The sequence below is a fragment of the Coregonus clupeaformis genome, chromosome 35, assembly GCF_020615455.1.
Source record: "Coregonus clupeaformis isolate EN_2021a chromosome 35, ASM2061545v1, whole genome shotgun sequence".
NCBI lineage: Eukaryota > Metazoa > Chordata > Actinopteri > Salmoniformes > Salmonidae > Coregonus > Coregonus clupeaformis.
The window spans coordinates 28,660,679-28,716,128 of NC_059226.1; the positions used below are offsets into that span (position 1 = coordinate 28,660,679).

The 55,450-nt window shown below is 42.1% G+C and overlaps 1 pseudogene; it reads left to right on the forward strand.

Moving 5' to 3' along the window:
* Window positions 1–17,514: 17,514 nt before the first annotated feature.
* Window positions 17,515–34,213, forward strand: LOC123482552 (annotated as a pseudogene).
* Window positions 34,214–55,450: the final 21,237 nt, after the last annotated feature.

Below are 55,450 nucleotides of genomic sequence, written 5' to 3' on the forward strand. Positions count from 1 at the left end.
ACCCATGAAGACTCGAGGCTGCAATTGCTGCCAAAGGTGCTTAAACAAAGTACTGAGTAAAGGGTCTGAATACACATGTAAAATAAAATAAAAAAATATATATATATTTAACCTTTATTTAACCAGGTAGGCCAGTTGAGAACAAGTTCTCATTTACAACTGCGACCTGGCCAAGATAAAGCAAAGCAGTGCGATAAAAACAACATCAACACAGAGTTACATATGGGATAAACAAAACGTACAGTCAAAAACACAATAGAAAATCTATATACAGTTTGTACAAATGTAGTAAGTTATGGAGTTAAGGCAATAAATAGGCCCTAGTGCATAATAATTACAATTTAGTATTAACACTTGAGTGATAGATGTGCAGAAGATGATGTGCAAATAGAGATACTGGGTGCAAATGAGCAAAATAAATAACAATAATGGGATGAGGTAGTTGGGTGGGCTAATTACAGATGGGTTGTGTACAGGTGCAGTGATCGGTAAGCTGCTCTGACAACTGATGCTTAAAATTAGTGAGGGAGAAAAGAGTCTCCAGCTTCAGAGATTTTTGCAGTTCGTTCCAGTCATTGGCAGCAGAGAACTGGAAGGAATGGCGGCCAAAGGAGGTGTTGGCTTTGGGGATGACCAGTGAGATATACCTGCTGGAGTGCATACTACGGGTGGGGGTGTTGCTATGGTGATGAGCTAAGATAAGGCGGGGATTTGCCTAGCAGTGATTTATAGATGACCTGGAGCCAGTGGGTTTGGCAACGAATACGTAGTGAAGGCCAGCCAATGAGAGCGTACAGGTCACAATGGTGGGTAGTATATGGGGCTTTGGTGACAAAACGGATGGCACTGTGATAGACTACATCCAATTTGCTGAGTAGAGTGTTGGAGGCTATTTTGTAAATGACATCACCAAAGTCAAGGATCGGTAGGATAGTCAGTTTTACGAGGGCATGTTTGGCAGCATGAGTGAAGCCTTGAGCCTTTGTTGCGAAATGTAATATTTCTATTAATATTTTTTTCTACATTTGCAAATATTTCCACAAACTGGTTTTTGCTTTGTCATTATGGGGTTTTGTGTGTAGATTGATGAGATTTTTTGTAAATATATATGAGTGTCCAATCGTTGCCAAATTTGCCTTTTTTAAGGACAAAATAATGTTTAAAAGCCTAGGAAAAAGACTTGTTGGCACGAAAATAGGCATGAAAGATCAGTTCCCGAGGGAGATTGCAGATCGGCGCAAAGTGCTGTACCCAATCTTCAAGGAAAACAGATTAAAAGGGAAGCGTGTTGCCCTCATTGTTGATAAACTGTATATTGACAACCAAATGTTCCGCGACACAATGACTACTCCATGGCTATTCTGAAAGTTCTAATAGAGGAGTCGAATAATGGAACACCCAATACTAGTCACGGTAGGGATTGTAATAATAAAACATATTTATAGTAGGTATAGTAATTTATAAAGGGATAAGACAGTATTAAAAGAAAAGATAACAAGCTAAATAATACATCTTCAAATACAACTAAATTAGAACACAAGTACTCAATCAACATAGTGGAGATAAAAAAATAGCAAACAGAAGACATAGAAGGCACAGTGTGGGGATATGTGTGGATGAATTGTGATGGAAGGCGTGGTGTGCATATTGGTGTTTGAATAAGTGTTGCGTTAAGTGAGTGAGAAAGGAAATGGTTGCATATCCCAGAACCAACACGTGTCTGAGAGCAGGGGTTGTGAGAGAGAGCTTTCAATTTTGTGCAGATGAAGGATATACATTTTAAAGTATAGTATACATCTAACATATTTTATTGTCCTATCGTGATGGAACGATCACCAACCCTATATCATAGACACACACGTGAGCGACCCATACACCAAAAATAAGTCCCCATCTGTTTTATGGACCTGCTGTGAGTTGCCTATATGCAGCCAAAACAGGAAAAGAAATGCGGTCAGAGACCTACTTGAGCAGCACCACCCCCTCAAGATTCTGAGCCTGCCTGGCAGGGTTGGTCCTACAAAGCCAGAACCCCCTGATGGGAGAGCATAATATACAAGGAAATTCTCAAAGCTGCTAATGAGAACCTTGACGACCTTGTACCTAGCCAGTGGGGATTCCGGTGGGGTACCCCCACCCAGGTAGTGGCAGTGCTGGCAACACTGGCTGCAGTAACCCATGGGGAGGGGGTCACACTCGGACAATCAGAGAGGGTGCTTATCATTGTGGCCCAGGTGGCACAAAATAATCAAAGGTCTGACTGCACGGAGATGCTTGGGAAAAATGGTTAAAACGGGGGACCAGAGTGTTTGTGTCTCAGGTGAAGAGGGTGGATCTGATCTCCATCACCTAGGACTTGACATAGATTAAATAGATTAATCAATTCTCACATTGTTGTCAATTTCTGCTCAATCTTGCATGCTTTCTAAATCAGCTGTAACTGTATATGCATTCGTAAATCAGGTCCTTTCTTGAGTTGGGCTCTGGGATGTAACAATCGTTGAGCATCTGATTTTATGGTTGATTGTGGAGGAAAGGGGTTGAGTGTGTTAGAGTATGTAAGTATGTGCGTGTGTGTTTATCCCACATCTGTTGCAAGGGGGTAAGGATGTTAGGGAGAATATAGGATGAACCACAATAATTGTTTGCTAAAATAATAATTGCTTGTCAAAAATTAAATGTAATACAATGGCAATCTGGGTTATATGTTAAAATCCTACGCATGAACTGCCGACATTATTATGCAAATTAATTAATAATGATGGAAAATAAGATATGCAAGATATTTGAATAGATATATATTTTTAAATAGTTTTTATATATATATATATATATATTGAGGTGACAGCATTGGAAATGCTTTTGGGTGGCACTGTGTGCTGTTTTCGATGGATGGGTCCTGGCCTCTCGGGGCCCTAGGGATCCGGAGGGACGGGGGTGGGATGCCGATCACTGGGATGACGGCTCAACTTGGGATGGGGAGGGGCTTTAGCGGGGGAATTAGTGGAGAACAATTGGAGGGTTACTTAGTAGCAATGCAAATATCATGGTACATATGTAGACACATACATATGGGCACTCAATCATTACGGTATTTTTTATTGGTAAATTTACAAACATATATAATGATAAATAGACTTGAAACTTATTTCTCATTATGGTGTATGGTGAAATAAGTAAAGCCAGTTATAATTGTAATGGCTTAGCAGATAATAACAAAAGAAGAACAATATTTACATGGTTCAAAGAGAAGGAATATAATATATATTGTTTACAGGAAACTCATTAAACAATTCTAGATGAAGTTGCGTGGAAAAAGGAATGGGGGGCGAAAATATACTTCTCCCATGGGCAAAGAAACTCAAAAGGGGTGATGATATTAATTAATAGTAATTTCGATCAGAATGTGCAAATTGTCCAAATAGATATGCAAGGTAGATGGATTATTTTAAATATGTTATTGGACCATAAACAGATATGGCTCATTAACCTTTACAGACCAAATAATGATGATCCACACTTCTTTGACAATATATATAATAAATTATCAACCATGCAAGCAATTCAAGACAATATTATTGTCACGATCGTTATAAGAAGCGGAGCAAGGCGCAGCGTGATAACCGTACATCTTTTATTGAAGTACACACACGAACAAAACAACAAACCAAACGATACGTGAAGTCGTAGGTTAACACCAAAACAAACCTTACGGAACAAGATCCCACAATGACTAGTGAAAACAGGCTGCCTAAGTATGGTTCCCAATCAGAGAAAATGAGCTACAGCTGCCTCTGATTGGGAACCACCCTGGCCAACATAGATCTAAACGATCTAGAATGAAAACATAGAACAACTAAACATAGGAAAATCCACACCCTGGCTCAACATTTAAGAGTCCCCAGAGCCAGGGCGTGACAGTACCCCCCCCCCCAAAGGCGCGGACTGCGACCGCGCCAACCAAACACAAGAGGGTAGGGGCCGGGTGGGCATTCCGCCTCGGAGGCGGATCCGGCTCCGGGCGTGACCACCACTCTATCTCTACCCCCCCCGTAGCGCCGCTGGTCTAGTCTGGCCCCGCAGGCCGGAGCTGGACTGGACACCGGTGGAGCGGATTGCTCTGGCTCCTGTGTGGAGCAGCTGACCGGTGCCGGACCAGGCACCGGTGGAACAGGCACGGACCGTGCCGGGCTGACGACGCGCACCACTGGCTTGGTGCGGGGAGCAGGAACGGGCCGGACCGGGCTGACGACGCCGCACCACTGGCCAGTGCGGGAGCAGGAACGGCCGGACCGGCTGCGGCGACGCACCACTGTCTTGGTGCGGGGAGCAGGAACGGTCCGACCGGCTGGCGATGCGCACCACTGGCTTGGTGCGGAGAGCAGGAACGGGCCGGACCGGGCTGGCGACGCGCACGACAGGCTTGGTGCGGGGAGCAGGAACAGTCCGGACCGGGCTGGCGACGCGCACCACTGGCTTGGTGCGGGGAGCAGGAACGGGCCGGACCGGGCTGGCGACGCGCACCACAGGCTTGGTGCGAGGGACAGGAACAGGCCGGACCGTACTGGGAACACACACCACTGGCCTTGTGCGGGGATCAGGAACGGGCCGGACCGGACTGGTGACACACACCACTTGCTTGTTGTGAGGAGCGGGACTGGGTTTCCTTATAAACCTCCGCTCCCTCTGTTGCCTAACCAGTACCTCTCGCCGTGCCTCTACACTCTCCTTCTCCCTCATGACCAATGGCCCCCGTAACCTGGTGGCCTCCTCTCCTAATCCGCCGATACCTCCTGTAGCTGCCTCCAGCAGCCACGTCGTCCATGCCGTGTGCCCCCCCCAAACATTTTTTTGGGGTTGCCTCTCGCCTGTCCGACGACGGCCCGGTTGGCGTCGCTCCTCCTCTCCTGCCTGGGCATTTACTTTTGACCATGGCCCTCTGCCCGCGAATATGTCCTCCCAAGACCACCATGTGCCCACCTGCGACATCGCCAGCTTCTCCTCCCGGGCACGCTGCTTGGTCCTGTAATGGTGGGATCTTCTGTCACGATCGTTATAAGAAGCGGACCAAGGCGCAGCGTGATAACCGTACATCTTTTATTGAAGTACACACACGAACAAAACAACAAACCAAACGATACGTGAAGTCCTAGGTTAACACCAAAACAAACCTTACGGAACAAGATCCCACAATGACTAGTGAAAACAGGCTGCCTAAGTATGGATCCCAATCAGAGACAACGAGCTACAGCTGCCTCTGATTGGGAACCACCCTAACCAACATAGATCTAAACGATCTAGAATGAAAACATAGAACAACTAAACACCCACCTAAACATTTAAGATTCCCCAGAGCCAGGGCGTGACAATTATTATGGTGGGGGATTATAATACTGTTTTAAATAGCTCAATGGACCGTAAAGGAAATCACACCACAAACAATCACCCTCATGCTCTTAAGGAAATCGTGAATGTCATGGATACATTAGAACTAGTAAATATATGGAGGCTTAAATATATTGTCAATCAAGCTAGTCGTCTTGACTTCTTTCTTATGTCATTCTCGTTGGCACCAAAAGTTAAAAAAGTGTTGATAGGGGACAGAATGCGGTCGGACCATCATATATTTGGCATATACATTACTCTTACTGAATTTCCACGTGGGCAAGGATATTGGAAATTTAATCAAAGCCTATTGGATGATAATTTATTTTTAACGAGGACAAAGGAATTTATAACTGATTTTTTCCAACATAACATAGGTACAGCAAATCCCCTTATTGTATGGGACGCCTTTAAATGTGCCTTAAGAGGCCATGCAATTCAGTACAAATCTCGAAAACAAAAGCAATTTACGTCAAAAGAGTTTATACTAACAAAGGAAATAGAAGGTCTAACAGAATAGATAGATGGCAATAAAAACTTTAACATAGAGGCTCAAAATAAATTAGAGGAAAAACAAAAAGAAATGGAGAAACTTATTCAAGAAAGATCAAGTGTAATATATTATAAAAAGAAAGCAAACTGGATGGAATATGGGGAAAAATGCACCAAATTCTTTTTTAATCTTCAAAATAGGAATGCTACCAAAAATAATTTAATGAAACTGGTTACAATTGACAGAGTCACCCATTATTCACCAAATTATATTTTGAAGGAGGAAACAAAGTACTTTAAGAATATGTTTTCGTTTCAGTCGCCTCCATCTCCTATAACTGAAGCTAATTGTAGAGATACTTTTTCAATTGATAATGTAAAATTAGCAGCCATACAGAAAGACTCATGTGAAGGTGAAATCACAGAAATTCTGATGCAAGAAAGATATGGAAAACTCCAGGGTTGGATGGCATACCAGTCGAGGTATACCAAACCTTTTTTGATATACTAAGAGGACCGTTATTAGCATGTTTTAACCACTTCTATATAAATGGTAGATTATCAGACAGTCAAGAAGAAGGTCTGATTTCATTATTACTGAAACAGGATACAAGTGGAAAATATAAAGATCCAGTCCATTAAAAAAATTGGAGGCCCCTTACCCTTCAGTGTTGTGGTACAAAAATTCTAGCAAAATGTATAGCGCATAGAATAAAAAAGGTATTGTCGGACATTATTCATTCTAATCAGACAGGCTTTTTACATGGAAGATACACTGGAGATAATATAAGGCAAGTACTGAAAACAATAGAACACTATGGAAAATCTGGGAAACCAGGCCTGCTATTCATAGCAGACTTCAAAAAGGCATTTGATAAAGTATGACTGGGGTTTATATATAAATGCCTGGAGCATTTCAATTTTGGAGAATCTCTTATAAAATGGGTCAAAATCATGAATGGTAACCCTAGGTGTAAAATAGTAAATAATGGCTATTTCTCAGAAAGTTTTAAACTGTCAAGAAGAGTGAAACAAGGTTGTCCACTATCAGCATATCAATTTATTATGGCCATCGAGATGTTAGCTATTAAAATCAGATCCAACAATAATATCAAGGGATAATAAATCCAGGGCTTAAAAACAAAGGTGTCATTTTACGCTGATGATTCATGTTTTCTTTTAAATCCACAACTTGAATCCCTCCACAGCCTCATAGAGGATCTAGATACATTTTCTAACCACTCTGGATTACAACCAAATTATGACAAATGTACAATATTACGTATTGGATCACTAAAAAATCCAATTTTTACATTACCATATAGTTTACCAATAAAATGGTCTGATGGTCATGTGGATATACTCAGAATACATATCTCAAAGGAAATAAATGATCTCACTCCAATAAATTTTAATAAAAAGTTAGCAAAAATAGATAAGATCTTGCTACCATGGAAAGGTAAATACCTGTCAATTTGTGGAAAAATCACCCTGATTAACTCTTTAGTATTATCCCAGTTTACCTATTTGCTTATGGTCTTGCCTACGCCTAGCGAAGAGTTTTTTTAATTATATGAGAAATAACTATTCCATTTTATTTGGAATGGCAAGCCGGACAAAATTAAACGGCCCTATTTATATAATGAATATGAATTCGGAGGACAGGAATTATTAAATATTAAAGCATTAGACCTATCACTAAAAGCTTCTGTCATACAAAAGTTATACTTAAATCTGAACTGGTTATCTAGCAAATTAGTAAGATTGTCTCACCCAGTGTTCAAGAATGGCCTTTTTCCCTTTATTCAGATTACAACCTCTCACTTTCAGTTATTTGAAAAGGATATAATCTCCCAAATATCACTATTTCTAAAACAAGCCGTAGAAAGTTGGTTGCAATTTCAATTTAATCCTCCAGAAACGACAGAACAAATAATGCAACAAATATTGTGGTTAAACTCAAAGATACTAATTGATATAAAACTTTTAATTTTTTACAAAATGTTTAAATAAGGTATAATCTTCATAAATGATATAATCGGTAGGACTGGTGGAGTTATGTCGCACATGCAGCTAACAAAAACATATGGAAATGTCTGCTCTACCCAAAATTACAACCAAATAATTGCAGCCTTACCGCAAAAATGGAAGAGGAAAGTGGAAGGGGGAGAAAGTGAGGAACTTGTCTGTCGGCCTTGCATTAAAGAACATAATTGGTTAAAGAAAACTGGGATAAATAAAAAAGTATACCAGTTTCATTTAAGGACCAAAGGATTGACAACCGTCCCATATAGATTGCAAAATAGTTGGGAAGAGATTTTTGACGTACCGATCCCATGGCATAGTGTTTATGAACTGATACGCAAAACGACACCAGATTCAAAACTTAGAATCTTTCAATTTAAATTATTATATAAAATTATTGCTACCAATAGAATGTTATTTATATGGGGGATACAATCTTCCCAGCTCTGCAGATTTTGCTGCGAAGAGACAGAATCATTTGATCATTTGTTTTGGTACTGTCCATTTGTAGCTTGTTTTTGGACACAGGTCCAGGAATGGCTAATGGATTGCAATATTTACCTGGAGCTAACCTTGCAGATAGCATTACTGGGTGATCTGAAAAGTCATAGTCAATTGATCAATAATATAATAATACTTTTAGCAAAAATATTTATTTTCAATTTACAATCTGTAGAAACAATGAGAATAGAAAGGTTCTGAACTTTTGTAAAACATCACAGTACAGTTGAAAAATATATGGCAAATAGAAATCCTATATGGATGGTGTTAAGAGATAGATGGGTGGTGTTGAATGGAGTTGAAGGATGGGACTAATAACAACTAACAACAACTAATAACAAGATAACTAATAATGTAAGCATGCTGTGTCCATAATAAGTATATAGGTTGTAGGTTGGGAGCTTTTGTGAAAGAGCACAGTTAGAAAGATATGGCATATAGAAGCAAACCGGATGGACATCATGAAAATGATCGGAGAGGTTGAGAGTAGAAGAAGTTCAGGAGAAAAAAACAAACAAAATATAATTATTTTAAAATTGACTGTGTCCATAAAATGTGTATAGTAAGTATAAGCTGGAAGTAGAGGCCTAAGCATTGTTGTTCACTAGTTTACTCCAATTAGGGAAAGGGTGGTGGGGTTGGAAAGTAATAAAGGGGAATATATATATATTTTAAAGGATATGTACAGTGGGGGAAAAAAAGTATTTAGTCAGCCACCAATTGTGCAAGTTCTCCCACTTAAAAAAGATGAGAGAGGCCTGTTATTTTCATCATAGGTACATGTCAACTATGACAGACAAATTGAGATTTTTTTCTCCTGAAAATCACATTGTAGGATTTTAATAAATTTATTTGCAAATTATGGTGGAAAATAAGTATTTGGTCACCTACAAACAAGCAAGATTTCTGGCTCTCACCGACCTTTAACTTCTTCTTTAAGAGGCTCCTCTGTCCTCCACTCGTTACCTGTATTAATGGCACCTGTTTGAACTTGTTGTCAGTATAAAAGACACCTGTCCACAACCTCAAACAGTCACACTCCAAACTCCACTATGGCCAAGACCAAAGAGCTGTCAAAGGACACCACAAACAAAATTGTAGACCTGCACCAGGCTGGGAAGACTGAATCTGTAATAGGTAAGCAGCTTGGTTTGAAGAAATCAACTGTGGGAGCAATTATTAGGAAATGGAAGACATACAAGACCACTGATAATCTGACTCGATCTGGGGCTCCACGCAAGATCTCACCCCGTGGAGTCAAAATGATCACAAGAACAGTGAGCAAAAATCCCAGAACCACACGGGGGGACCTAATGAATGACCTGCATAGAGCTGGGACCAAAGTAACAAAGCCTACCATCAGTAACACACTACGCCGCCAGGGACTCAAATCCTGCAGTGCCAGACGTGTCCCCCTGCTTAAGCCAGTACATGTCCAGGCCCGTCTGAAGTTTGCTAGAGTGCATTTGGATGATCCAGAAGAGGATTGGGAGAATGTCATATGGTCAGATGAAACCAAAATATAACTTTTTGGTAAAAAACTAAACTCGTCGTGTTTGGAGGACAAAGAATGCTGAGTTGCATCCAAAAAACATACCTAGAAGATGGGGTGGAAAATTGGGGGTTTTTTTCAAGAGAGGGAACTCCTAAGAAAGAATGAATGGGGCCATGTATCGTGAGATTTTGAGTGAAAACCTCCTTCCATCAGCAAGGGCATTGAAGATGAAACGTGGCTGGGTCTTTCAGCATGACAATGATCCCAAACACACCACCCGGGCAACGAAGGAGTGGCTTCGTAAGAAGCATTTCAAGGTCCTGGAGTGGCCTAGCCAGTCTCCAGATATCAACCCCATAGAACATCTTTGGAGGGAGTTGAAAGTCTGTGTTGCCCAGTGACAGTCCCAAAACATCACTGCTCTAGAGGAGATCTGCATGGAGGAATGGGCCAAAATACCAGCAACAGTGTGTGAAAACCTTGTGAAGACTTACAGAAAAGTTTGACCTGTGTCATTGACAACAAAATGTATATAACAAAGTATTGAGAAACTTTTGTTATTGACCAAATACTTATTTTCCACCATAATTTGCAAATAAATTCATTAAAAATCCTACAATGTGATTTTCTGGATTTTTTTTCTCATTTTGTCTGTCATAGTTGACGTGTACCTATGATGAAAATTACAGGCCTCTCTCATCTTTTTAAGTGGGAGAACTTGCACAATTGGTGGCTGACTAAATACTTTTCTTCCCCACTGTATGTGTATGTAGGTATATGTATGTATGTATGTATGTATGTATGTATGTATGTATGTATGTATGTATGTATGTATGTATGTATGTATGTATGTATGTATGTATGTATGTATGTATGTATGTATGTATGTATGTATGTATGTATGTATGTATGTATGTATATGTGTATGTGTGTGTATGTGTGTATGTATATAGGTATATGTATGTACATATATATATATATATATATAAAAACATGGGGGGATTGGAAGTGATGCAGACAATTACGTTGATGGAAGTTACAATCTATCTGCAATATTAAGTTGATAGGGGTCTGAATAGTTTCCGAACACACTGTATATTTAACCATTCAGACACTAGAGACGTTTTTGTGAAAAGACAGACTGTCGGGATGTCTCATGGTCTGACAAACATCGCTTTAGCTCTGTCACCTTTCACAGCAGATACGAAAGTGAGACATCGGCAGATGTGGCGGATTGAGACGCATCCAATGCAAACGGACAGATTTTGATGGGGAATTCTTTGATATGTAACTTAGATTGACACACCGGTGCTTCAATTGAATCTAGTGTTTTTTAAAGGTTAAAACATTTATAATGATGCTGACTGCATAACAACTGATAAAGGTTAAATCATTCATAATGATGCGGACTAAATAACAACTATTTTGTGTCAGTTGAAAATGAAGATATTATAAACCTTATTATAAGACATTATAAAGGTTCTTACATGTTTATAACAAGTTATAAAGCATAGTACCTGCAGGATTTAGGAAAAATGTTACCCACAAATGTAAAGGTGAATTAAACCATTTTATAATATACTGTATAATAGTTTACAAAACAGTTAACTGATGGTAAAAAATATTCTAAAATATTTGAAGAAATAATAGACATTTGTATTATCACCCATCCACAACCATCTGAATGTGTTGCTATCCTCATAGAGCAGGTGTGTGGTACTGGTGGGAGGTTTTTGTTATGGTGTGTATCACTGTGACTATACAGTTATGGTTGGGGTCTATTGGAGGGTCACAGTAATATTATGTCATACAAAACCCCTTTGCTCCTGTGTGGACACATTAACACTGAACAGGTCAAATAAAGACCCCCACAACATTGTAACCCTAATGAATCCTCACCATAAACATGATTTTGGCCATAGCCATGATATTGGGTTTTATACTGCAACATAAATCCATACATTTGCAAACAACTGTCACAAACTGACAATGGCACGAACACTGAAGATTAATCCAACAACTCATAGATGAATATTATACTGTAAGAATCTTTAGTATTGTTATATGATATTGTATAATCCTTGGTTTTATGTCTCTTATACCTCACTGAGAACAGACAGAGTCATATGCAGTCCCTACGGAGATGTGAAGGATGTGTTTTTGTGTGTGTAAAATATGACTGTTCTCAGATTTTTAATTGGTATAAAATTATAAAAATGTTTGGGGGGGGTGCTATATATCCATTGTTTAGCTGGAATGACATTTTCGTATCCTATATATTTGATTGTGATATGGTTATCTCACCTAGCTATCTTAAAATGAATGCTCTTACTGTAAGTCGATCTCTGGATAAGAGTATCTGCTAAATGACTAAAATGTCAAATGTAAATGTTAATTATGTCAAGTTAATTATGTCAATTACATACAGATCTCATTACTGTATTGAATTATTTATTTTTAACTTTCTTTTAAATGGTAATGTCAGAAATGTATAATTTGAACAGTTCTTTAATAAAAAGTATAGTTATTTGTTACATTTGACTGTGTAAAAACTAGCAGTACTAATTATTTCCATGCTTGAAAAAAAGTCGGAAGAGGTATATATATTGATGACATTTTTTGCACATGGGGAGGAACGGGAGAAGAGCTGTCAGACTTTATGGCATTACTCAATGACATTGACTCTAATCTAAAATGCACTTTTGAATGTGACACTTAACATGTTCATTACCTCGATATGTGGATTGAGAAATCAAACCCTGTACAAAAACCTCCCCACAACTCTGTGCAGGGCCAAAGCTGGAATAAACATGTCCAACTTTTCACAACAACCATAACATTATCTAATTGATTTTAATCTGATGAACAGTATGTCAAATAATGTTTTACTACTTATTAATAACTCTTTGATTAGTTTGGGCTTCCAGCTTTTGCTCTGTCAGGCATTTTGACCATGACAATGATTAAAGCAACTTGCTGAGGACAGTTTTATACACAGTAATGAAGTTCATTTTATTTATAATTTAAAGTTAAATATACTATTTTATTTTATTTAAAACAAATACATTCTGTAGTCAGAATCCAATAATTGGAGTAGGTGTTAAAATTGTGTCTTTTGTAAGTGCGTATGAGATGAAGTAGGTAGCCATTTTCCACCACCGTGGTTTTTGTTTTGGCGTGTAACACTGTGAACGGCTACAAAAAAGACCCACTAGAGCAGGGGTGTCAAACGTCCGGCCCACAGGCCGGATCAGGCCCGCAAACGGGTTTAATCCGGCCCGCGAGATGATTTTGTAAAGTATAAAAATGAGCTGCAATTTTTCAATAAAATAAACTGCTGTTCCAATTGTGTCCACTGGATGGCGCAATAGCAATTGTGTTAAGCAAGCAAACTGTTTATACCGGGGGCAGCCAGTCCGGATGAGCTACTTTGTTTTGCCCGCGATATTTATTACGGCTTCTACTTTTTAACATTATGTGCTTTGGCACCCTCATTGCCCCAATATGTCTCTGTCAAAAAAGAGAAAAGTGGACGCAGAGTGCAGAGTGTTCCAAGAAAAATTGTCATCCTTCTATTTATTCACGGAATTGAATGGGAAAGCTGTATGTTTGGTGTGTTCACAGCATGTTGCAGTGCTGAAAGAATATAACCTTCGTCGCCACTATGTGAGTCTTCATGCCGACAAATATGACAACTTTCAAGGACAGCGGAGAAGAGAGAAGGTGAATGAACTGTTGGCGGGTCTGAAGAAACAGCAGTCTGTGTTTACTCACAGCCGAGACATCAGTGACGCTGCAGTGAAAGCTAGCTACCTCATTGCTAATGAAATCGCAGTGGCTTCAAAACCATTTAGTGAGGGTGAATTTGTAAAAACATGCATGATGAATGCAGCGGAGATTGTGTGCCCTGAAAAGCACCAGGCTTTTGCAAATATCAGCCTGACAAGAAACACAGTTGCAGACAGGATTTCCGATCTTTCAGTGGATTTGGACAGCCAGTTGAAGCAAAAGTAGCAATTTATTGCGTTTTCCGTTGCAATTGATGAAAGCACGGACATTACAGATGTTGCACAACTGGCCATTTTCATCCTCAGAGTTGATGACACATTGACCGTCACCGAGGAGTTCGTGGAGTTGGTGCCGATGACAGATACAACGACAGCAGCTGATATTTTCACTGCACTCGCCGCCTGCCGCTGGACAGGGTCGGAGTGGACTGGTCCCGCGCTGTCAGCCTGGCTACAGATGGTGAGCCCTCAATGATCGGGGAAAAAAGCAGGCGTTGTGACAAAGTTCAGAGAGAAAGTGCAATCTGCAAATGGAGGGACGTGATTTTGATTTTTTACTGTATTTTTGCACCAGGAGGCTTTGTGTTGCAAGTCATTAAAGATGGATAACATCATGAAGGTGGTTATTATTTTTATTATATTATTATTATATTATTATATTATATTATTATTATATTATTATTATTATATTATCCAAACTGTTAATTTCATCCGATCCAGAAGCCTGAATCAACGTCAGTTTGACAGCCTTCTCAGAGAGAAAGACCACATCAATGGCCTGCCATACCACACTGAGGTAAGATGGCTAAGCCGAAGGTGCTGTGCTGAGGCGTTTCTTTGATTTACGAGAAGAAATTGAACAGTTCATGGAAGAAAAGGGCAAACCAGTGTTAGAATTTCATTCCGTAGAATGGATGCAGGACCTTGCATTTATGGTGGATGTTACAGAGCACCTGAATAACTTGAACAAACAGCTGCAAGGGTGCAACAAAGTTGCCACGCAGTATTATGACAGCATACGTTCTTTCAAGTTGAAGCTGTCATTGTGGGAGACGTAACTTCGCCGTTGGTGATGCAGCTCACTTCCCCTGTCTGAAAAATGTGTGCGCGACCCAACATGTGGCAGACATGAAGTGTTCAAAGATAAAATAACTGGACTGTTAAGGGAGTTTGATCAACGCTTTCAGATTTTTGGTGAACTGGAGAAAGACTTCAACGCTTTTTTGTTTGCCATTAACCGTGAATCCCTCTGATCTGCCCGTCAGCATCCAACTTGAAATAATATACTTGCAGTGTGACACGGATTTGAAGGGCAAATTTGCCGCAGCTGGCTTGGACACATTTTATCAGAATCTCTTGCCAGGTTACCCCAACTTGACAGCCCTCGCTGCAAAACGGTTGTGCATGTTTGGAACCACATATCTTTGTGAGCAAGTTCTCTGTAATGAGCATAAATAAAACAAAGCTGCGCTCAAGGCTCACGCACAAGCACTTGAATCACATCCTGAAGTTGGCTGCCACTCAGGATGTGATGCCTGATATTGATGCGCTGGTGAAAGCTAAAAGATGCCAGGTATCAGGAGTCAAATAAACTATGCAACCCCACTTAAAGTGCTGCATGAGACACCCTGATATAGTTCTGTGATCTGTGATATACTTCTGTGAACATCTGAGGCATTGTGTGTTTGTGTGTTGTTTGTCCTCAGAATTTCAAATAGCTTGAGGTGTTTTATGATTAATAGTGATGTTGTGCTTTTGGACACACTGTCCTCAGGCTCCAGCTTTATGTTTACATGTTTTTATGTTGATGTGCTATTGTTTTTAATTGATTTTATTTTATTTGTATATTTAACCTATTCTTGACTCTGTGGTTCTTGCACTTGTTTGGGGAACAGGATTTCATTATTTGTATCTACATTTCTGCCTGAGAAATGACACCCTGATATAGTTCTGTGATCTGGAAACAGTTATGTGAATCACTGAGGCATTGTGTGTTTGTGTGTTCTTTTTCTTTAGAATTTTCAAATAAACTTGAGGTGTTTTATGATTAATAGTGATGTTGTGCTTGTACTATTTTGGACACACTGTCCTCAGGCTCCAGCTTTATGTTTTATGTTGATAGTATTAAAACAAAGAAAAACAATCTGAAGTTGTTGTTTTTAAGTTATATATACCATGATTTTACGGTCCGGCCCACTTGGGAATAGATTTTCTCCATGTGGCCCCCTGAGCTAAAATGAGTTTGACACCCCTGCACTAGAGCGAAAGAACACTTTGTATTGTTCACCACCACATATGCATTGAACTCGCGCAAAGTGGGAGACGCTGCCAAGAAACACTGGCATGTTTTATCATCAGACCCAGCTTTGCCAGCTGAATTTAAAGACCCACCACTTATTGTATATAGGAGAGGTCGCAATTTACGTGACAAATTGGTCCATGCCAACTGCCAGCCACAAAATAAAATGAGCCATGTTATTTTCCGCCCTCTTCTTAACAGTAGCTATAAATGCAGAGGCTGTGCACAGCGCTGCATTATGATTAAGTGCAAATATTTCTGCCACCCACATACAGGAAAACGGTTCCAAATAAATGACATTATTACGTGCTCCACCACCCATGTAATCTACATGATTAAATGTCCACGTGGGCTGTGTTATGCTGGTAAAACCTCTCGTTCTCTCAAACAGAGAATTAGTGAACATAAAAGTTCAATCAGGAGAAACAACAGGGATGATCCAGTCGCAGTACATTTTAATGACCAAAAATATGACATTTAATGATGCACATGCATATTATGTTGTAAATGTGAACATGAACTAATGCCACCACTTCAGCCTACTCTGACGTTTTTTCTTGCTCTCTACCCAATGATTTATGAAAACTTACTTGATATGTAACGTCCTCATTGTGGTTTTACAGACGTGTTTAATACGTTTTATGTACACACTTTATTAGAATACCTATGAAATGCACATTGTTATATTTGGTAATCATTTTCCCTCGAATCCAACCCCATTCGATGCATTGAACGGATGTTTGTAAAGCAATGTCTACACAAGGGTGCAGATTAAAAACACTCACAAAAGCTCTGAGGAAGGCCTTGAGGCCGATACGTGAAGCTGAATAAAGAGCAGTGATACTAGCAAGAGCAGTCTGTGGGTTTCTTCTTGTTTCTCTACAGTGATTTATTAAAAATGTAGTTATTTGTTTAATTTGACTGTGTAAAAACTAGCAGTACTACTTATTTATCTGAGAGTATATACAGCATTTTGCAAAAAAACATGATTACTTGTCTTTCTGAAATGAAACCATCAAGTGCTAGATATGAAACAAAAACATGTATGTCATTGAACAACACACTATCTCTTTCATAATTTCTTTAAACAATAAAAGCTAATTTACCAACATTTTTGAACGTTTTGGAATGAAACTCTTCAAATACACTTTTAGATACCAGATGAAAGTAATTAATGTAAACTAAAATCAGTGATGGACCAAGGATAGATCCTTGAGAAATTCCCAAAATGTAATTATTATGTTCTGATTTAGAGCTGTTCTGTGATGACTGAAACAATGGAAGTGATAATAGTAATAAATACTGTACTGTAAATAAATTGATAATCCAAAGTTGACTACATTTTGTATTTCATTTTGACTGTTCATAATGCAGGTCAACACAGTTAATAACAGTCTTATCCTTTTATACCAACTCTATATGCAAAGGAGCCTAACACACCACTCTCTCTCTGAATAAAAAGTGACTGTCTGTCTCAGAGTCAGTTGGAGTAGAGAAGAGCTCCCAACAGTTCAGTTTCAGCACAAACCATGTTCCCTACATCTCTGCTGCTGCTCCTGCTGGCTGCTGCCTCCTGTGAGTCTCTTGGGATTTGGGGGAAGGAATGGGTTGATGATCAATAAAATATACTAAGAAAATATATTTTTAACATTAGCCTTAACACTCATACTAATTACCATATGACTAATTATGTTTTTCCCCATAGAAAGCAATGGAGTGGATCTCCCATACATGTATAATGGAGATATCTACAAAAATTATGCACTGAAAAACAAGTTCAGTATTTCAAGAGATGCCTCCAGCAACTCTGTGTGTCTTTCAAGGGCAGAGCCTGCAACCTGAAGAAACAGCTGTGTATTACTGTGCTCGCTACCCTCCACAGTGATACAAACCAGCACCAGACCTGTATAAATACCCATGTACCCATTGGAGAATGGTGCAAGCACAACACCAAGATATCAAGATATTTCAGATTAATGCTCATTCTCAAAAACGGTTAAATTATAATTTGATAAATTAACCTTACAAAAATCGTTAAAACAATACATCATTAATAGCTTTAAAGAAATGTAAACCCAAATAAAAATGCTGAACGTTGTGTTCCCGTGTTGTTGATCTTCAACATATCATACTAAAGCCATTATTTATAGTCAACACATCCTACTAAAGCCATTATATATAGTCAACACATCCTACTAAAGCCATTATATATAGTCAACACATCCTACCAAAGCCATTATATATAGTCAACACATCATACTAAAGCCATTATATATAGTCAACACATCATACTACAGCCATAATATATAGTCAACACATTATACTAAAGCCATTATATATAGTCAACACATTATACTAAAGCCATTATATATAGTCAAAACATCATACTAAAGCTATTATATATAGTCAACACATCATACTAAAGCCATTATATAGTTGAAGTCGGAAGTTTACATACACCTTAGCCAAATACATTTAAACTCAGTTTTTCACAATTCCTGACATTTAATCCTAGTAAAAATTCACTGTCTTAGGTCAGTTAGGATCACCACTTTATTTTAAGTGGTGAAATGTCAGAATAATAGTAGAGAGAATGATTTATTTCAGCTTTTATTTATTTCATCACATTCCCGGTGGGTCAGAAATGTATATACACTCAATTAGTATTTGGTAGCATTGTCTTTAAATTGTTTAACTTGGATCAAATGTTTCAGGTAGCCTTCCACAAGCTTCCCACAATAAGTTGGGTGAATTTTGGCCCATTTCTCCTGACAGAGCTGGTGTAACTGAGTCAGGTTTGTAGGCCTCCTTGCTCGCACACGCTTGTTCAGTTCTGCCCACAAATGTTCTATAGGATTGAGGTCAGGACTTTGTGATGGCCACTCAAATACCTTGACTTTGTTGTCCTTAAGCCATTTTCCCACAACTTTGGAAGTATGCTTGGGGTCATTGTCCATTTGGAAGACCCATTTGCGACCAAGCTTTAACTTCCTGACTGATGTCTTGAGATGTTGTTTCAATATATCCACATAATTTTCCTTCCTCATGATGCCATCTATTTTGTGAAGTGCACCAGACCCTCCTGCAGCAAAGCACCTCCACAGCATAATGCTGCCACCACTGTGCTTCACTTTTGGGATGGTGTTCTTCGGCTTGCAAGTGACCCCCTTTTTCCTCCAAACATAACGATGGTCATTATGGCCAAATAGTTCTATTTTTGTTTCATTAGACCAGAGGACATTTCTCCAAAATGTATGATATTTGTCCCCATGTGCAGTTGCAAACCGTAGTCTGGCTTTTTTATTGCGGTTTGGGTGCAGTGGCTTCTTCCTTGCTGAGCGGCCTTTCAGGTTATGTCGATATAGGATTCGTTTTACTGTTGATATAGATACTTTTGTACCTGTTTCCTCCAGCATTTTCGCAAGGTCCTTTGCTATTGTTCTGGGATTGATTTGCACATTCGCACCAAAGTACGTTAATCTCTAGGAGACAGAACGTGTCTCCTTCCTGAGCGATATGGCGGCTGCGTGGTCCCATGGTATTTATACTTGCGTACTATTGTTTGTACAGATGAACGTGGCACCTTCAGGCGTTTGGAAATTGCTCCCAAGGATGAACCAGACTTGTGGAGGTCTACAATTTTTTTTCTGAGGACTTGGCTGATTTCTTTTGATTTTCCCAAGATGTCAAGCAAAGAGGCACCGAGTTTGAAGGTAGGCCTTGAAATACATCCACGGGTACACCTCCAATTTACTCAAAGGATGTCAATTAGCTTATCAGAAGCTTCTAAAGCCATGACATAATTTTCTGGAATTTTCCAAGCTGTTTAAAGTCACAGTAAACTTAGTGCATGTAAACTTCTGAACCACTGGAATTGTGATATAGTGAATTATAAGTGAAATAATCTGTCTGTAAACAATTGTTGGAAAAATTACTTGTGTCATGCACAAAGTAGATGTCCTAACCGATTTGCCAAAACTATAGTTTGTTAACAAGAAATGTGTGGAGTGGTTGAAAAACAAGTTTTAATGACTCCAACCTAAGTGTATGTAAACTTCCGACTTCAACACAATATAGTCAACACATCATACTAAAGCCATTATATATAGTCAACACATCATACTAAAGCCATTATATATAGTCAACACATCATACTAAAGCCATTATATATAGTCAACACATCATACTAAAGCCATTATATATAGTCAACACATCATACTAAAGCCATTATATATAGTCAACACATCATACTAAAGCTATTATATATAGTCAACACATCATACTAAAGCCATTATATATAGTCAACACATCATACTAAAGCCATTATATATAGTCAACACATCATACTAAAGCCATTATATATAGTCAACACATCATACTAAAGCTATTATATATAGTCAACACATCAAACTAAAGCGATTATATATAGTCAACACATCATACTAAAGCCATTATATATAGTCAACACATCATACTAAAGCCATTATTTATAGTCAACACATCATACTAAAGCCATTATATATAGTCAACACATCATACTAAAGCCATTATATATAGTCAACACATCATACTAAAGCCATTATATATAGTCAACACATCATACTAAAGCCATTACATATAGTCAACACATCATACTAAAGCCATTATATATAGTCAACACATCATACTAAAGCCATTATATATAGTCAACACATCATACTAAAGCCATTATATATAGTCAACACATCATACTAAAGCCATTATATATAGTCAACACATCATACTAAAGCCATTATATATAGTCAACACATCATACTAAAGCTATTATATATAGTCAACACATCAAACTAAAGCGATTATATATAGTCAACACATCATACTAAAGCCATTATATATAGTCAACACATCATACTAAAGCCATTATTTATAGTCAACACATCATACTAAAGCCATTATATATAGTCAACACATCATACTAAAGCCATTATATATAGTCAACACATCATACTAAAGCCATTATATATAGTCAACACATCATACTAAAGCCATTACATATAGTCAACACATCATGCTAAAGCCATTATATATAGTCAGCACATCATACTAAAGCCATTATATGTAGTCAACACGTCTCATTAGTAAAATCTGAACTACAGAGAGCAGAGCAAAGGACAGGGAGGAGAGAATCAACGAATAGAGCAGATCTCTCCCTGTCAGGATATTTAAGCCTCTAGAGGACGGTCTATGCAAAGTCTCCCTCCCATTCATCCCTTTATAATCAGACACAGATCTGGCCGTCTCATTGTAGGCTGCTTGGACTGACATTACAACATTACAAGTCCTGTACTAACTAACACTGAACAATGGAGCTTATGACTGTCTGGAGTTTAGTTGTCATGGTGATGTCCATACACAGTAAGTAAAGCATTACATAGTGACTGAAGAATGTGTGAGTATCATGGTTAAACTCAAAATGTCTGTTAATACCAGATCTTCAACTGAGAGTCAAAATTTTTGTTTTGCAGGTGTTTTCTGTGATGAGATGGATCAGTCACCTTCTCAGGTGAAAAGACCTGGAGACACTGTTAAATTGTCCTGTAAAATCTCTGGGTTTGATATGACAAGCTTCTACATGCAATGGATAAGGCAGAAACCAGGCAAAGTACTGGAGTGGATTGGGAGAGTTAACTCTGGTTCAACAGATGCTCCAGTCTACTCAGACTCCCTGAAAGGCCAATTCACCCCTGACTGAGGACGTTTCCACAAGCTCACAGTTCTTAGAGGCCAAGAGTCTGAGATCAGAGGACTCTGCTGTTTATTATTGTGCTCGACAGACACACTGACTGGAGCTGGTGAAGCAGCTGTACAGAAACCCACACCCCACCTAACAACATGGCACGCTGGAGTACTACTTCCTCTCTTTGTGTCACACTAGAATAGTACTGAGTATCATTACTGTAAATAATACATCAACAATATCACAAAGCACTAGACAATAAAAGACTCCAGCCTCTAACATTCAAACTACACAATCAAACAATCTCTTGCCCAGTCTGGTCAAGCTTTCTTCTTGTCACACAAACAAGTAATTAACAAAGTATTCAGAACATATGAATCTGTTCCCCATCTCTGAGTTCCCTATTTAATCTCTGTGTGATCTTCCCACCCTGTGAGGAGGAGTCAATGCAAAACTCTGAGCTCTTCCATCACTACTTATCTCACTGCAGAGTAGAGGAGAGGGACTGAAGCTCTGACTAGTAGACTGAGTGATAGACATTGACAATAGTCTAACATCTTTAACAAAGATTACATAATAGGGCTACTGCTACTGATTATAGGACTGTCAGGTAAACACTTTGTTTTTACTTTCAACAGATGGTTGTGTGTCCTTAAAAGCTTTTCTTCACGTTTTAAATGCTCTCTTTTTATCAACAGGTATTCATGGTCAGACGCTGACTGAGTCTGGACCTGTGGTTAAAAAGACAGAAGAATCACACCAACTGACCTGTACATATGATGGAATCTCAAACGATAACGCTGCCATTGGCTGGATCAGACAGGCTCCTGGGAAAGGACTGGAGTGGGTTGCTTATATTTCCGCTCCAAGTGGTAGTACTATCTCCTACTCCCAGTCTGTTAAGAATCGGTTCACCATCTCCAGAGACAACAGCAAACAGCAGGTGTATCTCCAGATGAACAGTCTGAAGACTGAAGACTCTGCTGTTTACTATTGTGCCAGAGACACAGTGACACAGGAGGCTGCAGCACTGTACAAAAACTGATCAAGCACATCTCTCACTGGCAGAGTCAAATGTGATGTGAGACAGACAAACTAAGGATCCAGCATAAATTCCAAGTTTATTGAAAGCATTCCATTCCTCATCAAGCTCAATGCAGCTTAATCCACTCCTCTGGCCATGTGCTGTTAGTCAGTACACATATATCTTCTTGATGACATCTTATTTACATTCAGCGGAATATCAGCATAATCCAATTCAGAGTTTGATTTACTGGTAGGGATTAATGTCCTCACTAAGCATAATGAAATATAGAAGCATAATTGTGGTAGCACACTTTATCTGTTAACTAAAAACAGTAATGGGCCTTGTATATATTATATCTGTCACGCCCTGGCTCTGGGGACTCTCGTATGTTGAGCCAGGGTGTTCATTTGTTTGTGTTCTAGTCGTTGTAGATCTATGTTGGCCAGGGTGGCTCCCAATCAGAGAGGGCTGTAGCTCGTTGTCTCTGATTGGGAGTCATACTTAGGTAGCCGTTAGGCATTCATTGTTTGTGGTTTCTTGTTCTTATTTGGTTTGTGTTAAACCGTAGACATCACGTTATCGTCTGTTGTTTTGATCGTGTGATCATTCTCTAAATAAATATGTTCACCTTCAACGCTGCGCATTGGTCCTCCTCCTTAGACGATCGTGACAGAAGAAACCACCAAAACTGGACCAAGCAGCGTGTCCAGGAGCCATCGCCAGGGGAATCGTTAGCAGATCTCCGTGGCAACCTCGACTGGGTCAAGCCTAGTGAGGAGCAGAGAGGGTGGACTTGGGAACAATGGAGGAAGAGTCTCGACTGTGTCAAGCCAAAGGAGGAGCAGAATGGCTGGAGTTGGAAGCAGGAGAGCGAGAGTTGGGCGAGAACGATAGAGGCCTGGTCCACGGGGAAGAGAGACCCCCAGAAATTTTTTAGGGGGGCTCACGACGTCGGGGGCAGCAGGAGGCTGCGATAGAGCGGTCCAGCGGGTTGGCAGAGGAGGCCGCCAGGTTACGGGGGCCACTGGTCGAAGAGGGGATGGAAGGTGTAGAGGCACGGCGAGAGGTACTGGTGTGTGTTACCAGTCCGGTCCGGCCCGTTCCAGATCCCGGTGTAGGGCCAGTGGTGTGTGTCCCCAGTACGGCTCGGCCCGTTCCTGCTCCCCGCACCAAGTCAGTGGTGCGCTCAGTCAGCCCTGCTCGGCCCGTTCCTGCTCCCCGCACCAAGTCAGTGGTGCGTCCCGTCAGCCCGGCTCGGCCCGTTCCTGCACCCCGCACCAAGTCAGTGGTGCGCTCAGTCAGCCCGGCTCGGCCCGTTCCTGCTCCCCGCACCAAGTCAGTGGTGCGCCCGTCAGCCCGGCTCGGCCCGTTCCTGCCCCGCACCAAGTCAGTGGTGCGCTCACAGCCCGGCTCGGCCCGTTTCCTGCTCCCGCACCAAGTCAGTGGTGCGCTCGTCAGCCCGGCTCGGCCCGTTCCTGCTCCCCGCACCAAGTCAGTGGTGCGCTACAGCCCGGCTCGGCCCGTTTTCTGCTCCCCGCACCAAGTCAGTGGTGGCGCTTCGTCAGCCCGGCTCGGCCCGTTCCTGCTCCCCGCACCAAGTCAGTGGTGCGCTTCATCAGCCGGCTCGGCCCGTTCCTGCTCCCGCACCAAGTCAGTGGTGTGCTTCGTCAGCCCAGTCCGGCCTGTCCCTGCTCCACGCACCAAGCCTACGGTGTGCGTCGTCCAGCCTGGTAAGGCCCGTTCCACCTCCACGCACCAAGCCAGGGGTGCGCGTCGTCAGTCCAGCACAACCCGTGCCTGGGTCACCGTGCCTGGTAAGGTCCCGGTCAACTGCTCCACTACGGAGCTGAAGCTATCCGCTCCACCAGTGTGCAGTCCAGCTCCGGTCAGCAGGGCCAGACCGGACCAGGGGTACTTTGGGGGTTTGGAGAAGGAGTGGGGGGTCATGTCCGGAGCCGGATCCGCCGCCGAGGCGGAGTGCCCACCCGGTCCCTCCCCTGTTGTGTTTGGTTGGCGCGGTCGGAGTCCGCGCTTTGGGGGTACTGTCACGCCTGGCTCTGGGGACTCTCGTATGTTGAGCCAGGGTGTTCATTTGTTTATGTTCTAGTCGTTGTAGATCTATGTTGGTCAGGGTGGCTCCCAATCAGAGAGGGCTGTAGCTCGTTGTCTCTGATTGGGAGTCATACTTAGGTAGCCGTTAGGCATTCATTGTTTGTGATTTCTTGTTCTTATTTGGTTTGTGTTAATCCGTAGACATCACGTTATCGTCTGTTGTTTTGATCGTGTGATCATTCTCTAAATAAATATGTTCACCTTCAACGCTGCGCATTGGTCCTCCTCCTTAGACGATCGTGACAATATCTTTGGGGGACACCAATAGTTAGATTCTCACCATCTGTGCCTTCTGTGCAGTTCTCAAAGCATCAATGATAATGATAATAATAACATACTGTAAACAATGAGCAGAACAGAACCATTCATAATGCAAGTCAATGCATCCTATAACAGATAATTGTATTATTATGATAAATAACTGTTCTCCTCAACATGTCACTGTGATATTAGTATTTTATATAACTGTACTTCTCCTTTAATCCTAAATCTCAGACTTTGATTCAAAGCAATTCCCCTGTTTTTATATAAAAAGGAGTCCCTCTCTCGTTCACTCAGATGGAGTGAATAAGTATCAGTTCAGCTTCCTCACAAACCATGTTCCCTCCATATCTGCTGCTGTTGCTGCTGCGGGCAGCTCCCTTTCAGGCATTAGGTGATTTAATGCAAAACATAGGATGCTATTTCTTGAAGAAATATTACTATAACATAATCAAACTGTATCAATTTATCATGTATCTAATGTTAGACCATTTCCAAACATCTAGATTCCCCCCTCCCCCCACAGGTGTGCAAGGTATTGTTGACCCAGATCTCACCCAGCCAAGCTAAATGGTTGTAACGCCCAGAGAATCTTTGAGTATCACCTGTGAGATCTCTGGCTGTTCTATCAGTGATGACAGCTATACCAAAGACTGGATTAGACATCCTGTAGATTAAGCTATGGAATGGTTCAGATGGAAACTGCAAAGATTGTTTGAAAAGCAGGTTCAGCATCTCCAAAGATGGTTCCAACAACATAGTGACTTTAAAAGGGCAGAGAATTCAAACTGAAGACACAGCTGTGTATTACTGTGTCAGATATAATGACACAGAGTGGTGTGAAGCAAAGCATGACCTGTACAAAAAAAACAAAATGTTTGTCGCATGTAACCATCGTTCCTTAAGGATTACCCAGTTCATATTGTCACAGTCAAAATGGACACTTCCTGGGAATGTGAGATAAACTGTCTGAAAAGCTTTATACATAAATAGTACATCTATATGCAGTCATAATTAAATCATGAATAACATACTTGTACGTGTAAGTTCAAAACGGTTGAATGTTTATAAGCAGGTTATAAGCAGATTAAAAAAAAGAAAAGTGATACTATTTTTTTTTGTTATTAGTTATTTTAGTGATAGAAATTATGAACATCCAATTGCACCAAAGGAGCTGGAGCTAGTATTAAACAGAAAGGTTAAACCATTCATAATGATGCTGACTGAATAACAACTATTAAAGGTTAAACTATTCATAATGATGCTGACTGAATAACAACAATTAAATGTTAAACCATTCATAATGATGCTGACTAAATAATAACTATTAAAGGTTCAACCATTCATAATGATGCTGACTAAATAATAACTATTAAAGGTTAAACCATTCATAATGATGTTGACTAAATAACAAATATTAAAGGTTCAACCATTCATAATGCTGCTGACTACATAACAACTATTAAAGGTTAAACAACTCATAATGATGCTGACAACAGTACAATTATTGAAGGTTAAACCATTCATAATGATGCTGACTAAATAACAACTATTATTAAAGGTTAAACCATTCATACTAATGCTGAATAAATAACAATTATTAATAAACGTTAAACCATTCATAAGACAGCTGATGTTCTGAAAGAGCAGCAAAATCTGGACCCTACAAATCATCTGGGCTAGACAATCTGGACCCTTTCTTTCTAAAAATAGCCACCGAAATTGTCGCAACCCCTATTACTAGCCTGTTCAACCTCTCTTTCGTAACGTCTGAGATCCCCAGAGATTGGAAAGCTGCCGCGGTCATCCCCCCTCTTCAAAGGGGGTGACACTCTAGATCCAAACTGTTACAGACCTACAGTGGGGAAAAAAGTATTTAGTCAGCCACCAATTGTGCAAGTTCTCCCACTTAAAAAAGATGAGAGAGGCCTGTAATTTTCATCATAGGTACACGTCAACTATGACAGACAAAATGAGATTTTTTTCTCCAGAAAATCACATTGTAGGATTTTTAATGAATTTATTTGCAAATTATGGTGGAAAATAAGTATTTGGTCAATAACAAAAGTTTCTCAATACTTTGTTATATACCCTTTGTTGGCAATGACACAGGTCAAACGTTTTCTGTAAGTCTTCACAAGGTTTTCACACACTGTTGTTGGTATTTTGGCCCATTCCTCCATGCAGATCTCCTCTAGAGCAGTGATGTTTTGGGGCTGTCGCTGGGCAACACAGACTTTCAACTCCCTCCAAAGATTTTCTATGGGGTTGAGATCTGGAGACTGGCTAGGCCACTCCAGGACCTTGAAATGCTTCTTACGAAGCCACTCCTTCGTTGCCCGGGCGGTGTGTTTGGGATCATTGTCATGCTGAAAGACCCAGCCACGTTTCATCTTCAATGCCCTTGCTGATGGAAGGAGGTTTTCACTCAAAATCTCACGATACATGGCCCCATTCATTCTTTCCTTTACACGGATCAGTCGTCCTGGTCCCTTTGCAGAAAAACAGCCCCAAAGCATGATGTTTCCACCCCCATGCTTCACAGTAGGTATGGTGTTATTTGGATGCAACTCATTATTCTTTGTCCTCCAAACACGACGAGTTGAGTTTTTACCAAAAAGTTCCATTTTGGTTTCATCTGACCACATGACATTCTCCCAATCCTCTTCTGGATCATCCAAATGCACTCTAGCAAACTTCAGACGGGCCTGGACATGTACTGGCTTAAGCAGGGGGACACGTCTGGCACTGCAGGATTTGAGTCCCTGGCGGCGTAGTGTGTTACTGATGGTAGGCTTTGTTACTTTGGTCCCAGCTCTCTGCAGGTCATTCACTAGGTCCCCCGTGTGGTTCTGGGATTTATGCTCACCGTTCTTGTGATCATTTTGACCCCACGGGGTGAGATCTTGCGTGGAGCCCCAGATTGAGGGAGATTATCAGTGGTCTTGTATGTCTTCCATTTCCTCATAATTGATCCCACAGTTGATTTCTTCAAACCAAGCTGCTTACCTATTGCAGATTCAGTCTTCCCAGACTGGTGCAGGTCTACAATTTTGTTTCTGGTGTCCTTTGACAGCTCTTTGGTCTTGGCCATAGTGGAGTTTGGAGTGTGACTGTTTGAGGTTGTGGACAGGTGTCTTTTATACTGATAACAAGTTCAAACAGGTGCCATTAATACAGGTAACGAGTGGAGAACAGAGGAGCCTCTTAAAGAAGAAGTTACAGGTCTGTGAGAGCCAGAAATCTTGCTTGTTTGTAGGTGACCAAATACTTATTTTCCACCATAATTTGCAAATAAATTCATGAAAAATCCTACAATGTGATTTTCTGGATTTTCTTTTCTCAATTTGTCTGTCATAGTTGACGTGTACCTATTATGAAAATTACAGGCCTCTCTCATCTTTTTAAGTGGGAGAACTTGCACAATTGGTGGCTGACTAAATACTTTTTTTCCCCCACTGTATATCCATCCTGCCCTGCCTTTTGAAAGTTTTTGAAAGCCAAGTTAACAAACAGATCACCGACCATTTCGAATCCCACCATACCTTCTCCGCTATGCAATCCGATTTCCGAGCTGGTCATGGGTGCACCTCAGCCACGCTCAAGGTCCTAAACGTTATTATAACCGCGATCGATAATAGACAGTACTGTGCAGCCGTCTTCATCGACCTGGCCAAGGCTTTCGACTCTGTCAACCACCGCATTCTTATTGGCAGACTAAATAGCCTTGGTTTCTCAAATGACTGCCTTGCCTGGTTCACCAACTACTTCTCAGATAGAGGTCAATGTGTCAAATCGGAGGGCCTGTTATCTGGACCTATGGCAGTCTCTATGGGGGTGCCACAGGGTTCAATTCTTGGGGCGAGTCTTATCTCCGTGTATATCAATGATGTCGCTCTTGCTAATGGTGAATGTCAGATCCACCTCTACGCAGACGACACCATTTTGTATACATCTGGCCCTTCATTGGACACTGTGTTAACAAACCTCCAAACGAGCTTCAATGCCATGCAACACTCCTTCCGTAGCCTCCAACTACTCTTAAACACTAGTAAAACTAAATACATGCTCTTACATTTTACATTTTAGTCATTTAGCAGACGCTCTTATCCAGAGCGACTTACAGTTAGTGAATACATATATATTTTCTTATACTGGCCCCCCGTGGGAATCGAACCCACAACCCTGCCGTTGCAAACGCCATGCTCTCTCAACTGAGCTACATCCCTGCCGGCCATTCCCTCCCCTACCCTGGACGATGCTGGGCCAATTGTGCGCCGCCCATGAGTCTCCCGGTCGCAGCCTGCTGCGACAGAGCCTGGATTCGAACCAGGATCTCTAGTGGCACAGTTAGCACTGCGATGCAGTGCCTTAGACCACTGCGCCACTCAGGAGTACTCTTCAATCGAACGCTGCTGGCACCCGCCCACCCGACTAGAATCACTACTCTCGACGGGTCTGACCTAGAGTATGTGGACAACTACAAATACCTAGGTGTCTGGTTAGACACTCTCCTTCCAGACTCACATTAAGCATCTCCAATCAAAAGTTAGATCTAGAATCGGCTTCCTATTTTGCAACAAAGCCTCCTTCACTCATGCTGCCAAACATGCCCTCGTAAAACTGACTATCCTACCGATCCTTGACTTCGGCGATGTCATTTACAAAATATCCTCCAACACTCTACTCAGCAAATTGGATGTATTCTATCACAGTGCCATCTGTTTTGCCACCAAATCCCCATATACTACCCACCACTGTGACCTGTACACTCTTGTTGGCTGGCCTTCACTACATATTCGTCGCCAAACCCACTGGCTCCAGGCCATCTATAATTTACTGCTAGGCAAATCTCTTCCTTATCTTAGCTCATTGGTCACCATAGCAACACCCACCTGTAGTATGCGCTCCAGCAGGTATATCTCACTGGTCATCCCCAAAGCCAACACCTCCTTTGGCCGCCATTCCTTCCAGTTCTCTGCTGCCAATGACTGGAACGAACTGCAAAAATCTCTGAAGCTGGAGACTCTTATCTCCCCTCACTAACTTTAAGCATCAGTTGTCAGAGCACCTTACCGATCACTGCACCTGTACACAGCCCTTCTGAAATTAGCCCACTCAACTACCTCATCCCCATATTGTTATTTATTTTGCTCATTTGCACCCCAGTATCTCTATTTGCACATCATCTCTTGCACATCTATCATTCCAGTGTTAATACTAATTGTAATTATTTTGCACTATGGCCTATTTATTGCCTTTCCTCCATAACATGCTACATTTGCACACACTGTATATATATTTTCTGTTGTATTTTTGACTTTATGTTTTGTTTTACCCCATATGTAACTCTGTGTTGTTGTTTTTATCGCACTGCTTTTCTTTATCTTGGCCAGGTCGCAGTTGTAAATGAGAACTTGTTCTCAACTGGCTTACCTGGTTAAATAAAAATGCTGACTAAATAACAATTATTAATAAAGGTTAAACTATTCATACTAATGCTGACTAAATAACAATTATTTTGAGTGTGTTGAAAACGAAGACATTATAAACCTTATTATAAGAGAGGCTCATACTTGTTTATAGCAGTTATAAAGCATTGTACCTGCAGGATTTAGGTAACATTTTCTAATTATAAAGACGAATTAAACCATGTTATAATATATACTACTTTACAAAACAGTTAACTGACGATTAGAATATTCTAAAATATTCTAATAAATAGTAGACATTTGTATTATCACCTATCCACAACCATCTGAATGTGTTGCTATCCTCATACAGCAGGTGTGGTACTGGTGGGTGGTTTTTGTTATGATTTGTATCACTGTGACTATACGGGGGCCACAGTGATATTACACGATACAAAAAAAACTTTTATCCTCTGTGGACACATCAACACTGAACAGGTCAAATAAAGACCCTCCACGACTATGGTACCAATGTAAACCTAATAAAACCTCACCATGAACATGATTTTGACCATAGCCATGATAATGGATTTTATACTGCAACATAAATCCATACATTTGCAAACAACTGTCACAAACTGACAATGGCATGAACACTGAAGATTAATCCACCAACTCATAGAGAATATAATACTGTAAGAATCTGTAGTAATGCTACAATGTATAGTTTTAGCCATGGTTTTATGTTTCTTATACCTGACTGAGAGCAGACAGAGTCATATGGAATCCCCTATGGAGATGTGAAGGAGGTGTTTTTGTGCTGGGGTATATCACTGTGATATGGGGTTTGGGTTTACAGTGAAATGAGGCTGTACAAAAACCTTGGAGACAAAACCTGCATTATATCTGCCTGAGGATTGGGACAATGGGGAGAAACCATACAATATTCTTCAAATGATCGTCTGATATTGTTATAACCCCATTGTAAATTGTTTTACATTTTTAAAAGTATGTTTTAATGGAGTGATGGCATGACATGGACCTGAGCATCAGTTTTTAAAAGGTATACAAAACTGAATTCACAACATCTGTACTCAAGAAATCAAGTGTATGATCCTATTGTTATATTGCATTATATTTCAATGTCTGTTGGATTCAGTATCATGACTTTAAACCTGCCTATTGAGGTGCAGGGTTTTTGTACAGGCAATGAATGGAGACATAGTACTGTGATGCTTTTGACTACTGGGGTAAAGGGACACAAGTAACAGTCTCAACAGGTAAGCAAACTTTTATTTATTACATCTATCAAATGTTTAATTGTCCCATTCTATTTTGTGTGTAGAAAGAACATATTTTGTACTTTGCATTTTTCAGATGCAAAATGCCATTGAATAGACCTGTTCATAGTCCAGTAAAGAAATGGTTTACCTAAATTTGCTTATTTCCTTGAAAGTCAAATAGTTCCTCAATTTCTTGGTTCTGCTGTTGTAGAATAATGCAGAAGTTTGTTTCCTAAAGGTTTATAAATAGAAAACCTTTCGTTCCTCAGAAAAAACATTATAGTCTAAGAGAATATGATCCATACTGTGGAAATATATTGTTGACGAAGTGTGACTATGTTAGAATGTTGTATCTATTTAGATTATTTTTTTACAAACCAAATTACTTTGGTTTAGTGATGAAGTTATCAAGATTAGTTGAAACTGATTGCTGTAAAGACGGTTGTTTTTGTATTGCTTGGCATACGCACTTGTCACACTGTGTATAGCTACTTTGACTATTGGGGGAAAGGAACAATGGTCAGAGTATCATCAGGTAATACATAGTTTTTTTGTCTTTTTTTTATGCAGTTAGATTTATATAGTTTGTAGATTAATCATTGTTTTATGGAGGAAAGTTGAAATTATGACTTGGATATTGTTATTAGCGTAGTACACCTAGGTAGGGCAGTATATTGTTTGTTCATCTCCTCACATACTTCTTTCACTGTTTGCGATTGGTGTTGAATTGGTTAATTATGTAGGCTTTGCTTTATGTCGAAAATGACCCTATGAAAAGGAAAATGTAGGAGTCAAACACATAAACCAATTAAAGGGTATGATAATATGAGCAGAGTTCATTTTAGCCTATATTGAATTGAGTGTTAATTGGCATCACCATAATCCATATAAATCGTTTTAATTAAAATTATTTTAATTAATTGGTACTAGAGGTAACAGCATGTTTTATTTTATGGTTGTTTTCACTGGTAAATGTGTCTGCAATTCAATGAGTTAATGTGTACTTAATTGGGCCTTCCTGTATTATACCTTTTCTAAAATGTTTATTCTATTCTACTGAGATAGTTACTGTATGTTCGTATTCTTGTCTTTTATTATTTCTTATTGTTGTTGCATTGTTGAGAAGGAACCTGCAAGTAAGCATTACGTTAGACGGTGCATACCATGTGTATCCTGTACATACAACTAATATCATTTTTAACTTAGTGGTAGTTATATCTCAAAGAATACAAGACAACCAACGACATAGAACTAAATGGTGCCTTATAGTGCAAGATTAAATGAACATGTAGTTCTTAGGTTATAACTGTGTAATGAACATTTTACCACAGTAATTCCTAGTAGTTACCATGTCATTTCTGTACATTCAAATAAAGTTATTTCTTTCTTTCTTTCTTTCTTTCTTTCTTTCTTTCTTTCTTTCTTTCTTTCTTTCTTTCTTTCTTTCTTTCTTTCTTTCTTTCTTTCTTTCTTTCTTTCTTCTTCTTTCTTTCTTTCTTTCTTTCTTTCTTTCTTTCTTTCTTTTATTCTTTCTTCTTTCTTTCTTTCTTTCTTTCTTTCTTCTTTCTTTCTTTCTTTCTTTCTTTCTTTCTTTCTTTCTTTCTTGCAGCAACCATAGCCCCCCTACTCTGCTCACTTTTATGAACTGTGGAACCCCTACTAACAACGTCTACAGCATCGGTTATGTCGCTACCAGGTTTTCTCCTTCCTCACTCAACTTCAAATGGGCAGACGCCAGCGGGAGTGCGCTGACGGACTTCATCCAGTACCCGGCGGTCCAGAGCGGGGAAACCTACACAGGAGTCAGTCAGCTCCGCGTGGATGAGAATGTCTGGAAAACCTCAACGACTTTCAAATGTTCTGTGGAACATCCTGGAGGTGAAAGACAGAAGTAATCAATAAACCAGGTAAGATGTGGTCATTATATTATATTGAAGTTGGTTCTATTTTTCTAAAGATTTCATTTTAATGTTTGTGATGTAAACTATTTATGTTTAGAAAACCTGCTATAGAAAGATACTTGGTGTTTACCCTGGATTTTTTTTTTAATATAATTATTATTTCAATAAGGGGTTAAACTAACATGCGTCCATTTCTTTTACCTCCCACCTCTCAGTCTTACTTCCAACAGTGTCTTTGCTGTCGGCGCCCATTGGAACCACCCAGTACCTGATGTGTATGATTGAACATTTCGCCACAACGAAACGTCACTGTCAACTGGAAGAAGAATGACAAGAAGGTGGAGGGCCCGACCCTACTATAGGCCAACAGCAGTCAGGCCTCTTCTCAGCCAGCAGTCTGCTGAAGGCCATCAACACTGACTGGAACAACAAAGTCAACTACAGCTGTGTGGTGCAGCATGAGGAACAACATCTCCAAAACAGGTCTGTACATAGGAGTAGTCTGTACTACAATTGATGTCATGCACACATACATTGGAGGTTTCAGTGAGTTTTACTGAGAGGATACTGTGGCTGTATGTGACACACAAGCGCTAGCACACACACTCTACACACACGAACAGTGTAATATTGTTTTATGGTGGTATTATACATATTGTATGGTAGATATGTAGTGGTTTAATAATGCTATATGATGTACTGCTTTATCTTTTGTTTTATATGTAATGTAAGTGTCTTAATTTGTTTGGACCCCAGGAAGAGTAGCTGCTGCCTTGGCAGGAACTAATGGGGATCCCTAATAAATACAAAATTACAAACACATTGTTTTTGTAATGGCATGAGTCACTGTGTACGGGAGAGGCCACAGTGATAAACATCAATACAAAAACCTCTCCATAGACATGAGGGTTGACAGGATTGTACTGTATAAACACTGACTGCATTCTGGACCCATATGGGAGAGCATTTCACTGCTATCAATTTGAATGGTCAAATTTTCATCTTCATTTTTGAGCATGTTCTCCATTCCATTATTGGTTATTATTCTGCTATTGTGTCCTATGTTTCTAATTTCAGATTGATTCCTACTGTGCTGTTTTTAGCCAAATTGTTAATTGACAATCATGTTTATTTTTCTGACATGCCTGTCTCTATAAATATACATTGTAGCCTCCTTTAAAGGTGGTCTATCCTGCCATTAAAGATGTAACGATCATGGTTATCTGTCAAGGCTGAGGTGAATGTGGTGTGGAAGTCAGGCGCAGGACACCGAAGCTTAGTCCAACAAAGTTTACTTGTGAGAACACAAGGCAAAGATACAATGAACGGCCTCAAAACAAAACAGAGGCGAGCAATTACGCAAACTTTGCGTAAACAATAAAATAACAAACATAGAAAACACGCAGCACTACGGACAGGCGAAAAACAACACACAACCTAACCAATACAAAACAGGCAACTTATAGAACACGTAATCAGACACAAACGGACACAGGTGTAATAGACAGACAAAAGCAATCAAACATAGAAACATTCAACGGTGGCAGCTAGTACTCCCGGGACGACGAACGCCCGAAGCCTGCCCGAACAAGGAGGAGGAGCAGCCTCGGCAGAATCCGTGACATTATCCAGACATATAGCTTTATTTATAGGAGGTATTGACATTCTGATACAAAACCCTTGCCCTGTTAAGTAGAACCAATGAATGTTGAACAGGTAGAGACTTGTTAACTAAACTTAAGGCCCAGTCTATCCTGTCTCAGGTGCCAGACTTATTATGGACAGAGCACTCCATCTACAGTGGACTATTACTTTTCAAACAGTTATTATGCTTTAAGACATGCAAATATACAGAAAGGATGAAAATGCAGATGTTTTCAGCTACAGTTGTGGTCTGTAGCACCATCAAGGACTTTTCTCTGATGACATAGACCCTCTGAGAAAACTGAAGCAGGAGAACCTTACCTCGTAAGAATCTGACTTTCTGGGCCTGAGATATTGAAACTTTAATGTCATATTTAAGAGGTAAAATGTACAAGTAGCCAAATACTCACAGATTCTGACCAAATTTACTGAAAATATAAACTGACTATTTAATCGTACATACTTAGAGTATGGAATAAACATATTCATGGTTGCTTTTATTATGCTTTAAGTTACACTGAAACAGCATATTTTCCATCATTTTGGTCAAACTGTATGAGAAGTAACTATTAATGCATTCATTCCATAGCTAAGGGTTTATGTTTGATAATCCATTTCTTTCACACAGGCCCTGCTCTCCTTTTATTAGTTGTGTCTGTTTCTCTCACACACCCCACCCCTCTCTCTTCCCGTCTGTGCCCCTCACAGCTGTGTGGCACCACACTTGGTGAACTCCAGTCTGTCACCTGGGTGTTTCAGGGTCCCAGTTTAGCGTCTCTTATGATTCAGATAGACAGTTAAAGCAGTTAAGTAGCACAGGGACTGCAGGGACTGTCCCTATAAACTTTCATGATCTAATTCTCACTACCTTGTTTCAGCTGAGGAGAAACAGCCTTTTGCATAAGCCAGCTGGTGGCTGGTTACCATACAATGTTTCAACCACATGAACACGATTTGCATTTGGTTTGAATAAATTATGAGATGGATCAAAGAATCAGACAATTGAATCGCTATTACACCTATATTACAGGCAGTTATCAACAGTTGTATTAATTATATTATTTAATATTTTCAGTCATTCACTGCTACTCATCACACACAATGTTATTGACAGACCATATTCATGGTTTGTGTTTGGTAATAAATATAACACACTTTTCAAGAATTGCACTGAACAATGAGTCCTTAACTAAAATAACATATTTCTCTGTGTGGTTTCTCATAGCTGTTCTGGGCACCTCCACCTAAATACATGACTATGTCTTCATTGTAATTATTTATAGGGGAGAGAGTTTAAGAATGTGTTTTATAAGGCTTGTCTATCAAAATGAGTGTTGGGTGCAATAGTTCAAAGCTACCCAAGCATGACTTCTACCCAGGATGCACCTGTACTCTGATAAAGCCATTTCCCTGATATAGTAACTTGATTAACCCTAAAAAAGGACCAATGTACAAAGTGCAGTAATATATATATATATATATTACTGCACTTTGTACATTGGTCTTACAATATATGTACAGTTGAAGTCGGACATTTCAATACACTTAGGTTGGAGTCATTAAAACTCGTTTTTCAACCACTCCACAAATTTCTGGTTAACAAACTATAGTTTTGGCAAGTCGGTTACGACATCTACTTTGTGCGTGACACAAGTAATTTTTCCAACAATTGTTTACAGACAGATTATTTCACTTATAATTCACTGTATCAAAATTTCAGTGGGTCAGAAGTTAACATACACTAAGTTGACTGTGCCTTTAAACAGCGTGGTAAATTCCAGAAAATGATGTCATGGCTTTAGAAGCTTCTGATAGGCTAATTGACACCATTTGAGTCAATTGGAGGTGTACCGGTGGATATATTTCAAGGCCTACCTTCAAACTCAGTGCCTCTTTGCTTGACATTATGGGAAAATCAAAAGAAATCAGCCAAGACCTCAGAAAAAAATTGTAGACCTCCACAAGTCTGGTTCATCCTTGAGCAATTTCCAAATACCTGAAGGTACCACGTTCATCTGTACAAACAAGAGTACGCAAGTATAAACACCTTGGGACTACGCAGCCGTCATACCGCTCAGGAAGGAGACGCGTTCTGTCTCCTAGAGATGAACGACTTGGGTGCGAAAAGTGCAAATCAGTCCCAGAACAACAGCAAAGGACATTGTGAAGATGCTGGAGGAAACAGGTACAAAAGTATCTACAGTATATCCACAGTAAAACGAGTCCTATATCGACAAAACCTGAAAAAAGCCACTCAGCAAGGAAGAAGCCACTGCTCCAAAACCGCCATTAAAAAGGCAGACTACGGATTGCAACTGCACATGGGGACAAAGATCTTACTTTTTTTGAGAAATGTCCTCTGGTCTGATGAAACAAAATAGAACTGTTTGGCCATAATGACCATCGTTATGTTTGGAGGAAAAAGGGGGTGCTTGCAAGCCGAAGAACACCATCCCAACCGTGAAGCACGGGGGTGGCAGCATCATGCTATGGGGGTGCTTTGCTGCAGGAGGGACTGGTGCACCTCACAAAATAGATGGCATCATGAGGAAGGAAAATTATGTGGATGTGTTGAAACAACATCCCAAGACATCAGTCAGGAAGTTAAAGCTTGGTCACAAATGTCAGAGTGGTGTGGGTGGATAAGTAGGAATCAGGCGCAGGAAACCAGGAGGACTTCAACAGAACTTTAGTACAGTCCAAAACACAATAATGAGTCGTCAACCCAACCGGGTGGCGCGAACAATTACGCACGAAACAAAGTGCGGAAACAACAAGAAAAGCGCACGCAGTCTGAGCTCTCGAAACACAATAACGAGGGACACAAACTCGTAGAGGCAGGCTGACAAAACCAATCACGCATAACACCTGACCCAAACACACGAAACTAAATAGGGAAACAATTAAGACACAAATAAGGGACAGGTGTTATGAACAGACAAAATCAAATGAACATGAAACATAGAACGGTGGCAGCTAGTACTCCGGAGACGACGACCGCCGAAGCCTGCCCGAACAAGGAAGAGGAGCAACCTCGGCCGAAACCGTGACAGTAGCCCCCTTGACGCAGCGGCTCCAGCCGTGCGCCGACCAGGCTCGGGGGACGACCCGGACGACGCGGGAGCAGGGCGCGCAGGATGACCCCCGGTGGAAATCGGTCAGTAGGGACTGGTCTGTACGTCCCTCCTTGGCACCCAGCACCGCTCCTCCGGACCGTCCCTCCCACTCCACGAGATATTGAAGACCCCCATCCGGCGTCTAGAATCCAGGATGGACCTCACGGTGTACGCCGGAGCCCCTCGATGTCCAACGGGGCGGAGGAGTCTCCTCAATCTCAAAGTCCTGGAGTGGACCAGCTACCACCGGCCTGAGGAGAGACACATGGAACGAGGGGTTAATATTTTTGTAATCAACAGGTAGTTCTAACCTATAACTCACCTCGTTCAATCTCCTCAGGACTTTAAATGGCCCCACAAACCGCCGACCCAGCTTCCGGCAGGGGCAGGCGGAGGGGCAGGTTTCTGGTTGAGAGCCAGACTCGATCTCCAGGTGCGTACACTGGCCCCTCACTGCGGTGTAGGTCGGCGCTCGTCTTCTGTCGGCGTATGGCACGCTGCAGATGGGACGTGTGCAGCGTCCCCACGTCTCCTCCGAGCGCCGCACCCACTCATCCACAGCGGGGGCCTCGATCTGGCTCTCATGCCATGGTGCCAGAACCGGCTGGTACCCTAATACACACTGAAAAGGGGTTAGTTGGGTGGAAGAGTGGCGAAGAGAGTTCTGTGCCATCTCGGCCCAGGGCACATATCTCGCCCACTCCTCCGGCCGGCCCTGACAGTATGACCTCAGAAACCTACCCACATCCTGGTTGACACGTTCAACCTGCCCATTACTCTCGGGTGGTAACTCCGAGGTGAGGCTTACCGAAACCCCCAACCGTTCCATAAATGCTCTCCACACTCTAGAGGTGAACTGGGGGGCCTCGGTCAGACACTATATCCCTCGGGTACCCCGTAATGCCGGAAGACATGGGTGAACAGAGCCTCTGCGGTCTGTAGGGCAGTGGGTAAACCCGGCATGGGAAGGAGACGACAGGCCTTAGAGAACCGATCCACAACGACCAGGATGGTAGTATTCCCCTGTGAGGGGGAAGGTCGGTAACAAAATCCACCGAGAGGTGGGACCAGGTCGTTGTGGAATAGGCAGGGGGTTGTAACTTACCCCTGGGCAAATGTCTGGGCGCCTTACACTGGGCACACACCGAACAGGAGGAGACATAAATCCTCACATCCCTAGCTAACGTTGGCCACCAGTACTTCGTGCTAAGGCAGTGCACTGTCCGGCCGATACCGGATGGCCAGAGGAGGGGGCGTATGAGGCCCAACAAATGAGGCGATCGCGTACCTCGAGCGGAACGTACGTCCGACCCACAGGACACTGTGGAGGACTCGGGTCGGTGCGTAACGCCGCTCGATTCACCATCAACCTCCCACACCACCGGAGCAACCAGACAAGACTCCGGTAGTATGGGCGTGGACTCAACTGACCTCTCCTCTGCGTCATACCGCCGAGACAGAGCATCTGCCTTCCCGTTCTGGGACCCAGGGATGTATGTGATTTTAAACACAAACCGGGCTAGAAACATAGTCCAGCGAGCCTGGCGAGGATTCAGTCTCCTAGCTGCCCGGATGTACTCCAGGTTACGATGGTCAGTTAGAATGAGGAAAGGGTGTTGAGCCCCCTCGAGCCAATGCCGCCACACCTTTAGGGCCTGTACCACGGCTAACAGCTCCCTGTCTCCTACGTCATAATTCCGCTCCGCCGGACTGAGCTTCTTTGAGTAGAACGCACAGGGACGGAGTTTAGGTGGAGTGCCAGAACGCTGGGAAAAGAACGGCCCCTATCCCGGCCTCTGACGCGTCCACCTCTACTTGGAACGGTAAGAGGGATCCGGATGCGCCAACACCGGCGCCGAGGTAAACAGGTCCTTCAGTCTCCCAAATGCCCTGTCCGCCTCAGCTGACCACCGCAAGCGCACCGACCCCCTTTAACAGAGACGTTATGGGGAGCTGCCACCTGTCCAAAACCCCGGATAAACCTCCGGTAATAATTCGCAAAACCCAAGAACCGTTGCACCTCCTTCACAGTGGTTGGGGTCTGCCAATTACGCACAGCTGACACCCGGTCTACCTCCATCTTCACCCCCTGACGCAGATAACTGGTAACCCAGAAAGGAGACCGACTTCTGGAAAAACAGACATTTCTCTGCCTTGACATATAGGTCATGCTCCCAACAGCCTCCTCAATACTCGGCGCACCAGGGCTACATGCTCAGCACGGGTAGGACTATACACCAGAATGTCGTCGATGTACACAACTACTCTCTGTCCCTGCATGTCCCGGAAAATCTCATCGACGAAGGATTGGAAGACTGAGGAGCATTCATCAACCCATATGGCATGACTAGATACTCGTAGTGTCCGGAAGTCGTGCTAACGCTGTCTTCCATTCATCGCCGCTCGAATGCGCACCAAGTTATATGCGCTCCTAAGATCCAATTTTGTAAAGAACTGCGCACCGTGCAGTGACTCCGTCATAGTCGCAATCAGAGGAAGTGGATAGCTGTACTTCACTGTGATCTGATTGAGACCGCGGTAATCAATACACGGGCGCAGACCTCCATCCTTTTTCTTCACAAAAGAAACTTGAGGAAGCGGGTGAAACGGAGGCCCGTATGTATCCCTGTCTAAGAGACTCAGAGATGTATGTCTCCATAGCCTTTCTCTCCTCTTGAGACAAGGGATACACATGGCTCCACGGAGAGCTGCTCCTGACTGGAGATCTATCGCACAATCCCCCCGTCTATGAGGCGGCAGCTGCGCGCCCTAGTCTTACTGAACGCCAGTGCCAAATCCTCATACTGGGGAATCTGCAGTGCTGGCATTAGATTCGGACTCTCCACCGAGGTCGCCCCTATGGAAACACCCAGACACCGCCCCTCACATTGAGCAGACCACCCTTTAAGAGCTTTCTCTCGCCACCTAATAATAGGGTCATGAGTCATCAACCAGGGAAGACCCAGCACTACCGGATACGCAGGAGAGTCAATCAGATAGAGCTGAATTCTCTCCTCACGACCCTCCTGCGCCATCATCTGAAGGGGTGCTGTGACTTCCCTAATCAACCCAGACCCTAACGGACGGCTATCTAGGGCATGGACGGGGAAAGGCTTATCCACTGGAAGGAGGGGAATCCCTAACTCTATACAGAACTGGCGATCTACAAAATTCCCAGCTGCGCCTGAATCTACCAGCGCCTTATGCTGGGGAACGAGGTGCAACCTGTGGGAAACAAACAGGCAAGGTTAGGTGCACGACAGAAAGCTCTGGGTAAGCAGGGCGCCTACTCACCTGGGGGACCCCCCAATGCGTGACCTGCCTTCTCCCTCACTGGAGGACCCGCCCCAACACCTAGCCGCGGTGTGCCCTCCACGACCACAGTTGGTGCAAGGGCCGGGTCCCCTCGGGCTCCTCCTCCTCCGTTCCCTAGCGCCCAGCACCTCCGAGCTCCAGGGCTCGGCTCGGAGGTGCTGGAGAGTGGAATGGGCGAACCCCCCTCCCGGGACGCCCACGGGTGGCGAGCAGGGTATCCAGCCGGATGGCCATGTCGACAAGCTGGTCGAAAGTCAACGACGTGTCCCTGCACGCCAACTCTCGCTGGACGTCCTCCGGAGGCTGCAGCGGAAATGGTCGATATGGGCCCGCTCATTCCACCCTGCATCAGCCGCTAGGGTCCGAAACTCCAAAGCAAAGTCCTGGGCGCTCCTCATCCCCTGTCGGAGGTAGAATAGACGTTCCCCGCTCGCCTTCCCTTCTGGTGGATGGTCGAACACAGCACGAAGCGGCGGGAGAACTCCGCATAGTTCGTGGTAGCGGCGTCCATTCTCCTCCACTCGGCGTTGGCCCACTCCAACGCCTTGCCGGTGAGACAGGAGATGAGGGCTGAGACGCTCTCGTGTCCCGAGGGCGCCGGGTGTGCGGTGGCGAGGTAGAGCTCCACCTGCAGCAGGAACCCTTGACACCCGGCAGTGGAGCCGTCGTACGCCCTCGGGAGCGAGAGCCGAATCCCACTAGGTTCCGGAGATGAGACAGGAGGGCTGACCGATGGGGCTGGTTCGGTTCGTGGAGGTGTGGGAACCCCGCTGGTCTCCCATCGGTGCAGAGTATTCATCACCCCCTCCAGGGCATGACAGACCTGGTTGATGCGGTCCTCCTGACCACGAAGACGTTCAGCCATCTCGGCTGTCGGCGCGGTCGCTCCTGCTGATTCCATGGAGAGGATGCGTGATTCTGTCAGAGTGGTGTGGGTGGATAAGTAGGAATCAGGCGCAGGAAACCAGGAGGACTTCAACAGAACTTTAGTACAGTCCAAAACACAATAATGAGTCGCCAACCCAACCGGGTGGCGCGAACAATTACGCACGAAACAAAGTGCGGAAACAACAAGAAAAGCGCACGCAGTGCGAGCTCTCGAAACACAATAACGAGAGACACAAACTCGTAGAGGCAGGCTGACAAAACCAATCACGCATAACACCTGACCCAAACACACGAAACTAAATAGGGAAACAATTAAGACACAAATAAGGGACAGGTGTTATGAACAGACAAAACCAAATGAACATGAAACATAGAACGGTGGCAGCTAGTACTCCGGAGACGACGACCGCCGAAGCCTGCCCGAACAAGGAAGAGGAGCAGCCTCGGCGAACCGTGACAACAAAAGGGTCTTCCAAATGGACAATGACCCCAAGCATACTTCTAAAGTTGTGGCAAAATGGCTTAAGGACAACAAAGTCAAAGTATTGGAGTGGCTATCACAAAGCCCTTACCTCAATCCTATAGAAAATGTGTGGGCAGAACTGAAAAAGTGTGCGAGCAAGGAGGCCTACAAACCTGACTCAGTTACACCAGCTCTGTCAGGAGGAATGGGCCAAAATTCACCCAACTTATTGTGGGAAGCTTGTGGAAGGCTACCCGACACGTTTGACCCAAGTTAAACAATTTAAAGGCAATGCTACCAAATACTAATTGAGTGTATGTAAACTTCTGACCCACTGGGAATGTGATTAAATAAATAAAAGCTGAAATAAATCATTCTCTCTACTATTATTCTGACATTTCACATTCTTAAAATAAAGTGGTGATCCTAACTCACCTAAGACAGGGAATTTTTACTAGGATTAAATGTCAGGAATTGTGAAAAACTGAGTTTAAATGTATTTGGCTAAGATTTATGTAAACCTCCGACTTCAACTGTATATATATATATATAAAAAAACTAACAACAGTGATGTACTGCAAATGCGGAGTAAATGACTAATTATGATTTGAAATAGTAATTGATTGAAGTTTAGCCTTCTATTGGTTTGTTGATAGTTGCATTTTAGGATACAGTCAGGATGTGAATTGTTCATAATTATTATTATCTAGTTATATAGTTTTGTGTTATAAAAAAAATATATATATATATATTGTATTTTATGACTTCATTGAACAGAGAGAGTGAGGATGACAGTGATGAAAGGTTGTGTCAAAGGGCAGTTTCATTCAAAACTTTTCAGAAAACATATGAGACAACATAACACAATTTCTTACAGGGGCCACTTGTATGAATGTGTTTGTGATATTGTTGTGGGAAATATAAACATTTTATATAATTTTATATAAATTATTTCACGACAATTTATAATACATGAAACATAATGTTAGTATGAGAGCCGAGAAAAATATATACTTTAATGTTTAAACAATACAGAAAATGTTTGCTGATTGACAGTGAACACTGACGTCTGGCATTGTCTTAGAATTGAATATTTACCTTGAAACCTCTTTTATATGCATGTGACATGCTACCAGCCAACCATGGTTGTCATGCAAATTCTGTCTCCCAATGTGTCTAGCAATTTATTGGAACAAGGTATTTTACGTATAGAGATAATGATAATATCCATTGAGTTAACATATTAGTGATCTGTTGTCTTCATTCTCTTTTCTCTATTAGGGGTGTATGGTCAGAGTCTGGAGGCCATTCCCTCCAGTCCTGTCCTGAAAAAGCCTGTAGAAACTCTCAGCCTCTCCTGTAAGGGATCTGGATTTACATTTAGTAGCTACTGTACCTGAAAGGTTCGGCATATCAAGAATCTGATTAAACAGCATGAACATTACACAGGTGCACTTTGTACTGGGGACAACAAAAGGCCACCCTAAAATGTGTAGTTTTGTCACCTAACAAAATGACACAGATGTCTCAAGTTTTGAGGGAGCATGCAATTGGCATGCTGACTGCAGGAATGCCCACCAGAGCTGTTGCCAGAGAACTGAATGTTCATTTCTCTACCTTGAGCTACATCCCATGTCGATTTAGAGAATTTGGCAGTATGTCCAAATGGCCTCACATCCGCCAGACCATGTGTTATGGCGTCGTATGGGTGAGCGGTTTGTTGATGTCAACATTGTGAACAGAGTGCCCCATGGTGGCAGTGGGGTTATTGTACGGCCAGGCATAAACTATGGACAACAAACTGTTACGTTAATTATTTAACAAACTATTTCAGTGTCTCTGTGCGTCTCCCAAAGGTTGTAAGTCTTTTGGATTTAAGAAACGGACAGAGTCTCGGTCTGCATAGTCAGAAATGTTTATTCATTGAGAATTCTGCCATCACAATTTCAGAGTCCATCTTTTATACTCACATGTCATACAAAAATCCCTCCTCTCTGTAGGCGTGCTGTAGTTTTCCACTTTAAAACTGCTCTCCTGACCATCAGTACACACACACACACACACACACACACACACACACACACACACACACACACACACACACACACACACACACACTCTTCCAAGTCTAACAGTTTCTCTCCTCCCTAAATTCCTCAGTTATCTTGGTTTCTCAGTTGCCTGTAGACAGTTCTCCTTGTCCTTTGTTGTCTGGTCTAACTCTTACTCACATTGCTAAATAGTAGCTCAATGTCATAGTCTTTACTGGTCCTACACTCACACATTACCAGGTTGTAGATTCTAACACATCTCACACAGTTTCAGAGTATAATAATTAGTCACTACTAAGAAAGTACTAATCATACTTAAAACAATAACATTTCACAACTATATTTAAGGGTGGAACATTTAGTCATTATTTTTAACCTGTATATATTTTAATTTCTATATCACAAACATAATAGCATTTTATCTATGGAGATACCGTGACGAGAACCTAATGCCCATTGTCGTGCCATTCATCTGCCGCCATCACCTCATGTTTCAGCATGATAATGCACAGTCACATGTTGCAAGGATTTGCACACAATCCTGGAAACTGAAAATATCCCAGTTCTTCCATGGCCTGCATAATCACCAGGCATGTCACCCATTGAGTATGTTTGGGATGCTCTGGATCAACGTGTACGACAGCGTGTTCCAGTTCCAGTTTTTTAAGGTATCTGTGACCAACAGATGCATATCTGTATTCACAGTCATGTGAAGTCCATAGATTAAGGCCTAATGCATTTATTTCATTTGACTTTTCCTCATATGAAATGTGACTCAGTAAAATCTTTGAAATTGTTGCACGTTGTGTTTATGTTTTTGTTCAGTATAGAAGATGAGATTGATAGCAGACTTTTTGCTGTTAACTAAAAAGAGTAATGGGCCAAAAATATACTGTACCATACTGTAAACAACAAGCAGAACAGAACCATTCATAATGCAGGTCAATGCATCCTATAACAGATCATTGTATTATTATGATAAATAGCTGTTCTCCTCAACATGTCACTGTGATACTAGTCATTTATTTACTGTACTTCTCCTTTAATCCTAAATATTTTACTTCTATGCAAATAAAATCACTTCTCTGTATATAAAGAGGAGTCTACTCTCTTTCACTCACTTGGAGTAAATAAGTATTGGTCCTACCAGTTCAGCTTTCTCACAAACTCCCTGCATCTGTGCTGCTGGTGCTGCTGGCAGCTGCCTCCTGTGAGTTCCTTTGAGGGATTAGGAGTTTGAACACAGAAGATTCTATGTTTTTAAAAGTATTACAATAATATAATCAAACTGTATATTTGATTTGCCTCCCCAGGTGTGTGCGGTATTGTTGACCCAGAACTCACCCAGCCAAGCTCAATGGTTGTAAAACCTGGAGAGTCTTTGAGCGTCACCTGTAAGGTCTCTGGGTATTCTATCAGTGATGATAGCTATACCACAGACTGGATTAGATATCCTGTAGGTAAAGCTATGGTATGGATCGTTGACTCAGATGGAAACTCCAAGGATTCTTTCAAAAGCAGGTTAAGCATCTCCAAAGATGGTTCCAACAACATAGTCACTTTAGAAGGGCAGAGAAGTCAAACTGAAGACACAACTGTCTATTACTGTGTCAGACATAATTACACACAGTGGTGTGAAGAAAAGCATGACCTGTACAAAAACAACAAAAATGTCTATTGCAGGAAACCATCGTTCCCTAAGGACAACACAGTTCAAATTGTCACAGTCAAAATGGACACTTCCTGGGAATGTGAGATAAACTGTCTAAAAAGCTTTATACATAATTAATACATGTATCTGCAGTCATATTCAAACCATGAATAACAGACTTGTACATGTAAGTTCAAAACTGTTTAATGTTTATAGGCAGGTTATAAGCAGGTTTTTCTTATAAAGGGATACTATGTGTTTTCTTCGTTATTTTAGTGATATAAATAATGAACATCCAAATACACCAAAGGGGCTGGAGTGCCTAGTATTAAACAGAAAGGTTAAACCATTCATTCATAATGATGCTGACTAAATAAAAACTATTAAAGGTTAAACCATTCATAATGATGCTGACTAAATAACAACTATTAAAGGTTAAACCATTCATAATGATGCTGACTAAATGACAACTATTAAAGGTTAAACCTTTCATAATGATGCTGACTAAATAACTATTAAAGGTTAAACCATTCATAATGATGCTGACTAAATAACTATTAAAGGTTAAACCATTCATAATGATGCTGACTAAATAACAATTATTTTCAGTGAGTTGAAAAATAAAATACAGTACGATGAACCTTATTATAAGACATTATAAAGGCTCAGACATGTTTAGAACAGTTATAACACATTGAACCTGCCAGGAATTAGGGAAAATGTTACCTACAACTCTAAAGGTTAATTAAACCATGTTATCTAAAAATAAAAGACTAAAAAAAATGTATACACTCACTAACTGTAAGTCGCTCTGGATAAGAGCGTCTGCTAAATGACTAAAATGTAAATGTAATACTTTACAAAAAAGTAAACAAACTGTTAAAAATGTTCTGAAGTATTTGAACAAATTATATATATTTGTATTATTACCTATCCACATACCATCTGAATGTGTTGCTATCCTCATAGAGCAGGTGTGTGGTACTGGTGGGAGGTTTTTGTTATGGTTTATACAACGGGTGTGTCTAACCCTGAATGCTGATTGGTTAAAACCGCATTCCAGCCGTGTCTATTACACAAGTTACCACCGGCTAAATCTATGACGTTAAAAAGCCTATTTACTCTTTTTGCATCTGACTGCGCATTCCACTGTCTCATCAGCCCAGCCAGGCAGTTTATAAACTTGATCTCCACTATAGCATTTCGTTTAGACTAACATTTAGTTTTCAACAGCGGAGATTTGTATAAACCTTGCTGTCTGTCTCTCCGAGATTTGCAACATTGTTTAAGTATTCAAATTCGATCTCCAGCTGTCCCATAGTAATGAACCTGTGTCGGGAGTTGGGACGAGACAAACAGGCAGGCAGCGTTATCAGCCAGTCGAAATCATGAATCAGCTGGCACCACTGCAACCCTAATGAAACCTCACAATAAACATTTTTCACATTTGGGGTTTTTTCATCAGAAATGATTACTACCTTCATATGTGTGTAAAATATTACTGTTCTCAAATGTTTAATTCATAGATTTTATATGTGTATGATTTTATTTTGACAAAACCAAGTGCTGTATATCCATTGTCTAGCTGCAATGAAATGTTCGTAGCAGTATATTTGACTTTGATATGTGGTTGTCTCACCTAGCTATTTTAAGATGAATGCACTAACTATAAATCACTCTGGATAAGATAATCTGCTAAATGACTAAAATGTCAAAAGTAAATGTTTTACATACAGATCTCATATTAATGTAGTTATGTACTACTTATTTTGCTAAGAGTGAGGCAGATACATAGAATCTCTCTGAAATGAAGTGATAGATTTTGAACAAGTACATGTCTGTCACTGAACAACCCCATGCCATGATTAAATAGTGAAAAAACACACTATTCTCTTTCACAAGTTGTTTAAACAATAAAAGCTAATTTAGCAACATTTCTGAAAATGTATATATAGCGTTTTGGAATGAAACTCTTCAAATATGCTTTTAGATACCGGATGAATGTCATTAATGTAAACTAAAATCAGTAATGGACAAAGGATAGATCCTTGAGAAACCCCCATAATGTAATGATTATGTTCTGATTTAGAGCTGTTCAGTGAAGACTATAACAATGGAAGTGATAATAGTAATTATATACTGTACTGTAAAGAAATTGACAATCCAAAATTGACTACATTTTGTATTTCATTTTGACCGTTCATAATGCAGGTCAACACAGTTAATAACAGTCTTAACCTTTTATACCAACTCTATATGCAAAGGAGCCTAACACACCACCTCTCTCTCTGAATAAAAGTGACTGTCTGTCTCAGAGTCAGTTGGAGTAGAGAAGAGCTCCCACCAGTTCAGCTTCAGCACAAACCATGTTCCCTACATCTCTGCTGCTGCTCCTGCTGGCTTCTGCCCCTCCCGTGAGTCTCTTGGGATTTGGGGGAAGGAATGGGTTGATGCTCAATCAAATATATTGAGAAAAAATAATTTCAACAATAGCCTTAACACTCCTACTAAATACCATATTACTAATTATGTTTTTTTCCCTTAGATGTGGTGGTCTTGAACTCAGCCAGCCAAGTTTAATGGTTGTAAAGCCTGGTGAGTCTCAGATCATCATTATATATAGTCAACACATTTTACTAAAGCCATTCCAGTCAACACATCATACTACAGCCATTATATGTAATCAACACATCATCCTAAAGCCATTATATATGGTCAACACATCATACTAAAGCCATTATATATAGTCAACAAATCATACTAAAGCCATTATATGTAGTCAACACATCATACTAAAGCCATTATTGTCACGGTTCAGACAGACGACAAGAGGACCACAATTGCGTCACACCAGAAAGTTTATTTAAACTTAAGGGGAAAGGGATGTAGGGAGTGAGTGAAGGCTCCAGGGGTTATCCCGTCCGATGTGCTGGGTCTGTGCCTCCCCCAGTGGCAGCGATCGTCCGATGACGCCGGTGGTTGGTGGTCCAGAAGTCCTGGGGGGAGGAAACACAGACACAACGGGCGGAATGAAACCAGGCAGCAGTACAGTACAAGGGAAATCCAAAATACGTAGTAGCAAGGCAGAAGGCTGGTCAGAGTTACCGGGATTGAAGAGTAGTCAGGAGTCGTAATGGCAGAAGCAGGTCTGGATCTCTGAGGCAGAAGAGTATCCAAAAACCAGGCAGGTCGGGGGTCACAAAACCAGGGTGAGCCAGAAGCGCGAGCAAACAGGTTCCCGGGTGTGAGCTTTGCAGACGATCTGACAAAGGAGAGCTGAAAGACAGGGCTATAAATACTGGGAGAGGTTAGTGGGTAATGCAGCGCAGCTGGCAGAGTAATTAGAGCCGAGCAGAGCAGGGACAGGTGGAGCTAGTTAGGCTGAGTAGAGAGAGTGGTGAGCAGAGTGGAAGAAAATTAAGGTGGTAACCCCGGTGGAGTGAGAGGCTCATGACAGAACCCCCCCAAGGGACGGCCCCAGAAGTCCCAAGAGCAACACCACGCCGGGCGGGAGGAGGGGAGCCGGAGGAGGGCTAGAACTCCTCCGAACGGTCCGAGTGAACGTCCTCATCCTCGGAGGAAGCCGGAGGGCCGTGGTCGGGGAGATGGGACAGGTCCCGAGACCGGATCAGGCACAGGACAGGAAGCCGAGCGGGCAGGACGGTTAGAGACCCCTCTGGGGCGGCCCCACGGATTGCAGGTTGATCAGGATGCCGTTGGTGGAAAGCGGTGATGGAGTCCTATCCACAATCCGACTAGCTGGCACCCAGGTCCTTTCCTCAGGTCCATAGCCCTCCCAGTCAATGAGGTACTGAGACCCCTACCCCTCCGTCTGGACCGAAGCAGGCGGCGGACGGTGTAAACCAGACCACCATCGGCGAGCCGTGGAGGAGGAGGACAAGGCGCAGCAGGGACCAGCGGACTCCTGGGCACAGGCAGGGGCTGCAGCAATCCGGCTGGGGGGCTGGCAGGACGACTTGTGTTGGTTGCAGATGGGGCAGGCTTGGACGAATTCCCGTACATCCTTCCTCAGAGAGGGCCACCAGAACCTCTGGGCGAGCAGGTTGTAAGTGCGGGTGGAGCCAGGGTGACAAGCTAGGCGGGAGTCATGTCCCCACTGAACGACCTGGGACCTCAGGTCTTCGGGGACAAAAGGCGGTCAGCTGGGCAAGTGCTGGGACCTGGCTGGTTACGGAGAGCCTCCAGCACCTGTTCCTCAACAGCCCAGGTCAGAGCTGCAACGATGCAGGGACTTGGCAGAATCGACACAGGGTCCTTGGAGGGGTCAGGAGCGGAGTTAGTAGGTACTGGCCGAGGGGGTAGTGGCGGCAAGCAGGCAGGTTCGGTGGCAGTCCTCTCCCCACTCCTGATCACCCCGGTCACCCAGTCGAGCTGAGGGTTGTGCCGGGCGGAGCCATGGGTAACCCAGGATGAGGGTTGGCCTGGAGAGGGAGCAGGTGAAACTGGATAGTTTCTTGATGGTTTCGGACAGACCCATCGAGACCGGGGCCGTGACATGAGTGACCGATCCGAGTAAGTGTCCGTCCAGTGCCCGGGCAGGAATAGGAGGTGTCAAACGGAGGTTCTCCAGTCCCAGTTGGCGTGCCAGCTTGATGTCCATTATGTTGGCTTCGGCGCCAGAATCCACCAGAGCAGCCAGGGTGTGAGTTGAGTCAGGGAGGCGGAGGTGAACTTGCAGCAGGGGTTTGCGGTCGGAGGACTGGATGGTCATTGAACTCAACCGGACTCCCCCTATGCCCGGTGAGCTTCGGCCCTTTAAAGGGCAGGTTACCACCACGATGTCCATCACCTCCACAATAGAGGCAGAGGTTTGAGGTGAAGCGTCGCTGGCGCTCTGCAGGAGTGAGAGAGGCTCGCCCAATCTCCATAGGCTCAGACTGATCAAGCTGAACTGGGTGAGTGGCAGTAGATGACAGGAGCCCAGTCGGATCTCTCCGAATGCCGGTAGTAGGTGGACCTTGGCGCCCCCTCTCACGGCAGCGGGTCTGTATCCTTCTGTCGATCCTGACAGTCAGTGCGATGGCTTCATCAAGAGTGGAAGGCAGTTCATGGGAGACCAACTCGTCCTTGATATAGTCAGCCAAACTATGGAAGAACGCGTCCACCAACGATGGTGTGTTCCAAGAACTTCGTCTAGCCAGGGTTCGGAAGTCGATGGAATGGTCTGCGACTGTACGTCTGCCTTGTCGAATACTGAACAGTTCACGAGACGCCTCTGCGGTTGGTGAATCCAGGTCAAACACCTTCAGCATCTCCTCGGCAAACCGGTCGAAGGTTGCACATGCGGGGGTTTGACGTTCGAACTCTGCTGTTCCCCAGAGTCGAGCTCGGCCCGTCAGGTGAGTGATGGCATACCCAACTTTAGCCCCCTCCGTGGCGAAGGTCCTTGGCTGCAAGGAGAACTGAAGTCGGCAGCTAGTCAGGAATGGCCGGACCTGGGTTGAATCGCCGTTGAACCGCTCCGGGGTTTCCAATCTTGGGTTCCGAGCAGCGGCTGCAATGACCGGGGCAGGTAACTCGGGGCAGGGCTGGTGGGCAGACTGGCTGGGGTCAGGTTGGTGAGGAGTTGAATGATCATGGCGAGTTGTTGTTGCTGCTGCTGGGACTGCTGCTGGTGCTGCTGGAACTGCTGATGCTGTTGGTGGCCGACCTGAAGCAGAGAGGTGATGTCGCGCTCATGCGGCCTAGCTCTCTCTCAGTGTGTTCCAGGCGTAGCATGGCGGTGGGTTGCTCAGGTTCTTCGGTTTCCATGTTGGGGGAAGTGTGCGCTGAGTCCATGATGGTCAGATCGTACTGTCACCGGTTCAGACAGACGACAAGAGGACCACAATTGCGTCACACCAGAAAGTTTATTTAAACTTAAGGGGAAAGGGATGTAGGGAGTGAGTGAAGGCTCCAGGGGTTATCCCGTCCGATGTGCTGGGTCTGTGCCTCCCCCAGTGGCAGCGATGCGTCCGATGACGCCGGTGGTTGGTGGTCCAGAAGTCCTGGGGGGAGGAAACACAGACACCGAGGCGGAATGAAACCAGGCAGCAGTACAGTACAAGGGAAATCCAAAATACGTAGTAGCAAGGCAGAAGGCTGGTCAGAGTTACCGGGATTGAAGAGTAGTCAGGAGTCGTAATGGCAGAAGCAGGTCTGGATCTCCTGAGGCAGAAGAGTATCCAAAAACCAGGCAGGTCCGGGGTCACAAAACCAGGGTGAGCCAGAAGCGCGAGCAAACAGGTTCCGGGTGTGAGCTTTGCAGACGATCTGACAAAGGAGAGCTGAAAGACAGGGCTATAAATACTGGGAGAGGTTAGTGGGTAATGCAGCGCAGCTGGCAGAGTAATTAGAGCCGAGCAGAGCAGGGACAGGTGGAGCTAGTTAGGCTGAGTAGAGAGAGTGGTGAGCAGAGTGGAAGAAAATTAAGGTGGTAACCCGGTGGAGTGAGAGGCTCATGACAATTATATGCAGTCAACACATCAACCTAAAGCCATTATATATAGTCAACACATCATACTAAAGCCATTATAAATAGTCAACACATCATACTATAGCAATTGTGTATCGTCAACACATCATACTAAAGCCATTATACATAGTTAACACATCATACTAAAGCCATTAAATATAGTCAACACATCATACTAAAGCCATTATATATAGTCAACACATCATACTAAAGCCATTATATATAGTCAACACATCATACTAAAGCCATTATATATAGTTAACACATAACACTAAAGCCATTATATATAGTCAACACATCATACTAAAGCCATTATATATAGTCAACACATCATACTAAAGCCATTATATATAGTCAACACATCATACTAAAGCCATTATATATAGTCAAGATATCATACTAAATCCATTATATGTAGTCAACACATCATACTTAAGCCATTTTATATAGTCAACACATCATACTAAAGCCATCATATATAGTCAACACATCATACTAAAGCCATTATATATACATTTACATTTTAGTCATTTAGCAGACGCTCTTATCCAGAGCAACTTACAGTTAGCGCACACATTATTTTATCGAACCCACAACCCTGGCGTTGCAAACGCCATGCTCTACCAACTGAGCTACATCCCCTGCCGGCCATTCCTTCCCCTAACCTGGACGACGCTGGGCCAAATGTGCGCCGCCCCATGAATCTCCCGGCCGCGGCCGGCTACGACAGAGCCTTGATTCGAACCAGGATCTCTAGTGGCACAGCTAGCACTACGATGCAGTGCCTTAGACCACTGCGCCACTCGGGAGATATATATTCAACACATCATACTAAAGCCATTATACATAGTTAACACATCATACTAAAGCCATTATATATAGTCAACACATCATACTAAAGCCATTATATATAGTCAACACATCATACTAAAGCCATTATATATAGTTAACACATAACACTAAAGCCATTACATATAGTCAACACATCATACTAAAGCCATTATATATCGTCAACACTTCATACTAAAGCCATTATATATAGTCAACATCATACTAAAGTCATTATATATAGTCAACACATCATACTAAAGCCATTATATATAGTCAACACATCATACTAAAGCCATTATATATAGTCAACACATCATACTAAAGCCATTATATATAGTCAACACATCATACTAAAGCCATTATATATAGTCAAGATATCATACTAAATCCATTATATATAGTCAACACATCATACTAAAGCCATCATATATAGTCAACACATCATACTAAAGCCATTATATATAGTCAACACATCATACTAAAGCCATTATATATAGTCAACACATCATACTAAAGCCATTATATGCAGTCAACACATCATACTAAAGCCATTATATATAGTCAACACATCATACTAAAGCCATTATATATAGTCAACACATCATACTTAAGCCATTTTATATAGTCAACACATCATACTAAAGCCATCATATATAGTCAACACATCATACTAAAGCCATTATATATACATTTACATTTTAGTCATTTAGCAGACGCTCTTATCCAGAGCAACTTACAGTTAGCGCATACATTATTTTATCGAACCCACAACCCTGGCGTTGCAAACGCCATGCTCTACCAACTGAGCTACATCCCCTGCCGGCCATTCCTTCCCCTAACCTGGACGACGCTGGGCCAAATGTGCGCCGCCCCATGAATCTCCCGGCCGCGGCCGGCTACAACAGAGCCTTGATTCGAACCAGGATCTCTAGTGGCACAGCTAGCACTGCGATGCAGTGCCTTAGACCACTGCGCCACTCGGGAGATATATATTCAACACATCATACTAAAGCCATTATACATAGTTAACACATCATACTAAAGCCATTATATATAGTCAACACATCATACTAAAGCCATTATATATAGTCAAACACATCATACTAAAGCCATTATATATAGTTAACACATAACACTAAAGCCATTACATATAGTCAACACATCATACTAAAGCCATTATATATCGTCAACACTTCATACTAAAGCCATTATATATAGTCAACACATCATACTAAAGTCATTATATATAGTCAACACATCATACTAAAGCCATTATATATAGTCAACACATCATACTAAAGCCATTATATATAGTCAACA